At 37.2% G+C, this 72,089-nt stretch overlaps 1 protein-coding gene across 1 annotated transcript in view; it reads right to left on the bottom strand.

Moving 5' to 3' along the window:
• Positions 1–71,330: 71,330 nt before the first annotated feature.
• LOC116719318 (uncharacterized) overlaps positions 71,331–72,089 on the bottom strand; it is a 13,240-nt gene continuing 12,481 nt past the window's right edge. The window contains exon 9 of the mRNA XM_032561805.1: positions 71,331–72,089. This exon is cut by the window's right edge and continues 1,198 nt beyond it. The gene's annotated coding sequence lies outside the window, so the exon portion shown is untranslated.

Genomic DNA, 72,089 nt, shown 5'->3' with positions numbered 1-72,089 from the left:
GAAAGAGCTATAGCCTGGTAAATTAAAACTAGAGGCAGACTACAAGTCTAAAACAGAACGTAACATAAAAGACAAACAATGTCATTGGTCACAACTCTTATTCGTTGATTGACTCGGTTGAAATTGAACTGGAGAATTGAGCCAAAATGTGTAGAAAGGCAAAGGCCAGGCTAGTAATTTGTTGGACAATTTTCAAGGTAGGTTCTGTGATTTTTCGTTGAAAAACAACACTTGTAGTATAAAAAACTACATGGGTATTTGACAAAATATAGCTTAGAAAAACACATAACCATTTTTTCCTTTGAGAACTTACTGTGGTGGTATCTTGCACCTCTTGAATAAATATTAATTTTACAGATAACTCTACTTTTTGTGAATTTCTCTCATAAAAACTACACAAGGGATAAACTGACTTGTTCTTAGAATTTTTTTTTTTAATTGATCATTTTAATCTCTCTTTAAAGTGAAATTATCTTGAATATTTAGTCAAAGAACCAATGCTGGAGGTTGGAATTATAGTAAAGTAATGTAAATAAACAGCCTTTGTTAAAACCCCAAATAGATGATCAGGTCTTATCAGAACAATTCTTCTGAAACTTTGAGGGCTGTTTTCTCACTGATCATAGTGTATCTCCTCCCTTGCTTCCCCTTTAGATAATCAAAGAGAAAGACAGCTTTGTCAGCTAATGACAAATCACGGGAACAAGTACATGCTTCTGTCTTTCAATTTACTCAGAGATACCAATGCCAGTCTTGGTATCACTAACGGCAACACCAGCAGGCGTGACACTGCCAGTCACAGCCTGGAGAGCAGCATCTTCTGGCAACTCCTCACTCTCCACCCTTTGCTAAGCCACTGTGCACCCTTCTCCATAACGGCCAGAGGATACTCTTTCAATATCATAAAATCAATAAAATCCAACTGTTAACAATAAAAGAAAATACATAAAATTTAAATCAAGTCTGAGTCTAATGGTGCATCCTTCCAGCAATGGCAAAATGTGGCAACAGGGAGATTTAAAAATGGGTTTTATGACAAAGCTCAACAATGCAAGTTGGATGTTATTACCCAATGATATAAAATACCACAGAATCAAAAATGCACCTGATCAAACAGAGTTGTACAAAAATAACATGTTTTACTAACATTAGAGAGATAATCCTAAAAATAAAAATTACAAATAAAGAAAAAAGAGGAATAAAAACCCTACAGGTTTCAGGTTTACTTCTCAATTCTGGAAGATAAAGGTAGCGTAGCTTGGAACAGTTGTTCAGTTATTCCACAGAAAAAACACATGTAATAAGAAATAAATAAAAAAAGTAAGAGGTTAATAGTCAAACCAAAAGAGGAAAAAACATTAGTAAATTAGATAACAAAAAACAACAAATGAGTCAAATAGAAAAATTATTAGAAAACAGGCAATATCCAAAATTGTGGGATAAGCTGTGAAAACATAGCCATGCACTCTGTTACAATAGAGGCGGAGTAGATAAAATAAAAATTTTGATTTTCGTTATTTGTGAGTCATAATAATAAACAGTTTACAAAAAATAAACACTTGAAACCGTTCCACATCTGGGTATTAAATCTCTATAACGTGTTTCGCTTTTTACATGGAATTACTGAAAAAAAAAATCTGCTTTTTGACGTTCTTAACTTAATGAGAAGGACATGCAACAGCATATCCTGCTTAAACTTAGGTCAAAAGGTTAACCAAAAGAATAAAAATGAGATCATGTTATTAGTTTCAATATCCTGAACATATAGCATGGTATTATCACACACTGCAAAATAATTAATAGAAAACTCAAAAATAATTGCGTCAGAGATGGCATGAGTCTTTGGGAGCTGATCACATGCAAGAGCTTGAATTGTGATTACTGTAGAAAATAGATGGCTATTCATAGGTACAAGAAGAAAAGGAAAGCATAAGAGATTATTAGAAAGCAGAGACAAGAAGGAAGGAGGGAATGGAAACGAGAAAGGAGGTGGTGGGAGAGAGGATGGGATGAAAAAAAGGAAAAATGTTCCTGTCCCTTGGTTTGGGTTAGAAACACTTATAACTCAGGACCATAGATTATGACAGTCCAATCTTCTGGGCCGCTGCCTGAAAAATAACCACAAGCACCCAGCTGCCACACACACATAAAAACTCATGCAGACAGAGGGAGATGGGGATAAAGCGGGGTAGACAAATGAAGGGCCAGACGAGAGAGGAAAAAGTGGGAAGCAGTGGAATGAAAGAAGGACATAGATGCATGCAGAACAGGTTGAAGAAAAAGGAAAGCAAAACTGTAAGTGGGATGGATGAAAGCCTAAAGAGCAATGGAAGTGGGAATGCAATATAATCCGTTGTGCCACCAGAAGATGGAAAAATAATGAGAAAAGAACAGAAGAGGAAGACTTAGAAACAGACAAAAATCTAACCTGGATATTAAAGGGATAACGTTTTTGGTGCACAGAAGCATTATACAAAACATATGTGCCTCAAGCATGAGATAGAAGAATTATGAAATTTGAATTAATGCAATCACAGACTTTCTTTCTGGGATTACAAGTCTTTTCAACAAAGCAGACTGGAACATTAGGGCAACAAAACAGCCCAACAACCTCAGACCTGGAAGGATTGAAAGAATACAAAGCCAATTAATACATAATCGAGATAAAAAAGTTGACCTTTTTGAGGGTTTAAGTAAAACAAATGGACAAATGCATTTTAAATTGCTCATTAATATTTTTAAGGATGTATCCTTTTTGTCATAACTCAGTGAATAGCAAATATGTGTAAAACTGATCAACTTGCAGAAACCAGTGTCAGTGTAATGTCTTGTCACAACAATGTTAATGCTTATTAAAGTTAATAGGATGAAATTATAAGCATTTTATGTAGTTCTTACATTTACATTATTGGCGAAGAACAATCCTTTTAGAAAAGTACATTTTCACATCAAAAGTGTCTTGCAATTATAGTGAGAGATAATTACAGCTTGCGTTTGTTCAGTACTCATTTCCACAGTTAGGGGAAATACAAGTAAGGTTGCATCCAAAACTGTCACAGTATCAATAAGAAAAATATGGAGTTATCAAACATATTAAACACATTTTTTAAGGACTCTTTCTTTCTGAAAGAAATGGATGGTGTGGTCTTTCAACAGAATATAAAAAAAGACAATTTAAACTGTAATTGGCAACAAGTTCCAAGCTCCAAGGTTGCCCTTGGCAAAGCTCATTTACACTTTTGTTATAGCAACATTATTACAGAGAAGCACAAAGAGATTTGATATAGAGCGTGGTTATGCTGCCATCAACAGACATCATCAAGGATTTGCATTCTGAGTTTGACACATTCACCTTCAAATCTTTAACTTAATGTCTATTATTGTGGAAAATGTTAAAAGATTCTGGATTTCCAGAATAAACTAAATAGAATCAAGCCTTAATAAAATTTCTTAGTCAGTATTATCAGATAAATATTTTCACAATTGCTGTAGAGCATTTAGAGAAAGAGGTTGGCTAGTAAAAGTCCAGCAAGGTCATAGACCCATCATTTTTTAGAAACTCTCGGCCCACATGACAGGAGTTTATTTTGATTAAGTCTATAATCATAGAATGCTGTTCAGTCTTTACGAAAAATGATGTTTGATGGCCAGGTCATTTTATAAAATAGTGCTGAATTTTGAAAGTAAACTTGACCTTCAATTTTTACTACAGAAGAATATTAATGGATGAATGGGACATCCTGATGAGGTGATTGGAAAAGATAACAGCTGAACATGTATTTATGTTGCTATGCCAACACCCTTTCAACCGAGGAAGTCTTTCTGCTTTTTACTTTGTGGCTTTCTGGTTCAGACTGAATGGTGAGGCATTCAGGAAAATATGTGTCAATGATTTAAAAATCACACGTCCACTAAAATTTAGTGTTCGTCAAGAGCATGGCTCTATGTGGCTCCTAGCCACACAGAGAGGTTAAGCACTTCTGAATATCAAATTAATTGACAGAAACCCAGCTGTGTAAAATATAGACATATTTAATTTTTTTCCCAGCATGATTGCTGGCTTACTTGCTGTTGGACATCATGTATACAACTGCATTTGGATCTGTATGGTTGGATGAACCATGAAAACAAAGCCATATCATTAGTTTCCACAGAAATTGAGGAACTTTTTTTTTTTTACATATTTAGTCAAAAAATGTGGTCAATTTAGTGATCCAGTCATTTAGCTATATTTACTGACATTGATATATCTCTTGTCATCATTTCCATAAAGCAACATTAACATCCAGTTTGGCTCAGTCAGGTATAAATTAGATAAAGAATTAAATAGCTAAATATGAATTACATGAAACAATAAAGCATAAAAACAAAACAAGAATGTTTAAACTTTTGACAATTATTGCATGTGGTAGCCATAATTGCCTTGTCAACTACTCAGATTCTTCAATGTTAAAGCCAATAAATGTAAAACTTTTAACCCCATTGCAGCATTATAAATATCATCAAACTATTTGCTTGCAAAGTTGCAGTGAATTTTACAGAAATTAAGAGGAAGAGTGATGTATTGATTTTTTCTTCACCAAAGTCTAAGAAGAGGGGAATAGAGATTGGCAAGATAAAAAGCAGACAAGATCAGAAACATAATGAGGTGGAAAAAGACTAAAAAGTAGAACAGTAAAGGCTAATGATTATATCAAGGAGAATACAAACCTGAAGACATGACAGAGTGGAAGGAGATAAAAAGGTGGAAGCAACAGAACATAAGGTAGATGAAATTAAACCCTGTTCAGGTCTTTTGCCAAACAGAACATATGTCATAAAATTCAGAACTCAAATAGATCAAAACAGAACACCAGGCAACAGGTGGGTGACATAATGAGATGATTGAACTCAGATGAATTGCATTACAATTTAACAGTCCTGATAGGCTTCAATCAAATAAATAATTGGATCCATGATTCTACTTAAAAATGCAAAATATGTTAAAACTGAAGTCATTACCACAATGTCAGTGTGTGCAAATTGTCAGTGTCAGCTGAAGTACAACCCGTAGAAATGAGGCATGTTACCTCCTGTTGCCCATTTCTTATCATTTGCTAAATGTTTTACATTTTCTTGCAGTATACGATGCAAAATTATTATTTTTTTAAAAGTCACAGCTAAATGGAGCTCTTCCATGAAGTAAAAGTAAAAAAACATTTCATTTGTTTAGAAGTCAATCATAGAATCATATTCTTTTGAATTGCATTGACTTGTGTTGTAAATCAAAATTCATTAAGTTCAATTACTTTGAATCAACATTTGTAAAATAAGTGAACCCTATATGAGTGAATACCTATGCATTATTATACGGTATGCTCGTGTACCATGATGTGTGCAATATGCATCAGAGATTAAATATTCCTTTGACAAATTCCAATGACAGTTGTCCTATTTGACTTGAAAGAAGAAAACACTTATAATTATGCCACTTTGCATAAAAAGCTCTCATCTGGTGCTAAGATATTGTAACCATATGTAAAGCAGTTATTTTTATGACATCGGGTTTTATTTGCTCTCTTATTCCCAAAGCTTGCAAACCTTTGGAGCCTCATTCTGATTCACACACAAGATTACCAATTTCATCTCATCTGCTGCAGTAGCCCATAAACCAGGGGTCTCAAACTCCAGGCCTCGAGGGCCGCAGTCCTGCAGTTTTTAGATGTGCCACAGGTACAAAACACTGGAATGAAATGACTTAATCACCTCCTCCTTGTGTAGATCAGTTTTCCAGAGCCTTAATGACCTAATTATTCTGTTCAGGTGTGGTGCAGCAGAGGCACATCTAAAAGTTGCAGGACTGCGGCCCTCGAGGACTGGAGTTTGAGACCCCTGCCATAAACTATTGAATACGCTGACCAGTCTGCTCTCACTCCCTAGTCATGATGGTGTGCAGTGAAACAGACTGCATTTCTGGAGTAGACATAAAGATAACACATCACCTTGCTTGCATTCTGCAAATAGACATCACTTAGAAAAGGGATGGATGAACAGGTCAGATCAAAACATTTCAAGTTTCACCATCTTAATAGGCTTCAGAAGAACAAACATATTTTACTTTTTCAATTTATTGTATTAAAACAACCAAACCCTGATAAAAGGAAAAGAATCATTCCAATTCTTTGGAGTGACCAGATTTCTTTTTAATGAAAACTCGAAATTTTGCCACAAGTTTGTTGTGGTAAAATTTAACAGAAAGGTTTCAATAGAAGTCAGAAAGTCAAAATTCAGTATGGCTGCAGGGCACATAAAACTAAATGGTAGCACTCTTGAGAAGTGACATTTAATTAAACCATTCACAGTGTGATACAACCTGCTTTAGCAAACATGTTGCCACAGTAGCTGAAAGAATAAAATGCAGACAGATACATTTTTCTTAACCTGAGAGAGGTTAAGCACTTCTGAATATCAAACTAAGTGACAGAAACCCAGCTGTGTAAAATATAGACATATTTAAGTTTTTCCCAGCATGATTTTAAAAAGTATAATGTTTAAAATTGCTGGCTTACTTGCTGTTGGATATCACGTATACAAACTGCATTTGGATCTGTACGGTTGGATGAACCACTGCATGAAAACAAAGCCATATCATTAGTTTCCACAGAAGTTGAGGAACTATTTTTTTTTACATATTTAGTCAAAAAATGTGGTCAATTTAGTGATCCAGTCATTTAGCTATATTTATTGACATTGATATATCTCTTATCATCATTCACATAAAGCAACAATAACATCCAGTTTGGCTCAGTCATGTATAAATTAGATATAGAATTAAATAGCTAAATCTAAAATTACATAAAACGATAAAGCATAAAAACAAAACACAAGAATGTTTAAACATTCTGGTACCAAACTACAGACTTGGTTCCAGCTTCCAAATTTCACATGTTGATGTGCTTATGGGCAAGCCACTTAACCCTGAGTTGCCTACAGGTCTGTATATTGGTACACAAATGTGTGTGCAGAATGGGTGAATGCAGCTCTAGTGCAGCGTTTCTCAGTTCTGGTCCCAGACACACTTTTAATGTGTCTCTGTTCCAGAACACCTGATTCAAATGATTGCATGACCTCCTTTGCATATCATCAAGTGCTGCAGATGCCTGTTAATCACCTACTTATTCAAGTCAGGTGTGTGGCAGAAGGGAAACACCTAAAACATGCAGGTTGTGGGTCCCTGTGGACTGGAATTGAGAAACACCGCTCTAGTGTAAAATGCTTTGAGTGGTCAGCATGGATGGAAAGGCACTATACAAGTTTTGACCATTTGCTATTTTGGTCATCTTGAAACACTAATATCAGTTTGTTTGTTTTGTTTGTCTTTTAGCATATCAGTTAGAAAATCTGATTAGTTTTCAAAAAAGAACATTAGTTAGCTTAGGGTTACCTACTCTCACACATCTAGTGTGAGTCTTACAGGTTTCTTCACCCTCAGAATTTTGTTTTTTTTTTTTACCCCAAATAAGTAGGTACAGGAACACACCCAAAGCCTCATTCATCCGACTGTTTTCTTATACTTTCAGTGTCTTAGCTCGGCAACCTAGTATTAAGGTTCACTAAACTCCAACTTTAAGTTTGAGCATGCTCAAAACTTCAGTAGTGAGACTGTGTTGGTTCATAATGCTGTTGTTGTGAGGGGCAGCTTAGTTGCAACAGTTGTAGCATATTGATGATGTATAGCTGGGGCACATCTGCATGGCTTGGTAACCAAATAAATTCAAGAGGACTTGCCAAGTTGCCTCTGTGCCAATCTAACCATGACCACTTGTCTGATTGCGCTCTGAGTAATTTATTGTGATGCTTTTAAAACTGCAACTGCTATGGGCACGGTGTCCTGTCCTTTTATTGTTAATTGTAATAATCCACTTTCTCCATTCAAAAACAACATCAAGAAAACACACACACACTATGCTCAGGCAGTAGGCTGTGATAAGGCAAAAAGCATAGTCAGGGAAAGTATACACAATAAGCTCATGGCTAAAATTATTGAATAAAATGGCAAAGTCTTTGGAGTTCAGTGATCTGCACAGATAACTCATTCACTCGCAGTTTCCTAAGCTATTGAAAGGTTTATTTGTTCACATTAAAGCTGAGACTTATGGTGGAGGTGTAGAAAAGCTCACGGTACATGCATGTACATCAATTTAGTGGATTATGAAGAAATACTGTATGGTGCAAATGACAGCTTTGGGGACAACATCATGTTAGGATGGAGAGTGAAGCAGCAGGGAAAGCACTGTAGACTGAACCAACAGTATCAAAAATGACAAGTGGAGCTCTGTGTACATATGCAATAAAAATGTTTTAAAGAATTTGCAAATTCAATAGGCATACAGTTAGATGTGCATACAATGGAAAGGTTTGTGGAGTATTTGATGTGGATTTTAAAGGATTCACTTTTGCTGACGTCTGGAGCCCAGAAACTGTTCTCCGTCTTGTGGTTTTCAACTTCAGACTACTAAATCCCTACCTGAGGGCATGGAGTCAAAAAGCCCTGTGTGATCAAAGATGATGAGGGTGTCTCTACGGTGTATTCTCCATACATAAGACATCATGTGGTGATATCAGAGGTGCCTTGCAAACCTCTTTGGCTTTTAGTGGTGCTATATCTGGTCAAGAGGTTGTGGATGATGTGTCTTTTTAAGTTAATCAGAATCTTTTTTTATTTATATGAAGCACGCCAAATTCTAATTGATGTGCTTTTCTTCTCTTCATCGTCTTTTATGAAGTTCAGTTGCAACTAAGCTTTCTTGACCGATCAGGTAATGTTGTGTGACCAGGTGAGATTCTCATAAGAGCGGAATTCTCAGAGGTAAATAGAACATGACATAAGCTGCCAACAACACCTTTCCCTGGTTTACTGTTATCCAATATTGCACAGTTAATGTTTCTGGTCACCTTCCAAAGAAAATGAATACCAAAAATTCTTCCAAAATCCACAAAAGGCAGGCCAAGTATCACCAGGAGTACATGTAACACCGTTTGAGAACCATTAGAGATGATGGTGAAACATAATTCTCCATGCTTCTTTTCACAACATTTTCAACATCAAAACAGAATTTGAGAGTTTATTGAAGTTTACAACTTTCTAACTTTTAAAAGTCAAGTTCTTAAATGGTGTCATCATGGTGAAAGAGACTGAAGAAGGAACAATGCCCTCTTCATTTTTGATAAAAATTAATTAAAATGATGAATAGTACAGGTAGAAATATGGAGGAAAAATGTTTTAGAGGACTCAAACTGAGGGAAGGAGAAGTGAAAAGTTTGAAAGAAACTGAGTTAAAGTTGATAAGGAGGTGGAGGGAGTAAAGACGAAGGAAGAGAGCATCAAAAAAGATGAAGGGGGAGTAATAGTTAAGAGTAATGGAGGTGAGAGGCCAGAAGATAAAGAGAATGGACAGAATGTGGCAGTGGAGAGATATACTGCTGCAAGGCCTGTGAGAGGTGTGCAGATGAAGCCAGCGGAGCTCATTAATGCTTATCTTGGTACTGGGGGTAATATGTGTGAGCCAGTGTGTGTGTTAGTCACTCAAACACACACTTAATTTACATTTGAGCTCAACTCACACATGAATCCCAGCATTTGATGAAGTGGGAGTGGCGTCACCACTGCTCCAAAACTATTCAAATTTAATCCGTATCCCAGTGTGAATTTAGCGGCAGGTTATGAGCACACTGTAAAGACCGGGGTTCATCGTGAGATGGCTGGGAATCTGAATTCAAGTGCAATGCTTTTTCATAGCTCTTTACATCTCAGTGGTGTCTTTCTCTCACAGCTCCCTTTACCTATCTGTACTTTACCATCAATCTCTTATCCCTCACTTCATCTCCCCGCCCCTCTACCACAGCCCTCATTAATCTACACTCTCAATGTAGACCACACTCATGCCACTGAACTTCTCAACTCTTCCTCTCACCCCTAACTACCCCTCTTCTAGCTCCCTTTCAGCGTCCCCTGCCCTGAGCTGCTCCCTCCATCAATCATGCATCCAACTCACGCACTGCCAGTCTGGACCTCTTTCTCCCCTCCGCCCACCCACTTGAGACATTAATCTCTATCAGCTGTCTTCACTTGGTAAGCTAGACAAGAAGCAGGCTGTGCTCCATCTTTGTCCTCGTGTTTTCTGTCTTGGCTCTTCATTCTCACTGCATCTTTGGCGTGACCCTATAATTTTCTGCCTTCTACACCTACATAAACGTATTCATTCCGTGAAACCACCTACCCGCGATCTGATCTTTTACATGCTTTTTATTCTGCAGTTTCTTGTGCTGTTTTCCTCCTATCTTATACTCTACTTTCTCAAATACAGCAATTTTTTAGACATCACTCTATGCACCCTTCTAGAATCTTGTTTGCTCCTTTAGTCTGTATTTGTCACTGTCACTACACACTATCATTAGCTGTGTGAAAAGATATTTCCTAAAGAAACATGACAGTAATTTATAGAAACCTTATTTGTGGTACACACATTTTAGGATTTACTCCAGTGCTCATCTGAAAGATTGTACTAAGAAATGGCAAAAAAAAAAGGAAAACGGTGCAGTGGAAAAATCTTACAGGTTCCTTCTTCTTTTGTTTGTTTGTTCTTTTTTCTTTTCTCACACCTAATTGTTTCACATAATTAAGTTTTCAATTCATAAGATCAAATGAAGACAAATGGGGAAAATAGCAATTGTATTTTTCAAATGATGGTTTTATTATTTAGGGGTCAACATCTTTCCAAATCAAACTTATCCTAAGTTCAAAGGTATTTTACCCCTGAACCTAATCAGTGGATGAACCACCCTGGAGGGCAACAATCATAATCAAGTGTTTGCAGTAACTGGTAATAAGTCTTTTAAATTGCTGTGTCACTCTTCTTTGCAGAGTTGTCTTAATTGACAACAGGAAGGCCATGTTTAAGGTCACACTACAGCATCAGATCTGAGACCAGACTATGACTTAGCCACTCTAAAACCATCATTTTGGTTTCTTTGAGCCATTCGGTGGTAGGCTTGAGTTTTAGCTCATAAATTGAGTCTTTATCTGGATCTTAGAATAGAATGGAATAGAATAGAAAAATTATTTATTGTCAGTGGGGAAATGTAAAGTACACCAGCAGCAAAGTGACAGGCAAAATGGAAGCATGCAAATGAACACAAAGGAAAAACAGAATTATAGCCTGTAGACTAGGGACAAATACTGTGAATATATTCCATCCACCTATCTATCTCCTATTTTCTCTTTCTCAGTTGTTCTGCTCCCTTCTCTTACACACTCCTGTCATCCTTTACACTTTTATTCTTTTATGCCCCCACTCAGGTTTTTTCTCCCTAACCTTTAAGCCCATTTACCACTGTGCTTCCCATCAATCTTACCCTCATATTTCACTCAAAGCTTCCTCCCCATCTTCTATTTCTACTCAAAATTTCCTTCTACATGTTCACCTCCCTGGTTCACTGTCCTCCTCATTTATCTTTCTCTGCTTGTTTCTCATCCATTTCTGAAGTTCTCCCTCACTGAGCTCTCCATTTCCCTTGCATACTGCCTTGAATGCTATCATTTCTGCCTCACAAAGAATTTTTTTGGTATGCTTTTTTATCTTTTCTCTCAACTTTTAAAGCAATTTAACTATTTTAATCTATTTTTATAGGTTAAAAATAAGTTAACCTATAAAAATAACTTGTAGATCTCAAACTTGCCTCAGAATGTATTTCCAGTTCATTCCAACAGTACTCATACCTCTTCAACTTTTTTGCGTCCTGTCATGTGAAACCTAAAAACTTTAGTATGCTTTAGAATAATTTTTGTGATACCAACTCAGTGATGTATGCATGTATATTTTTTAATTTGAGGAACGTTACAAAAAAAATATGTCTTGCTAAGTCTTTGGGCACTACCCAAATAGAAAAAAAATGATAATTTCTACTAAGCTAAAGCAAAATTGATCTGACTGAACTTCAGACAGAGAGGAAAGATGTGATTGTGTTTTTATTCATCATATGTAAATATCTGATTTCATCTGTATCCTCAGTAAACACGATGCAAAAGATTGGTAGGTGCCAAAATGTGAAAATTTTCGTTCAATATATGCCAAGTGTATCAACTTTCACAAGCCAGTTGATAGGTTTATTTTGTCACAACCTGCAAAGAATCAGCCAGAGACAGAGATTAGGTTTCTTTTGATTTCTTTTCTGCAGAATAGGAGAATTGAGAACAGACGCGACGAATCGCTGTCAAACAATGTCTGGACTCAATTCTGCCAGTTCTTTCTTTGCATTTCTCTTTATTGTATAGAAAAAGGAGGTTGGGCTTCTCTTCACACAGTCACACAGAGAATTGACCAACCGTCTTTACATTCTGAAACCTCCTATGGACATGCCCTTATAAGGGCATGTGGCTGACCACAACTAATCAGTTACAGATGGAACTAATAACACATGAATGTTTAACGTTTTTAGCTTCCAAGCAAACATCCTAAACAAAGTTAATAACATACTACAAAAGAAAGAGAAGTTAAGTAAATATAAAAAGAAGAATAATATGAGAGTAATAATAAAAAAGAATAATATAAAAAGAATAATATGAAAACATAACTTGTAAAATAAACTCATGAGTAAATGAACAGGAGGATAATTTTCCTAACACCAGTATTCTGGTGCTGATTTCATTACAATTCCAGTAAAATATACATGTAAATGAAACCAAAACATTTTGAAGCAAATATAATGGGATTGTCTTTAACCTTCATAAAGAATGCACTTCTTATTGTTTATATTTACTTTAATTAAACTTACAATTTGAATTTGATGTGGATTTAATTGGGGAAATCAATACTAGATCTGAGCTTTCATCTGGATTCCTTTAGTCAATCAGTTTAATGGAGCAAGTATTAGGGAGCACAAGCTCTCCTGTACAAATCAGTATCTTTCATTTAGGAAGCCCACAATGAGTGAATACGCAATCTTCTGTCCTCGTCCCAAAACTTCCAGGACTCAGGCTGGTCTTATTGTGTCTCTCGGTGTGGGTGCCACGGGTCTGTTTGTGTGTTTGGCAAGTGCTTGAATGTCTTTTGGTGTGTTTGTATGACATTTAATACCATAGCTCTCTCTGGCAAGCTCTTCATTACACTGCACTCAGTCTAATTTCACCTGGGCCCACAGCCATTTGAAAACAGGCCAAATTCTCAATGAAAGATGAAAAGAGGAAGAGAAGGGAGGGGCAGAAAAGGGGAGAGTTGAAACTCAGAATGGGTTGTTGATATTGAACAGCAGCTGCTCCGACATGATGCAGCTATCCTTTGTCCACACATGCTCATAAGCACATCCATGTCTGCTGAATCCAACAGGCCATTAATCTATTTAATAAATGAAAGATGTGTTGGTTCTTTAACCTTGTAATTGTTCTTCCTTCTTTCCTGCCTCTTTTCTTTTGGCTTTCTATCATTAAGCAAGAAGGACACGCACTGAGATCAATTCCCTAGTTTCCTACAGACGCTATTTAAGAAATCACTTCAATCACAATCAAGCACTTACAGCTAACTTTATAACTGGTGAAAAGTCAACCTAAGTAAACTGACCAGCTAAAAAGGCTGTTTGTATGTTTATACATTCTCAAAGGTTTTTTTCAGACATTAATGTTTGTATGCTAGTATCCGTAGACATTCCACGTGTTTGTGTTTCAGCGAAGGTTTAATAAATGAATGATAGCTGTCAGCTGCCTATCTGCTCAAAGCCTTTTTTAACACAGTAATGAAATTTGACAGAATGGCTTCATAATCACTTTGAATCCCACCCCTAACTTTTACACGCAGCACTTAATGCTAAACTTCACCTGACTTTCTGTTTTAAAAAGTCTAAAAAATAAAAAAAAATAAATAAAAAAACGTGATATATTTTTGTCACAGAACAAACTGAGGATACGCGTTTGAAAACTCCCGCTGTGTTATTCTCATTGATAGATGCTGAGATCCTGCTGACTTTCATGGACTTTAAATGAGGCAAGAGCACGCTCGCAGACTCACCGCAAGTCAATATCTTGACTTTAAAACAACTGACAGGCTGTTTTTGTGAACAAATCCCTCAGTTTTGACGTTCAATCCTGTCTACATTGAGTTCTGTAACTCATCTAGTCATTTTATTGTCAAATAGGGCTAATTTTACTTTGCTGGCAAAAAAAAAGGCAAACAGAGAGAGCAGGAGGAGAACAGCGCACAGTTGTTTTTTCCTCATCTGTCTCATTTTCTTTCTTGTTGGTTGTTTGTGTAATGCTTTAAATTTTTTCCCTGTATCTTTGCCTAACCCTAGTTTCTTTTTGTGTGACTATTTCTCAATCTTTAAGAAAAAAAGGCTGGTTTTCATTACAAAATACTTTGCTGTTCCATTCCTTTGCTCTGACAGGCCTTTAATTTGCTTCTTGGACAGTCTTTCACCTTGATCGAGACACTAAATCCACCAATTAAATCACTCAAATTGGTACTGTGGGCACAGCCGGAGGATGGAATGGGGTGCGCAACAGCAAAGGTGATATATACTGTACCGCCATACACGATCTCTCTGTGTGTGTATGTGTGTGTTTTGACAGCTGGGATTGGCTATAGCTAGTGAGCTTAGTCCATCTGTCAGAAGGTCCCAAGCCCAAGGCTAAAGGTGCTATCTGTCATGCCAGGTGACACAGAGACTGTGACTCCATGACGATGAGGTGGGGTGGTGGTGTTTCATATCAGAGCAGTTCAGGAAGAAGCTGCAGTGGGATGAAAAGAGGATGGCTACCACATGGGAGAGGTAAGGTAAAAGAAGATAAAACACAAGAATGTGTAAGAAAAAGGTTTGGATCAAAACCAGAATTGAAATAAAGAACAAAAAAAATTTCTTAATCAAGCTGGGTTGAGAGATGCAGGAAGATGGCTGACTTAAGATGATGAGAAGCAGTAGTCTCTCCCTCGAATTAGTACTAGAAGACGGTAGGAGGCAAGATGAGAAATGAGTAACTGCACCTGAGCAATGACGAACAGAGGGATGAAAGACGAAAGGATAGCTTGGGAGGGTGGAGGGGGAAAACCGGAGGAATGGGGGAAAGTGGTGTTAAAATCAGAGAAGATTTGCTTGCCGGAGCTTTCACAAACTCACCACACACACACAAACACACACGCACGCCCGCACGGCTTCGCACGGGCACAAGGTGTAACTCTTTTTTCAATTACATGTGACAGCTGCTGTCCCCCTGATCCATGCAGCCAATGTGGCAATGGTGACAGGAATTATGGTGAAGCAGACAGGTGAGTCAGAAGGGAGTGTTGAGGAGAGAGTGGAGGGAGAAAAGTGTGGAAATGGACAGCAGGACAAGCTTAAGTAGGATGTGTATATGCTGAAGAGAGAGCACTGAAACAGCAGGAGAAATATTCAATTAAATTATGAATGATATTTAAACAGACGACTGAGTAATGAAGTGGAATAATTCATGTTTGACTTGGCTACCAAAGTGACAAGCAGACGATGGTGAAATCTTGAACATGGGTACAGATGAACAGCTGATACTTGAGGCCAGCGTTAAGACAAGCAGGTAGGCGAGACAAAAAAAAAATCACAAAGCTGCTTTCAGGAATATCTCTGGTGCTTGCCACTGAGGTTAATTTAAAGGGCATATGTAAATAAGTATTTTTTATTTGTTTCTTTTTTTATGTGTTCAGGCTAGCAGATCATCATAGTTACATTGATTTTCATATCCAAAAATAAGAACTACATAAAATGTGTAAGAGAAATAAAAAAGTAAAAGAAGTCAAAGAAAGAAATTGGTCAATTCTGCACTCGTCTTAGCAGATGGATCAGACAATGGTCTGATCCATCTGCTAATTTTAGAAGTTTCACAGACTGATCATGTATGAAGAAAGTTGCAAAAGAAAAGGAGTGGGGAGAGAACACACCCCTCTGGGGCGCTGTTGCTTATGGTTCTGCATGGGGTTCTTATATGGCAGCTGCCGGTCAGTCAGGAAATTGATGATCCACTGGCAGGTGAAGGCCTGCACTGTGAGTAGGGTGAGCTTCTGGTGGAGGATGTCTGAATTAATGGCTGGTCTCAAGTCCACAAACAAATACAGAAATGCTGACTTGGACCACACACTAAACTAGGGCTGAAACGATTCCTCTAGTGATTCGATTATTAAAATTCCTCAAGAAAAATGTATCTGCCTCAAAGCTTCGTTAAATTATATTTTATTATTTAGCGCACTGTGTTCCGGCCGGGTTATTACTTGCACTGTGCAGTGCTCTCACTTCCGCCTGAGTTGTTGACGAAAGCTAAGTGTTAGCAGCATAACGTCCAGTTTTCAAGTTCGGCCTGGGAGGATTTTATTGATTGATGATAATGTCTTGGTCTTTGTCGGGACCAATAAGCGTCCTTAAAATGACTGGCGCAATGCCTGGAGTACGGTAGTCTTTTCTCCTCCTGGAACTGCTGCCTGGTGGCGGTTCAGAGCAAACGGTGGGGAAGAGCGCTGCAGGTGTATTTATGCAGGGGAGCGGATAGACTGAACACTGCTCTCGGCTGCGCATTAGATTTTTAACGTAAGTGTAGCTTTATGGACGAACCGGAAAATTTATTTCATATCATTCTGGTCTCAACAAATGGGTGACGGAGTTCATCGTGGCGGCACGTAGCTGGTAGATGTGTTTCTGTGTGTGATGAACGAAGGTGTCAAATCCCATCGCTAACATAAACACAAAAGCTATAAATAAAGTGAGGGCAAAGTTCAGAAAGATGTGAGCAGATAAATGCATAAACGAAAAGCTGGAGTATAGACATTTTTTATAAGCGTATTTGTGACCGCACTCTTTATTATTGAATTGAATATAATTTCAGATTTTTGTACAACTTTTCTTCAGGTTAACTTGAAAAGTGAGCTATTATTGTTATGAATTAATTTTCTAAACTACAGAAAAGTAAATGTTAGGGAAGCTCAAATGTGAAAAATTGGACTGATGTTGATATGCGATAGTAATACTGCTGTTATGTTAGATTTACCAATGTTTTATTTTATCTTTTTTTTATCCGATTACTCGATTAATCATAAGGATAATCGATAGATTACTCGATTACTAAAATATTCATTTACAACAACCCTACACTAAAAACACTGTAAAAAGAAAGAAAAACTAACATTTCTGAAGGACACTTATTTGTCCAGGGGGAAAAAGAGCTGGTGCTTTAGCTCCACTATGCATCTACGTATCTATGCATGTCCCTATCGGAACATAATACAAATATCATTAGAAATAGAAGAGAACTGGGCGTGCCGTGGTGGAGTAGGGGTTAGTGCGACCCACATTTGGAGGCCTCAAGTCCTCGACACGGCTGTCGCGGGTTCGACTCCCGGACCCGGCGACGTTTGCCGCATGTCTTCCCCCCTCTCCTTCCCCCTTTCCTGTCAGCCTACTTCATGAAAAGGGACTCTAGAGCCCACAAAAGACCCCCTGGAGGGGTTAAAAAAAAAAAAGAAGAGAACTAAAAACATAATAAGTTCAATTAGATTAGTTAATTTAGATTAAATCCAGGACAGATACATTCCTTAAATGTATCTGTGTTGGGTTTTAAAATTTGTCCATGCAGATTTCTAACAACATCATCAGAAACAGTTGGAGTTTTTGGTCTTTGCCGCTGGTACGCAGAGAGAAACTTAGACACAGATGCTGTGTGTGCACATGAATATGAAGGGATTCAGGATCTGAAAAGAAAAAAAACTGTTTGCTTCTTTGCACTTACTCGTCAGTGTGTGTGTGTGTGTGTGTTTACCTGCTAGTGTGTTGCTCACTGTGGGTTTACACCTCTGTGTTTTAGAAAGGCTTGTGGGTGGTTTTGGAAAGGGATGACAAGATCAAAAATAGGTACATGTACCATAAAGAACCCAAGAAGACCTGCTCAACCAGAAAGAAATACGTTTATGAACACATACCAACACACATGCCCTGTGGTCCAACTGAATGCTTGAAGTCTCTCCTCAGGCTGCCTTCAGGCTAACCAACACACCCGTAACCATCATTAGCAGGGACTGTTTCCAGAGATAAAGGGTCTTAAAAGGTGCTTCCTTAAATCATATTGATAAATCTAAGCTCATATTGGAATTTATTACTGTGCAAAACACTAATGGCTAAATTAAAAGGAATTAATTACATTAAGTTATTAACTATAACATAATGCATTTAATTACATTAACATGCAAGTACTACATCACTTACTTTCAATACTAATTTTAATTCTGGGTTAAAAATCTTGTGAAGTTTTTAACTGGAGTTATACAAAAGTACTGGCAATATCTTGAAAAGGTTGACGAGCTAAAAGCAGATGTTTGGATGTAAAAAAATATATAAAAAATGAGAACATTTGTTGGATTACACATGGTAAATGAATACTTTAACTGACAAAGGACAAACTTGTTCTGGAAATGTCCCAATTCAATCCCAAACATTGGCTCACTGTAGTGTATGCTGCCCACTACACATTATGAACTACAATTGTATTCTGTCTCCTGTGGGCAAAACTCAGCTTAGGGTGCTACAAAAAAAATGAACATTTTTGCAATCCAATTACATATAACGCACTTCATTCCGATTCATTTTCTAAAAATGTGTTTTGTTGTAGGTGTCAAGAAATATATTTTATTTGCTTCTTTTTGAAGTCATAAAGGTGACAAACAAATAACCAGGTGAATATTAATTCATTAATTGTGCTCATCAGACAGAATTGGATAGTGCTGTCACTTTTAGGAAGCTTGAAACACACACAGACATCAAAACTGAAAGCTTGTTGCTGGAAACTCAGCAAGCAGGTAGCTACATGCCCACAGCTGTTTTGATAAACAAATGACTTAACTGAATTCTTGTTTCACATTACAATCACATAAACTCTTACCACACTTACACGCTGCTGAGTAGTCTTCATATTTCATAACTAAAATAATAGGCATTAAACACACAAGCGTCTGTGATTATGAGTAGATGTTGATATTTGTCAATTTACCAATTAGCTATAGCACACCTCAAGTGATTACTAAATGGACACAGACACACAAATAAACCAGGCGTGGAGCAGGTGGAACAGTTGCCACAGCATCTACAAAATTGGGCTAAATCGCCTCAGTGTTGGCATGGCGATAGCCTGCAAAAGAAAATGGCTACAGCTCCTCTCCAGCTGAGCTCCTCTGAGTCTGCCAGAGATGATTGATTCATATGAATAAATGAATATGATGAAAGAGCCAAAGAATAAATCAAAAAGAGGTAACAGCGTTTACTTAGAGCAGAAAAATGAATGAGATAAGAAAATAGCAATAGAAAAAAGTGGTTGAAATATCATCAGAAGCTATGAGATCTGGCTTTAAAACTGAACCTATTCCCTGTTTACAGTTTTACAGTGATCACAAAATACATATTTTGATTTTTGATATTTGATATTTAGATTTTTGATTTTTGAAAACATGCTGGGACACGTACTTGACCCTTGCATATTTCTTTTGTGTTTGCTTTTTTGTCACACATTTTTTTGAATTATATTTTATATTTTTTACATTAAACTCTGACTAAAGAAGAAAAACAAGTGCAATGACTTTTTTATTAAGGGAAAAAATGCTGTAATTGTACCCTGATTCTGAGATTTTTTAAACCATTTTGCTTATGATCATGATCATTTATTGCACTAACTCTCGAGCTGTAAATGTACTGGAAAATATATTTTGAGTCGTAAATAGGAACAGCACGCTTGAGCCTAAAATCTAAATGAAAAACAGAACAAAAAAAAATGTTTATAAATTACTTTGCCTTTCTTCTGTTGCTAAAATGAGACATGGAAAAAAAAGCTGCAATAGGCCACAGGGGGTAAAATGCTTCAGGTAGAAAATAGTGCAAATTGTTCCCAATTGACACTTCTCTATTCCACATCTTTTAGGGGATTTGAATCTCCATGGCTACAGGGGAGAGGAGAGAATCAGAGCTAATTCAGTCCACTTTCAGATCGCCTATCATGCTGGCACTTTTATAAACCAGCTAGTTCCATTTGAGCAATCAAACCTGGATGTGTGCCTTACCCTTGCTCACAGCAAGTCCAACTCAGTAAGGTATCTCATAGTACTCCTCAGCCCTGCTAAATAAATACACATGAGGATGCAGCGGTGAGAGGTGTAAGTGTGAGCAATCTGTGCGTAATCTTTCTCTTTGAAGTTTCTTGATTAGAAAGTGCTGCCTTTTAGATTACATTACCCCTCATCTGGCTATGTAGGGGCTTTCGTTGCGCTGGTTTTAGCTCTCAGTCTGACACAGTGGAGCACACTTAGGGAACAATTTAAAAGACCAAAAGACAAAGAAAGAAAAAGAAAACTGCTGTCTTTCTTCTGTGCTGAACTTTCCACATGGGACCCCAAATCTCTTTTTCCCTTTTTCTTCATTTCTATACCTATCAGCTCCCGCAATACACAACAAAAAGCAAACAGAGCGCACTTTAATGACATTGTACTACCTGGTTGCTGTGGAGATTCTCTGACCAATCAGCGTGTGTTGTTTGTTCTCTCAGCTCAAAAAGCAGACCACTGTGTTTCTGTTGTTTTTTTGTTTTGTTTTGTTTTTTTTGCCTCCTTTGGGGTCAACTCCAGTTTCCCCCACACATCTAATGTTCTTTTACACCATTCTGCACTTCTAATTGGACAACAAGCTCCAAGATCATTTGACAGTACTGTAACATTTTCATTTAATTGATTGAGGTGTAGGAGTCGCCTACACCTCTTAGGCATTAAGAAACTTTATTGTGTGTGACTATATTTGTTATATTTCTAAAATGAAATGGCTATTTCAATTATAATAATGTACAGAATAAAATCTGAAAACAAAGGTATAAAGGAGAAATTTTCACATATCTATGGGAATTTTAGTAATTCTAAAATACTTTAATCACAATTAAATGCTGTAATACCTATTAATGCAAGACTCTTTAAATTGGTGTATATATTGATGGCTGTGGACAGGAAGGATCTCTATAATAGCAAACTTGAAGAAGCTTCTAAATGAAGACACTGTTTTTCTCCGACAGTCTCGTGAATAGGATGGTCACTATACACTCATAGGGATTATATATGAATGTTAAAAATATTAAAGCTGTTTAAAGGTTTATCTTTATTCAAAGGTTTCCTTGACTTTGTTCTGTAGTTTAAAAAAAGGTCAGACACCTAATTTCGAACTCTAATATCTAACATTTAACTGAGGGCAAAAGTTAAGGAGAAGTAAAAAAGGACATCAGAGGAATTCCAAGATGGAGCAGCCTTTGGGTCTGTCAGGTTTTCACATTAGAACTGCTTTAATAAAGGAGCAGAAAGAAGAGAATCTACTCTGAAGGCTCTCGCACAGAAGCCAAGTTGGATTTCAGTCTGTGTGGTTCCAACAGTAATGCCATTCAGATCAGACGAATTTTAGCACAATAGCTGTTTCAGTTTGTTGCAGGTCTTTATGGTTCCTCACTTTGGATTGTGCCGAAATGGAATTTGGATAAAAAGATATGTAACATTTCAGAGAAAGTAAATTAGCTATGCTGACAGTCTGCAGGCCATTTCCCCATTTAACCAGTTCGTAGCCCTACTTCATACCTACATATTACCATTCCATTCCTTCCTACTACTATTTTGTATCTAAAATATAAATATACTACAGATTTGACAAGCTGATTTGGCTGGTTTTGAATTAAATTTAAATTAGTAAGCACAGGTTAAAACGCGACTTCCAAAAAACTAAATTCATTTCACCCACTTTCTTTGTTAGTATTCCTCAGTTTTAATCAGCATCCATAAAATAGAGGCAAGGATCAAACTTGCCTAGTATAATTAGACTGTTTCATGCACTTGAGCAATTACTAAAAGGAGTCATCAGAGTTACAGTTTTCAGGGTTTTTTTAGTGTGCTGGATAATTTTTGTTTTTGTACCCTGAAGATGAGTCGTCATGAGTCCTGTGCCTCATATTTTACCAAATATTCCTGTTTGATCTCATTTTTATGTTGCACCCCCTGTGCTCCTGGCTTACCCACCATATGCAAATGCAGATCTGTGGGGATAGTCTTCAAACAGAGTCTATCCTGTTTGTCCCTATATTACCTAATGTGACACATGAAAATGAACGCCTTTGTCTGCACTGGATGAAAGCAAAAAACCCAGGGTTGCATTTGGAGAAAGTTTCCTCGGTAATTGGTCTTCAGAGCAAAATTCTTCAGCTTTAGAGTTAAATGTCTCTAAACTCCTAAAACTAGTTGTTGTGAAACTAATTTTAAATGCATAATTTAACTGCAGTTTCCAAAAATTTTACTTTTAATTTTTTAAAAAGAGATGTAATAATACAAAATATCTTTGCATTTCAAGTGACACTCAAGTGGATGAAAATTTATGGCCATTATAGACATTATGATGCTTTTTGCTCTTGTGGAGTAATATGTTTAAAACAGATTTCAGATTTATTTATTTTTAATTATTTTTCCACTAAAAGTTAACAGCTACCGTATTTTGTAGGAGTTGAAACCAGCAGGAGTTAAAAATATTCAAAGCCTTCAACTTGATCTGTAGGTCTCTGCCCTGCAGCTTGCTTTAATTCAAGGTAAATGCTTATTTTTAAGAAAGAACCATGTCTTGTTTTCTTCAGATGTCAGGTTAAAAACTATCCATTGAAAGTACTTCAATTGCTATTACCATAAAGTCTGGGATTCACGCTGCATAATTCTGGGAATCTTGCATTGTTATTAAGAATACAAGTATGAACTGAAAGATATAGTCACATCAAAACTCTGGTATTCAGTTACATCCTAGACATAAAAACCACCACAAAACTGACAATTTAGGAGAGAACATTTAAGAAACTCACAGTGCCTCGTGAAAGTATTCCATACATCCCACCTTTCTACACAGGTGTCACATGCATCATAGGGACACAGAAACAACCAGGACAAACAACCATGAATACACACGGTCTCCTAAGGGGAAGAGAAACCATTTAACCAACCATGGATATTTTAGGACGGTGGAAAGCAGCTAAAGACAAACATATGCGTAGAGCGAGAACATGCAAATTTCATGCAGAAAGACCCCAGGCCAGGATTTAAACCAAGGACCTTTGGCTGCAAGAAAACAGAGGGAGCAACAGGCTTGCCTTGCATTTCACAAAAGTATTCCTGCCACTTAAAGTATTTTGTATGTTTTCTACGTCAGAACCCACTACTTCATGTTTTACTGGGATTTAACAGGATCTCCAGCTACCATCCATAACAGCTATTTTCACCTGTCCAACATGTCATTAGGTACTTCAGATAATGAGGCATTAATTTTTTTTACATATGCTGAAAGTCTTTCCAATCTGCGGAAGACAGAGGACTACAGCTTTTGCTAGTAATAGCACACTACTATTAACATACTGCATTTACCTATTGCCTAGCGAACTACCTAGAGCTAAGATTTGGAACATCTATTTTGAAAAGATGAAGTTCAAAAGAAATAAAGCACTTTGTGGTGAAAATGCGGCCAAATTTCAAGGAAGTTTGATGATTTAAATGAACAACCTCAAGACACACTAGATTATGCTGAAGATGTAAAATGTATGTAAAGGTAAGTTTCTTTAAACTCTTCTTTTGCATTTTTTTCTCATCCACTTCTAAGACAGCTCTTCTTCCCCTTCTCCACTCAGTCCGTCTAGCTCAAAACTCTTACTTGCTATCTTGCACCTCAAATGGTGCAAAGACAGACTCACAGTTCACTTCATCTACTCTGCTTCCCCACAGAGCAGACAGCTACTGTATGTGCCCTCACAACACGCAGTTACAGAAGCTCATTTATGTGTAACTTCAGCGCACACATGAGAACACACACGGAGCTTTCCATGGCTATGTGAAAAATATTTTACTGACAGAAAAAGCTTGAGCCCCACAAGAAGAAGTGCTGTTTTGGAGTTAGGCGTTAGGGTTAGGACTAAGGTGTGAATTGAGTTTAGGTTAGGCGTAGGGTTAGGCACGTACTTGCACTGGTTAGGTTCAGGCCAAGGGTCAAGGTTAAACTATAGAAATGAATGAAAAATGAATGGAAGTCAATGCAGTGTTCTTATGAAGATACTGTAGAAAGACATACTATCTATGATCTTACAAGGTGAGAAAAGAAACACACACACACATACCCGCCCACACCCACACACACGAGTCATTTATATGAGAAGCCAAATGGACTACAGAGTGCTGCTTCACCTCCCATAAAGCTGCCATAAACCCTCTCTGCCTCTGACAGCTGACTTATTGGTGTTATAACAAGGCAGGTTTGTGTGTGAATGTGGAAACTTATCTGCCTTTCTGTTCAGAAATGTTGAGAACAACAATGAACATGATTATAATCCCACATTAACAGGAATTGCCCTTCCATCAAAAATTCAGCTCTGATGAGACCATTCAGTCGTGTGAAAGAAATTAGAACACCTGATGTATTTCTCTAATAAAAAATCTTCACATATTAAGTCTAATTGAATTATTTTAGCTCTTGGGAAAAAGTGATTTAATTTCATTTAAAAGACAAAATTCACCGTAAAACATATCACCAAAATGTTAGGACACCACACCACCAATGAAAATGTCTAATAACCATCTACCGTCTTCTGAAATCAGCCCTATGAAAGTTTGCCCAATCTTTGCCCAAACTTTTAGCTGTCAGACTTAAATTTGTTTATTCATTTATTTTTTTTTTTTGGTTTAATGGTTGCATTCAAATTCTCTCTGACTTTTTCTTACCAGAAAAAGCATTTATTACATTTTAAAGAAAATTTTCAGACATTTTTTTCAGTTGTCACTTTTTAATTCAAATACAGTACTTAAATTTTTCGATATTGTTTAGAAAATACACATCCATCTGTCTAAATATGTCAGAAAAACATAAAGGAAATTTTTCGGGAGTCCAAGTTTTGTAATATGCCTGGATAATGACAGGTGAGGCATTTAGTCAATATCTGGAAAGCTGGTGGACATTTGCGCTTCTTATCTGCTAAATTTAAATTATTTAATATTATTCAGTTATATATTTTACAGACAAAAGCACTACATCTCTCAGCTGGTCTGGGCACGCTTCAAGATAACACTGGGATGACCACAGTGTGCAGAGGTGATGTTGCTCACAAAGTTCCAGGGCGTTTGTGTTAACCATGATTAACCATAAAGAGGAAGATTGACCATAAATATGTAAAGTCACAAGATAAACAGCTTTGTGATTATTTTATATGGTTGTCCTGTCCTGGGTTAAGTCATCCATTGTCTGTTTTTACTGTTGGCTTCTCTGTGTTTTTGTACTGGTTTGACTCACTCTTACTGTATGCCACATACTTTGGATATTTATCTGTGATAAGGTAAAAAAAACTTTCAGTTACAGGTAGACTAAATAGCATTCACCCTGCCTGATATTTGGTCCTCCATTTATTCTGAGATCTAGAAAGAACACTTCTCACTAAACTAAACATTTTAGAACATTTACTATCTACCAAGGCTTTCTTATTAAAAATAGGCTACACAACCACATGTTTGAACACACAGGTCCAAAGCCTTACACATAAAAAAATAATTTAGTACAACACAAGGCCCAATGATATAAAGGGTTTCCTTAGGAAGACTAGAAAGTAAGGTCATCTTATTGTGAAGTAGAAGGTCAAATAATACTACTATAAAATAATAAGACTACTTCCTTTTAAAAAAATAAAAGGATCATAAGTTCAAACTGCTGTAGAAATGTAAAGACAAAGATTGATATGAAACAGCCTTTGTTTGCAATTGCCTTCCAGCAGATATTTGTTTCAACTAAAAATTTTAAAAATGATCACCACACACATAAAAGCCCTACACTGAACAGTGTCACAGAAATTAGAGTTAAAAATATTATTAACTTGGGGTTTGTGACATCCACATTATCTTTACCCAGAAGGTAGATTTTGCAGCTTTCACTGACTTCTAATATTCTGATTAAAAGTCACCCAGAATCCCTAAAGACACCTGCGGTTTGTCCTTCTTCCACTTTTTATCAGAATAAAGACCCTCATTTATATGTACACAGGTGGTATTATTCAGTCAAGGTTGATGTGAGTGATTTGTGCTCTGTACTGGTTGGGGCAACAGAATCAAAGAAGCTAGAATATGTTGAACTAAAAAGATTAAATAGCTCTTCAAAATATAGTTCAGCTCAAAGTTTGGCTTTAAAAGCAAAGCTAGTCAAAGGGGATAAAAAGAAACCAGCAGTAAAGAGAATTGTCATGCATACACTGCACAGGTCTCTCTCTGTATAACCCTCATTTTGACATTTCAATATTATACGTGATATGCTCCAGTGTCGGGTCAGAACACTTACAATGTTCAAATGATAGTGGAATAAAAAGCAGGTGGAGTCCAAGAATAAAGTTTTGCTCTCTATATTGAAAGTTGAGAAATCTGCCTGAGTGCTATAGTGGTTTCTGTAGATAAAACATTATACAAACTAGAACCCAAATTACATCATTAGCATAAAGATGCAGTCGAGATGAATTTAAATACACTGTATAAGCTGGCATGTAACTTCAGACTGGTTACACAAACTTAAAGTCAGACATTGTGAATTAACACACAGCATATAGCTTTGCAACAAAAGCACATTAACACTCATCCACTTCACAGAACATGTAAACATCCAAACACTATAACAACAAACCTATCTGATGCATAACCACCTTTAATTAGAAGCATGAAAAACTGCTGGCAAGTCACTCATAGACTCGTGGATAAACAGAAACATAATTGAGTGTGTGATAACATAAAATCTACCGTTTTATGAAAGCACACATTGACAGTCAATCAGCTGCTCTTTCGCTATGAGCCGAGGCTGGCAATGGGAAATCCCATACACAGCCCTAAACTTCTGTATAGACTCCATTTGGAGGTTAAAATCTGACTGACAGGTTGCTTCTTGCCAGCATTTTTTGCTTTAAGTCCAAGATGATACCAAGGAAAAATACAAGATAAAGGCAGAAAATGCGAACCTGTGTCAGCTGCACAAATTATATGGTATTACGTTCTCTCGAGAAGACTGGGTTTATTAGATTTATATTAGTTTATCTGTATTAGAGCAAGCTTTGAAGAGATAATATATAATGTGCTCTTGAGCCATGTTTTCTCGTGACTCGTCTCGTCACCAGAAGAAATCAACTTTGTATGGGAATTTTTGGAAGATTTGTGCTTGTTTGAATTTTTCAAGTATTTCCCTTATATAGTAATAATTTTGATCTTTTTATTCACACTGGACTCAACACCTGCCACAGGTCTCAATAAATGGTGATATATACAGTCGTTGAGGGAAGCCTTTTTCATAGATACAGAAAACCTCCTTTTTGATCCATTGTCCTGTTTCTGGTCTTTCTAACACAAACCAATGTAAAAAATTAATAAGAGTCTTACTTTATTGTTAGTCCTCCCTTTATTTGGTTCTCCTTCCAACTTCAAATAACTTCTAACAGTGAAGTCTGTATTTGTTAAGCTTAAAGCTCTGCTGCTGCAGAATGAATGGGTGTGATACTGTGACTTAAAACTCAGGGTCGGTGTTCAGACTGTTAACTCTGTCTTTTTGCTTTTTACCGAATGACAGCTTTAATGAGCTCCAGTTTTCATGCTTTCTCTTTGGGACAACATGGGAACAGAGTTTGCACTGACATACAATAGCTCTGCAGATCTTTTTGCATTTTTACTAGCTATACATAACTTTTTGACTTGCATGTCTTTCTTCCAGGACACAAGAAACCTTTTTAAAAGTTTATTAGTATGTTTTAATTTTATACACTTTACATAAGTGTCTGACAATGGCTTTTCAGCACACAAAATCCCATTTTCCTTCCCATTAATGAGCCATTTTCATCCTTTTTAATATAACCAGAGATTTTAATAGTGTTGTCAACATAACTACTGTTTAATACTGATCCTTTACTAATGGCAGCATGAAAAAGTATCTGTGGCAAGTTTGGACTAGAATACTGCATTTAACTTGGACATCCTGGCAGTTATTTAACCCTTTTTTGAGCCGCAGAAAAAGCCTCACACACTTTTTCTATTCATTATCCAACCGCAAATGGAACAGCATTCCCTCTGGTTCATATTCTCCCTACTATGCTCACATTTTAAATTGGTACACTCAGTCTTACCACCTCCCACTCTCTCGCTTCCACACAAACGCAGAAACACTCACACAGGAACACAATTTCAACGGCCCACAGCAGTTGCAGCGCTCCCTCAGTGCGGACAGCTCCATCCATTGTGAGTGAATAATGTCCAAGGTCAGCGTGTACACGGAGGGTGATCATAAAAACCATACTGCCGCTAACCACAGGCGAATAGCCGAATTAGACAGATGCTGTTTGATATAGAGAGAAAGAGAGAGAGGGAAGACAACACTGGAAGAGTTGTAGGCCACAGGAGAAACGGAGTAGAAATGGAAACAGATGGAGAGGTTCGAGAAGGAATAAAAAGAGGATGGAGGAGGAAAGGAGAATTTTGGGATAGCTGAGGTGGAAGAGCCCCCACGCTGTTGAGTCTAGTTTTAGTTCTGCTGGTTAATTCCATATTGTGGGAGTTTATTTGGGTCATCAGCCAGATATGGGGAACAAATTTAGAGTTCAGATTAAAACTGTTGTCATGCCTGGGATATGGACTTTTCTTTTTCAATTCTGGTTTCAATGTTTTCCCACTTACCAAAAAATGTGACCACTTTTTGTCTTAATTGAGGTTACACAAAAGGTCAATCTAAGCCCTCTTGAGCAAAATTACAGCTTTTTGCTGAACAAACGCTTTCTCTCTCTCTCGGTCCCTCGCTCTCTCTCTGTCTCAGTTTCAGTACACAAACAGTTTCAGTGTTTAAATTAATGTCTCATACTACATAATGAAGGGTTCACCATTTTCAAATAAAAAATAACCAAAGTTATTTTACATAGTTCAAGCTTGTATTAATCCTTGCTTAGCCACCTCAGATCTGAAATACAGGCTCTTTCTGCACAGATGTATTAAACCTCCCATTTAAAGTCCCAACACAGAATGGGGTTGCAGGGTTAAAGTATACCCACCAATATTGTTTTAGGCAGAAATATCAAAACCACTATTAACTGTATGATGTAATATAGGATAGCGGAATGAGGATGCTGAGGATGACACAAAACATTCTCTGAATGTTTCTAGTCTCTGAATGTTTCTTGTAGGCATGAAAACATAGATGGCAACACAGAGCTCAACCTGAATTATGACCCAAGCCCCTTTGGTTCTGCAACTCAGCTCCACCAGACTAGCGCCAGCAGCAATTAGCAAACACCTGATGGAAATGTGGGTCTGCTGAGCTGCTCGTGTGAACTACTTCTCAATCCAATGTTCCTAAGAATACTGTAAATGGCACAATGGAGAAATGTTGTTGTGATGACAAGTGAAAGTAACAGTTACTTGATTGTGCTATCAAATGACACTATGTGACTGGAAAATATGCAATACTGTTCCTTTAAAAAAATAAAGAAGGGTTTTGAACCAGCTGCAGACAGGAGAACTGACTCATTCCAACATAGAGTCCAGCACTCTAAGCAGGACAAAATAAAAGTGTGGACCATGTTTTCAACAAGCTGGCTGGACATTAAAAAAATTCACATTTGCCAACTGCAAAGTCCAAGCAGGACTTTACAGCCGCTCCCAGGGGTCCCAAATTAACAGTGATTGGCTCACAAAGGTCAATTGATCCAAACACTATCACCTCTGTTTTCATTTAAATTGAAGATTTTTAGGGCCAGCCAAACTTCAATATCCTTCAAGCAGTGCTTCGATTAAAAGAAACCTTTCTTCTGATATAAGGGCAGATAGCCCTAGCAGTCACTGGCACAGTGTGATGCTTCTGTCAGTCTGCCCCTGGGCAGCTGTGGCTACACTATAGCTTATCACCATCACTGTGTGAATGTGTGTGTCAAAGACTGAATGTAATATGAAGCAGTTTGGGGTCCTCTAGACCTTTTTAAGTGCTATGTAATTAAAGGTTGTTTACCATTTAGAATGTATGTCTATACCTTATAAGTCTAAGTGTCTTGTGTTTCATACCATGACGAAATAAAAAAAATGGGAAAGACCAGTGGCCCTACAACTGAGCCTTGAGGTACTCCACATGACAGAGGAGCACAGGAGTCTAAAATATTTTACACAGAAATGCTTATCAGCTAGATAATATATGAACTAATTAAGTGCCATATTCTGAATGCTCACTAAATTATTTAAATGTCACAGTTAAATGTTATAATCTGCAGTCTCAATGGCAGCAATTAGGCCAAGCAGACCCAAAATGACAAAGTCATTAGAATCACATACCAAAAAACTATGAATGACTATTATTGCTGATGTTTTTTTCCTATTGCAGGTTTTAAAATTTGCCTGAAAGATTTCCAGAAAACTGGTTTCATCACGAATTACTGTAGTAGACGAAATACAGCATACAATACACCCCACAATTATTTGTTAAAGCTATTGAACCATGTATTAATTTCTTTCCCTTATATTTACAGTATGTACTATTTTATAATTGTCTATCACAACTAATCCCAGGAAGGTATATCAAGTTTGTGGTTGTAATATGACAAATTGTTTTGGAACTGCTGGTAATATCTATATAACCTAACAATAGTCAGCCAGATTTATCACATTTCCATTACATGTAGCTGAACAGGCCAACTTCAAAGAAACGCTTGCAGCAAGAGTCAGTTTTTTTATTTAACTGAAGCTATCAGTAATACATATTTAAATCCAATATATATTTGTGATACATAAATGCTTTTGACAAACATTGTTGCAAGGTACCAGGACATCTTGCAACAATGCTAGACTCCATCCTGTTGGACTCCATTGTCAGATAAAGTCTGACAACGTTACACTATCCATCCATTGACTACACCTGGTTAGTTGCCAGATGGCAAGGATAATTGGGTACACCCTGGACAGGTCGCCAGTCTGTCATAGAGCAACACATAGACACAGGACAAACAACCCAAACAATCACATACTCACACTGAAGCAAAATTTAGAGAGACCAATTAAACTAATAGTAATGTTTTTGGACTGTGGAAGGAAGTGGGGCAGAACCTATGCATGCACAGGGAAAACCTTCAAACTCCATGTAGACAAACTCCAGGTCGGGATTCGAACCCAGAACCTTCTTGCTGCAAGCCTGGCTGTATGAAGGATGAATGTCTATTTGGTGAGTAAACTCATTTCAATGTCCCTTCATTAATTCCCCTGAGGTGTCATTCTTGTCAGTAGTTAAACTGAATGGCTTTTTTTGGTTGTACTAGCACTTCAGAGGTTCTTCTAATCCTATGAGAGTCTCTGTATGTACAGTAGTTATTTCATTAAACATGCACATAATTCCAAATGTCATAGCTGAACTCTTTGCTCTGCACGTGTTTGCATTCATTTACAATAACAGCCTCTGTGATTCAAATAAGTGGTGCACATCATTAGTGGATGTCCAATTTTGTACACAAGTAACGCCTGACTCTGTGGTTTCACTCCTTTAGGAGTGTCTCACATTCAGTGACTTTACTCTTTTTCCTTGCATAAAGACCCAAGTTTTAACCATGCGCCAGGAGAACCATCCACGTAGGGCTTATTAACATCTATTTGCATACTGAAATGGGGGCATGTCAAGGGAGGAGTCAGGTATTACCTTATGTACACTCCATCTAGGATGTGCAAAGGAAATGTGCTTGGATTCTTGCATATGCAGTTTCATCCATATGAATTTCTTTGAAAATTTACAAATTTTTTATACAGGAAAGAATAGAATAGAATAGAATAGAATAGAATAGAATAGAATAGAATAGAATAGAAATACCCTTTGTCATTTCCCCCACAACGGGGAAATTAATGTAGAACAGCAGCAAAGTGACAGGCTATGGAGGAATGTAGATTCACACAAAGATGAATGTATTAAAATGTATAAAAAATACAATTAAAAATAATATGGAGGTGATTCAGATTAAGCAGCTATAAAAAAGAGATGACTTTTAGTTAGGGATAAGTTAAAAGAAAGCTTAGTAAACTTTATATAAAGATTGGGTAAGAATAACAACATCCCACCAACCATCACTTATTCAGTAATGTGCAGTCACAGGAGGCAGTGCTTCACCTGTCATCACGACAAGTAGTAGAGAAAATCAAATTGCCTACTTGACTGTTCTATAAATTTGTCTTCTACATGATTTCAACATTTTAAATGTTAAAATCACTGAATTTTTGCATTGCTTGTTCAAATACATGGAAGAAGAGTAAGACGAGGCAGTTATGAGCTGTGCGTCATCTCTGTTGGCTCTGTCGCACACACTGAATGAATCAGGCAGGTGGTATGCCCATTGCTGTCTCACTTTGTCACCAATACACGTTTGATCACACATGTATGGCACATGCTGGTGTTCCACAGCATGTCTAATGTATATAGTGAATGTATGTGGCATATCTATCTATGTGATTGAGCGTAAACGTGCAAAGAAAACGAAAGTACCATGCTGCACTGATAGGGGGCAGTGGTGAACCTCAGATTCTCAAAGGCCAACATGTTGCTGTGTAGTTTTCTACACACTGAAAAGACTGTCGAAAAATCAGTCAGAATAGATCTCACCCAGGAAAAGTCTCATTTCTGGCAATCGCCACTAAATAGTCAGACAAAAAAGGAAATTAAGCCAAGTAAGACAATTTTTCAAATAAAATGACAGAGATATTTCCAAAGGATAGGCACATTTGCTGTGTATACAAATAGAGGTAAAAGCATGAACGATTTTCAACTTTAATAACAAAGAAAGATCAGTCAAAGAAAAACAATAAAATCTTAAGTCAAATTTGGACTTATATAAACATATTACTATTCTTCTTGCAATTAGGTTTAACAGTATGAAATTGATTAAAGCATAATTAAAAGCTTTTTTAAAAAAGCCAAACACTTCAATTTAAGTCAAAATTGAAATTTTAATTTTTCATTATATTTGAATATCCAGTAACATTGGGCTTAACATTGGGATCACCAGTTATGCAGTGATCCCCATCCTCACCACACCTCATCATGTTGCACTTTTGTTTATTATGTTACCCGTGTTGAATTTCAGGTTGAAATGGACATGCATTTAAAAAATGTTACAGCTGAACATCACTCTGCCCGCCAGTATTAACCTAACAAAAATGCAGATAGAAGAATAAATATTTGACATAAATAATATGAAATGTTCCATTGCAACATGAAAATGTCAGTCCCTTTAATCTGTCCACTTCAGTAAAGCAAACCTCTATAAAGATTCATATTTGGAGACTTATTTTATTGCAAACACTGTTTCACCAGCACTATGATTTGTTTATGGTTTACAGTTTTTTGTATTTCTACAGATCCAAACAGAGAACAGGGACAACATAGCAGACTCATGATTTACTGCGAAAACCTGTTTAAAACATCAAATGTCTGTGAAAAACCAAAAACAGAACTTAAAGTAGACAGCAAAACAAAATATAAGAGAATAATTTTCATACTGAAATTTCTGAGTTAAAGCACAGTTGGATTTCAGTACAGGGAAGTCGTTGTCAGGGTTACCCTTAAGTGCATACATTACATGCTGATATGAATGTCAATACTCCCCTGCAGCATTAATTTGTTTGTATTCAATCTGAGGAAAGAAGCGTTGAAAGGTGTCTAATGAACATCATGGTGAGACACCCGTCTTATTGAGAGGGACGGTGAAGTGTAAATTTAGAGTTACTATAACGCAAGATTAGTTATGTTCCCCTCATGTATCATATCATTTTTAACAAAGGCTCAGCTGCCTGACGAGAGAAATATAAATAATGCATAATGTAGAAGATCTCACAAGTGTGCAGTAGAAAAAGTCTCCAGCTGCTATGGTCACAGCTGAAGAAAAAGAAAGAGGTACCAAAAGGTTCAAGAGTCAGTGGGTGAGATGCGAATCAAAAAGTTTATCCGGAACCTGAAAAACTTGACTGTTCAAAGGTATTATGTTCTGTCAACTTTCTTTTGTTAATACCAGAACAATGAAAAATGAGCAGATTATCTTTGCAAACAATCACACATCATGCATTGGCCAGGTTGTTAATGTTATTCACTTATGTAAAAGTAATAAGTTCCAATTAAATATTTTATAATTAAAACAGATAGAGCACCGATTTTTTAAAATAACTAACTGAGTGACAGGTAAAAAAGAAAAAAAAAGGACATATATACATCTAAAAATCATTAATATCAAGCAAGAGTACTTTAATGAAAAGTGCCCTTATGTAATAATGATGAGGTATCCAGACGGCGAATGTCAACAGGCCACCCAGGACAGCATCAACATATTAGTTTGTGAGAGGATCTATAAATATTAAAAGTGACCTTGCCAATAAACAACATATGAAAAAGAATGCAAGAGGCAATGAAGAAAACTTTTGGACTTATTTCAAAATGGGTTTTCTCCTTATATATGTGCATCTCTTTTGCATGTTATTGGTGCACAGTGAGCTGTTTCACTGAATTTTAAAACTGGAATGTTGGTTTTTGATGTTGGGAGTTCTTTTGTTGTTGCTGTTGTTTTAATTATATATTTATTTGTTTACGTATTTATGTTGTTAGTAAGTCATTAAAAAAGAGTTTTCAGTTTTTATTTGTGTGCAGTGCCATCATTGGGTTGTCCTTCATATTTTACCACAGAAGTGTGTGTGTGTGTGTGTGTGTAGGGGGGGGGTGCAGTTCTCGTCTTCTAAGGTCCATTTTCCTAACAAATACTACATTGCGAGGACCCATTGCTCTTCACGGGACCCAAAGAGGGTTAGGATCATGGTGTGAATTAAGTTTAGGTTAGGCTTAGGATAAGTGTCCAAATTAAGAAGTGGAGATGACTGAACAATGAATGGAAGTCAATGCAACATCCTTGTGCAGATAGAAATGCATACTGTGTGTGCATGTGTGTGTAGCCTGCATTCCCTTTACTCCCCGTGCACCTACGTAATTGGTGCATCTTGGTAATGCAGTCTAATGGGTTCACAGGAACACTCTGAAATGCTGATGAACATCTGTTTGGCAGAAAACTCAGCAGCCACACACACAGACACACCCAAACAGGCACACACATACACTTTTCTTTTCTTCCACAACAAAAATGCTCACTTTCTGAAGTCTACTGCCCCTTTTACAATAAAACCTGTGAGAAAAATGTGAACATCACGCACCTGGAAGAATTAAGCCTGTTTACACATATACTACTGCAATTGCAGTTATGAGTCTGAGAAAAATGATGTAGATGCAAGTAATTCACATATTAAACCATACTAAAACATAACCAAACACAAATATTTTCTTTTAACTTTTTAAAAGAAAACAACACTTAAAAGTATCTAAGTCTTATTGCCAGCGTTCAGTGCCTTGTAAATGTATTGATACTCCTTTAATCTTTTCATATGCTCTCTCATAACAACCACCAATGGATTTTAATATGATTTTATATGATATATCAACACAAAGTGGTGCATAATTCTGCAGTGCAAAAAAATTATACACAGTTTTTAGTTGAACTAACTTACTGTTTCATACACCTGAATTTCTGGAAGAAATTAGTCCCTATAGTAGGCCAACCTCTACTCTGATGATCAATCATTAAGTCGTGTTGTGTACTGTAAGCAGATTGCTTATACCTCAGGATGCCTTTCTGCATTCTGATAGTGCAGATATTTATTGATGTAATGACCCAATCTGTCAGATTCCCTTTCAAAGAAGATTAAATGCCAAAGTAATGCACTTTCTGCATGTGCATGACAATCCACATATTTGCTTGCACACATTTTTAGGCATTGCTGTGTGTTCAAGCTCATGTAAATGTAAACTAGTAACCTTCCTGTCACAGTTTTTTTCTGTAAAAGCACCAGGGTGCTCAGTCAGCCCTAAAGCCAACACAGTCAGCTACCGTAAGATAAATGGCTCTAACACGCCAAATTCACAACAGGTCAGTGGGAACATGGACTACCATTTACATGACAATAGGTGGCATTGAATGTTGGTGTCCCTGTGAGGCTAAACTATTTGCTTGTACCTTCAAGGTCATGGAAGACCATAGAGAGCTGCTGGGGAGGGAGCAGGACTCTGTGTTAAAGTGTGAGTGCCTCCCTATGTGTGCCAGCTGGCAGGGTCCCAACCTGCTATCAGTGTCGCCCCTCCTCCCCCCTCCTGGAGACAGATCCACTGCCTCGTTAAGATGGTACACACAGAATCTGACTGCTCTCTTGCTCTCTACCTCCTCAACCTCCTCCTGTCTATCTTGTCTGCATCACTCACAGCCCCTGCTCCTCTGTCAACTTCTCAAATGTTATGGCAAAAAAGTAAATAAAAAAAAATAAAAATGTGTGCGAATAGTGTGCACGCAACAACTCTAAAGTCTTACGTTTGCCCGATCTGATGATATCCCATCTAAAACCCGACAGTCTGAACTCCAGAACCCCAAGGCGCATCCTCAGACGATCCAAAAAAACCTACATTTATTGTGACACCCCACAACTGACATTCATTTATTTTCCGTTCTAACTGTCACACCGCGGGGTGGACAGATAAAGGGACGGTGGGGGGGCAGTGATGAAGGAGAAGAGCGATGACAAGATGGGGGGAACCATGTGAAGACGGCAGCTTAAACAAGCTTCCTAATTGGGCACGAGAGGCCTCACAAGTTTGGCGGCGGAACACTTCAGAACTCCTTTTTTTAATAACAACGCGTCGCTGCGGATAATTACACATGATTGGAAAAAGCGCACCCCCACACACACACGCCCGCACATGCCGATGAGTGAATGCAATGACAAATTAGTAAGAAGACAATGTTGTGAACTTGGATGTAACAAAATCTGTTTTGAAAACAGAGCACACACACACACACATAAAAAAAATTTGCAAGATAAATCTAGAGCTAGGAGATGGAGGCTCTGCGTACTCCAATGACACATGTATGTGTGTAAACTTTCTAGTACACACAGGCACACACGCAAGCTTAATATAATAGGATACCCTCAGATCTCAAAGCAGCTGCATTATTTAACAGCAGGACTAGGATAGCCTGCAGTGTGTGTGAGTGTGTGTGTATGTCAGAGACTCTCTTCTTCCACCTCTAAATATACCTGCATCTGAGAATCCCCCTGTTCTCTTTCTGTTTTCCAATGTCTCTCCTTTCGTCCCTCTGTCACTTCTTATCTACACTTGAGTTCCAGTACACCACAGCAATTTAGCAGCATTTGAAATCTCTTCCAATTTAAATGTTGTCTGACAAGATCGACAGACTTCAGCATAGGTCTTGGATCAAGGCTGCAGTTTCAATTCAAGGCCTGGAATCAAGAGAAATGTAGAGATTTCTCCCCACGGGCTGCGATTTTATCTCGGTTTCTCAAGAAATCGATTGTCTACATTTTGCAGACAATTGAGCTGCTTTGAGAATCCATGAATTTCTTTGACAGATTTGTACTTTGAACTGCCAAAAGAACTTTCACTCCTGTGCTCTGGTTCAGACTCTGTGATCTAAAGCAGCGTCAACATAAATGATCAAATGCTTCTTGTAAGCATGCCTTTCATTTAATCGCTTCACCACTTTGTGTCTTTGAAGTTGTGGTTATTTGGTAAGAGATTTAACTTGACGTGTGAAGTGGTGCCTTCTGCTGTGGGACATTTCATCAATTCACAACCACCGGACGGACATTTGGTACCAGTTTTCTGAGGACATGATTCAAAATACATCTTTGTTTAACACTCATAGCCCACGATAGAAAAGAAAAGATTATATGACTCTTAGAAAAAAAGGAGTGGAGCTGTACATTATATCAGAATAGATATGCACTGTGACAATATCATAACTGGCTTACAGTTATGTAACGTCTCTAAAGTTACCCTTTGCTTCAGGGCTTCCCATCACCGCCAAGTTAAAATGCTGTTTCACCAATTATTGAGTCTGGACTGAGCTGGATCATCTCCAGTTCAAAACTCTAAAATACTAAAACTGACTAAATGTGAGCAAGACAATTGTACAAGCAATAGAAATCCTTTAAGACATTTGAGATATAGCAAACATTTATTTTACTAGTGAAAAATATGTCTTCTCTAATCTACCTTAAAATTAAGCAAGCATACAAGACACAACATACAGGTGAATCCAAATTTATGTGTACTGCTGTTAAATTTAGTTTTAGTTATTCATTTTTTAAAATTTTACCAACATATTGCTTCTGACATAAAGTAATACTAACATCGGCGTGAGCCAGATTAGTGATGGGAAGGTGCCTTCCAACCTGATTGGATCTCATCCTTAAAAGATAAATCATCAAAATACCAGTGGAAACGTGCAAAAAAGCTGCTCAGCAGTAACATCAAGGGTTTGATTGCTGTAATGTGTATAAAGATTTTTCCACTGATTATTCAGAAGGTTAGACAGTATTTCACATGAAATTTTTGTTTTAATTTTACATTGTTTTATTAATTTTTACAAAGACACCTTTCTCAGTAATCTTCTAGAAACAAACCTCTTGAATAAATGATGTGATGGAAAAAATATATTTTAATCTGCAAGGAATAATAATTTTGGGCTTAACAATATGGATTCTTGTCTCATGAGCTCGATATAATATTGCACCCCTTCTCAGTGGGGTTTTATATTCCCTCACTTAATTAAGTGCATAACTTACACACAGTGCTCATCTCAGACTGGACAGGTATTTTTTATTTTTTTCCACCGCAGCTGCTGTGTTAGTTTGGAACAAAGCAGGCAGGGGCATTCCCTTAACGGCTCCTCGTTCTCATGTCCTGGGAGCTTGTTAAATTCATACCATACTGACTACAGAAGCCATTTGCCAAGACAATCAGCTTTTCTCATGTTAGGAATTGACAAGGAGCCAAGCGCTCATCTCCAGACAGGTCTGTCCCCACAGGGAATCAAGAAGTGCCGTTGGCTTGCTTCTCATTGGTCCCACGCGTCTCAAAAAAAGTTTAGCATTTGTAAAACATCTGCACCAAAATATCACGGCAATCCATCTAAAAGTTGTCACAGCAAAAACGAGCAGACAAATCAAAACAAACCTCTTGGTGGTGCCAGAAGAAAAGTCATGGGATCACAAATGTCAGAAGACATCATCATCTGTGGTTCATTAATGTCTCCAAAAAATTTTTATGGGAATCCACTTGACAGCTGCTGAGATATGGCCCAGAATAGTATACGATTTACAAACCTCACCTCTGAAAACAATTTTTTTTTTTTTTTTTTTTGCAGGCTCTTCAAGTAAATCTGCACTTTTGACCTCCTTCCATTCTTACACATTCCTTATAAGTTTAAAAAATGAACATGAATAATTATACATTTGCGTTTGGTTATTATTTTATTTGTTTTTTTGGTTTTTTTGCTATTTGATTTAATTAACTCAGTACATTTATTTTAAATTAGTATAATTTTTTAGATTAATCTGAGAGTGCAAAAGAAGCCTGGTGAGCCAACATTTTAGACTACTTATAATTTGCGAGTCAACCAGCAACATCAAGGGCTGCGTTGCAGTTTTTTGACACTGGCAAGCACACTAGTAACTTTTAATCACTGCATATACTGTACTTCTCTATGAAACTGCGATGGAGGAGCATACAATTATTTAAAACTCTTGCTGATTTTGTGAGATGAAAATAAACTGTCTCTAATTTTACATGGCAGATTAATTTTAATGTGCAGGGTCAAAATATCAACCAAAAGTCCATAAAAATCATCCACAAATTACATAAAATTCATCAATGAATTGGAAGGTTGCTAAGTGAAATAAGTGTTTGATTACCTTCAATTAAGCCAGAATTCTGGCTTTCAGCGGTTATGTGCTCATGTTTGATTGATTAACAGTCAGTTAATCAATCAAAATCAATCAGCCAGCCACAACATATATTCTGCTTTTAAAGCACACCTGTCCATTGAATCAGTGAGTCTTTCCAAAGAACATCAGATAGATGACAGTAGATCTCTACAAAGTTGTAATGGGCTAATAAATTATCAGTAAGTAGCGTGGTGAGAACAAGTTGGAGCAATAGTTTAGATATATAAAGAAAACTAGTATCAATTAGTCTCATTCTGCAGCTGCATGCGCAACTATGCATTATTGGGTATGGTGGTAAATAAGGTGAGGAGAAGCTTATTCATGGTCCAAAAGACAGATCCGACTACAGCTTATTGGATGTATAATATTATTGGAAAATCCACTTTTTTCTGTCCCCTAAATATTATACTCTAACTTAAGGGTTGTGCATAGTCAAGCTGGACTTCTAAAATCAGTACTCATTAACGTTATTCGTGTGAGATTAGTTTTACCTAGACACCACATGCTATTTGTAGTCATCGTGCAGATTGTATTGTTAATCCTATGCAAATCTGCCATGTCAGTAAAATTTAAAGTAAAAATTCCCCTGGAAATAACCTACTATATTTTGCTGAACTGTGATAATACTAATCCAATGCAAATAGGCATCTCTGTTATTTGGACAGAAATAGGCAGGATCTGAAATATAACTAAGAGGTATTTGTCTTCCTGGTGCATTTTTATGTGCTTTTGGCTAAGAATGGAGGCTGCACTGGAGGCTGCATGGAGAGAATGGAGGCTCTCCATGTAATTATCACCTTAATTGCATGGAGAGTGTATTAAGAACCTGTTAGGTCCCAGACCAGTAAAACACTATCAACCTGTCACATATGGCATCAAAAGAAAAAAAAAAAGGCTGAAGAGAAGGAGTAAAGTGCAGTGCAGTGTATGCACTGCACTTTGCGATAAGAATCATGTTCTTCTGTTTGCGATCTTCTGTTATACACCTGGCTAGCTCTGGCAGTAACACAGCACCGAGCTGTGTTACTGCCAGGGCCGCTCAGTAGTTAGTAGTTTTAAGGTCAATACACGTCATTCCTCGAGTTGATGTGAGACAGCACGTTAACATTATATCCGGGAGATGTTCATAAATTTCAGCAAAATCTCAAGCTTCTTTTATCTTGGGCGAATGCACCACATAAAAGCAGACATTGGAGAGTAATTTATTTAGTATTGTGAGATCCCTAAATAATGCTTATTCTATGCAAATAGGCCTATTGTCACAGTTATATGACAAAAATTTTGTCATTTTTTTTCTTAGCCTCACGTTGTAAGAACCTGGCAGTGCAAGGGCAGGAAAAGTCCATTGGCAATATGGGTAAGAGATTTTGTGCTTGTCAGAAAAAAACAACTATTTAAAAAAAAAAACTGATTTTATGTCTGATAAAATGTTGCACTTCCCACAACATTTTCTCATTTTCTCATAAATGCACTGAAGTGCATTCATGAGCTCACCCCTCAGTGCACAAAGAAAAAATTCGGCAGATTATATGAGAAAGTTAAATAAGAACTTCATAGCAAATTTCCAGGACTTTAACATTTCTATTTAGGTTCTGCAGTTTGTGGCCCAATTTCTATTCTCATCACAATGTTTGGATCTACTTATACAGTACATGTAAATCAAGCTTTTCTCATGTGAATGCCATTGAAACAAGGGGCTGTACCTCCATGGCCAATGAGAAGTTGGACGAGTGCCTTAGTATAGATCTCATTACTTATGAGCCTAATTATACAGAAATATGCAGATGAAGGCAGTGTGATTTTTCTCACGTACAAGAAAGTCAAAAATATGACATGTGCTGTTAAAAGTCTCATAGCAAAAAAGTGATGCTATTTTCGTATAATTCTTAGGCAGCCTTTTGCTGAAACTTAAAATATGTTGTTACTATGGATAAAGCTCTATTAGAGATTTGCTTTTTTTGCTGCTTTCATAAGTTTATAGATTGCTCTTAAATGGAAGGAACACAGTTACGCTACTTTCACATTCAATTTTTGCATTAGGATACATGGCCTTGAGTTAACTTCTTCATGAATGTTACCTAAAGTTGATGTCATGTCAGTGCCACCTTAAGGTCTGTACATTGTTAGTTCTATTTTTGATGAGACCAAAATTGAGTTCTTTGATAATAACTCAATTAACCTTGTTTGGAGGAAGAGAAACGAGCGGAACACAATCCACACACTCAAACACAGAGGTGAAAGCATTATGCTTTGGTGCCATTTTTTTAAATGATGGCATTCGGTGATATTAAGGCTTGACGGAGCCAGTAGTGTCAGATAGTGTAATATGTCCGATGACAACTTTCCTGACTGTCGTCTAAAGTTAGAGGTAGGTCTTCCAGCATCTCAATGACCCAAAGCATATTGATAAGACAACAACAGAGTGGACATAGAAGTATTACCTTAATTACACGGAGAGCCCTACCTGATCTTTAGAGGTCATTCCAAGAGAAATCCTTTGTTGAGAGCTGATGTTTAGGTTGCTAATCTGCAGTCAGGAAAGGTTGGGGATGTAGAGTTACAGGAAATAGAAGAGGGCTAGAAATTCCTTCTAAGACATGGGCAAATCAGATAAGACTTACAATAAACCTCTTACCACTGTGATTTTCACCAAACAATTTTTCACCATGTTCTAAGTCATATTTATTTGGATAGTAAATAGTCTTTTCACTCCATTTGCAACTTGCAAATCAACTTTTAACTAATCTTTGATTTTCAGGATTTTTGGCTGATTATGTGCCTCTTTACATGACACTGAATATGAAACTGAAAGTTGGCCATTTGTGTGATCTAGACTGAATTTCATGGGTATATTTATTTATGCAAAAAACAGTGAGTCACTGTTCTAACTGTGCAAAGCAGGATGGATCGTTGGTAGCACTGATAGTCAGAAAACCCTTTTTTCAGTCAGAGAGCAGATTTTGAGGAACAATTGTTAGAGACCATGAGGAAGTACATAATGAAATATTAAACTCCCACTGCTCAATTCTGGTTCAATGTAGCGGCAGAATGTCTCACTGTCGCCTTCCATTCTTTTTTTATTTATTTTTTTCAGTAACTTGAAAAAAATAAGATTTTTCCAGCCTGTCAATTATTACTTCCTCTAAACTCGTGGACTCATAGCAGTCGTTCCTCTGTGCAGCATAGTATAAACAGACCGCTGATTTTACTATGCTATTGTAAATCACACATGGCAAAACACCATGTTGTTTGCTGCACTGGGCCTGGGCTCATAGTGTTTTGTTTTTTTTGTGACAGAAAGATTAATGATCAGAGCTGACTTATCTTATTGCAGAATCACAGACTACAGGGTTTCTCAAAAGGCAACTGAGAGCATCAAACTCTTGTGGAAAGTCTTGCAAGAGCAAAAGTTTAAAGCAGGGATGCCCAGGAAAGTTCAGTCCTACAGAGCTACTATTCAACAACTTTTAGATGCATCCCTTTTTCAACGCACCTGACTCAAATGAAAGAGTTGTTATCTGATCTCTTCAGTGATGAATGTCTGGATGTTGGAGAGGGAATTCAGGTTTGTTGGAGAGGGGATGTGTCCCAAAGTTGCAGGATAGTGGCTCTCGAAGAATGTACTTGGGCATTCCTGGTGTAAAGGAACAAACATACCAATATGCGGGAGTAACAGTAGATGTACTCTGACTTTGAAGAGGTTATTTTTGTGCCACTGCCCTATAAAATAAAAGAGATGAATTTATTATAATAAATATACTGTATTAAAGGATAAGTATGATTTGGATAGTATTGAGTGTATCCTTTGTTAAGCTCATAGTGAGAATTAGGACATTTATTTCAGATAGTGATCCATCATGAATAATCTTATTTTTTTCAATAAAGCCTGTTAATATTGACTTATTTCTAGTATTCCATATCTTAGTATGTGTTGTTTTTCATTTTTGTGTGTGTTTTCAACCTTCACACTATTGTAAATAATTACTTAATAGATTGCATTTTATCCAATGCATTTATGTACATAATGTTATAGCACAAAAAAGTTTCAAAGAATTCATCTTGCAGCTATCTCAGCTTCTCTTTTGTTAGTGGTTGTCAGGGACGTGCATTTGCAACTGGTGTGGGTACCAGTTCACACTACACTACACACTACGGTGTCTAGATGTATCCCTGTTTATACTTTTATTTGTCTTAGATTTTTCTTCTCCTTTTAAAACATTTCAGCCTCACATTTTAGCTGGTAAATTATTGACTGATTTGGATTGGTTTTAGTTGTCTTATTGCCCAGCATATTCAGGTAAATGTTTCTGTGTCCTATGAAGTGTTTTCCTCCACCGGTACTCCTCAAAGCTGTGTTCTCTCTACCTTACTGTATCCCGATCACCAGCGATTGTAGAAGTCAGTGCACAGGCTGACACAGACTGACAGATTTTAAAGTTTGCAGATGACACATTTATTGTCAGCTTGTTACAGGGAAAGGGTGACTCACCTGGTCAGACAGTGGAGGATTTTATTATGTGGTGTGGCAATTCATACTTAAAATTGAATGTCACCATAGGCGAAGATATGTGCATAGATTTTAGAAAGAAGTCTAGTAAGGGGACTTACTAGACTGAACACACTAACTAAGTGGAGTGTGTTCAGTCTTATAAGTAGGTGTTGGCATTGACTAGAAGCAGACATTCATTAAACATTCTGATACTAATGAAAAAAGCTAATGAGAGATTGTACTTCCTCTACAAATTAAGTAAGTTTAACTGTAAACAGCTGATAATCATTTTCTATGGCTCTCTGTTAGAATTTGTCCTCATATTTGCTTTTATTCCTTCGTTCAGCAACCTGTCATTAGGATACAAAAACAGAAAGAAACAAATTGTGGTTGGCAAAAATTATTGGTGTTAAATTATCTGATTTACCAGACACACTTTTCAAGAGTCACACAAAAGGCATAAAGTGTTTTCTGCTTTCCTAATTACCCACTTCATGGTGAATTTGAGCTCTGTAAAGAGATTCAGGCTGCCTAAATCAAAAAGCAACACATGGAAAAACTCCTTTAATCATTTTTTTTTCTAAGGCCATTATTCAGATAAATTTTCAATTTAAATGACTGATTATTTGTCATTTAGTCTGATAATTTTACATTGACAACTGTGCTGATTTTTTACAGACTGTTTAGTTTGTCAATGTTGTAATCTGAATGTCTCTGTTTGTGTTCTTTATGAGGTTTTTCTTGTATAATTTTTCCACCATAATGCAATGAAAATCTTCCTATGGGGACAATAAGATAAGATAAGCTTTATTGTCCCCTAAGGGAAATTTGTTGCAGGTGTGGTACATTGACTGCAAGACATACATGCACATTACAAAAACACATGAAACGTCACAGTGCAGACAAATTTCAACTAAATGAGACACCTGTACTAAAACGTGGCACTCATAATGAGGGGCAATCAAATTGTACCAAGGAGTAAAATTAATAAGAACTTTTGCACGTGTTAGCACAACAGAACTTCAGTGATGTTGTGATATAAAATAAGCCATTAACCAATAAAACTTAGACAAATAGAGCAAATAAATAAATAAGATATATAGAAAAAATAAGAAGGCTAAACCTTACCGTCATGCCACCCCCACCCCAATTCACCAGAGAGTGTCAAGATTTACTAAAAAGAGAATTGAAAGTTGGGAGAAAACATTATTTGAAACAGCTGCTTTTGCAACAAATAGCTGTGTAATGTTTTCGACAAATCAGTACCTGAAACGGGTCCTGTAAGATCTTTGTTGCCTGTTTGATTACAGTACCTTCATAGACAGCTTCCAAGGGCAGAGGCTGAAAATCTGACCCAATTATTTTCATTGAAGTTTTCACTATATTAGCGAGTGTAGATTTACACTGCACAGTAAGCAAGCCAAACCAAGCACCCAAGCCATATCTAATTATAGTTCCAAGAACAGCATTATACAAGGTCTGCATGATCTTAGATTGAACCCCAAATAGCCTAAGTCTGCATAAAAAAATGCAGTCTTTGCGCTAGTTTGGAGCACAGATAATCAACATGATCACTCAAGCACAAAATCTTGCACATTTCTTATAATATCAAGGTATTTAAAGGTATTCATCTGTTCCATATTACATTGTTTTTGTCAACAATCACATAATCATGTACACTCAATCCCTTAGGATAAAAGATAATTTATTGAATTTTACTGGAATTTGGTATGAGATGGCTATTATCACACCAGGTTTTAATGTTGCAATCTCCCTGTGATACACAGAAAGGCAGTCCTCAGTGTAAAAATAAATAATAGTGTCATCTGAAGATGTGATGACATAGTTATTGGGTTTTTACTCTGTACATTCATTAATATACAGAGTAAAAAGTGGAGGAGAGCCGACTCAGCCTTGAGGTATACCTGTGCTACAGTATGTTACTTCAGACAAGGAATTATGTCCTCTCATCTTTTGTGACCTATTTGTTAAAAAAGAAAAAAAAAACATTTAATAGTAAGAGCATCAACACCCAAATTAAACAGTTTTTGACAAGCAGGTGAGGTTGAACTGTTTGAAAAGCTGATCTAAAATCTGCTATATAAGCCATGCATAAGTTGTGGAGTTCTCTAAGTTCATGTTTATGAAGTGGGTTACACTGATATCAGCATCCTCTGTGCTTCGGCCATGCCTGAAGGCAAACTGTAAAGGGTCAAGAAGGTGTGTTATGTTTGCCTAAAGTCTATTAACAAGAATTTTTTCAAAACATATGAGAACCGAGTTTATGGTCACTGATCTGAAGTCTTTGTTAAGCAAAGGACAAGACATTTTGGGAGCAGGAATAATAATATATTTCTTTCCAAAGAGTGGGCACAGTATTACTGTAGTAGGATTCTGATGGATAGGATACTAGGAAGACAATAGACTTATAAAGTCATGCTGACGCTGAAACTGATACCTGAAAAAAATTCAAACATGTTTGTTCAACTGCGACTGAGGTCGGGTGGGATCAGTTCCCCTCATACACTTGCAGCCTCTAGTCTTCATCCCATTTCCCTGTAACAGATTTTTGTGACAACTCTCCCTGTCAAGAGACCACAATTAGTGAAAACTGATGTAGACGTTCCCCTTCTGGGAACTGGGTGAAATATCAGACAAAAGATTATTCAGTGTGGCCACAGCTTTAGAGACGCCAGGTCCTGTAATATACATTGAACTCTGACTTAATTTAAAAGCGAACAATGCACAACTCTATTAATAATGTCCACGTCAGATGTGCTGTGCCACATTATAGCTTAAACTAATTCACATCTGCAGTTCCTCTTACCACTGCTATCTAATTCATCCAGGTGCTGCTCATATGTTGCAGCCTTGCCCCGTTATTAACTACGGTATTGGTGAGCAGATGCTCCATCTGCACCAATGTAGATACATTCACCCCAGCAGGCAAAATGGTTGAAGTGGTCCAACCTTTTTTTCTTTCTTTCTTTTTTGATAAATCTGCTAGTAATAATAGGAATACAGAAAACTCATTCATGCACACACCAAATAGTAATGACAAAAACAATCACACAAGTCGTGCCATCCTAGGAAGACCATCCTACAATCCCACCTTCACACTTATCCAAGAACAACTGAATTCATAAAGGCACACATAGGCCATTAGGGCACAAATGCATTAGGGCATAGATGTAAGGCACTTGCTGATATTGATTTTTGTTTACTAGTAGAAAATAGAACATCTCCCCAGTGTAGATGCATAGACAAACCATCATGCCTACTTTTATTGAACAGTATCCAAAAGAAACATACACACACACACGCAAACACTAGAACTAAGGACGTCTTGCTCTTACCGGAGATGAAGAATTCAAAGGTCCAGGGATCAATCTTGTAACAAGCAGAATACAAAAGCAAGTGGGGGGAAGGGAAAATAGAGGAAAAGGTTAGATCGAGGAGCACAAAGGCACTTAAGCTGTACAATCATTCTGTCCATCGTTGATGATTAAGAGGAGAGGACAGTGAATGGAGCTAGTTCTGTGTTATTTTCTGCCAAAGTGAAAAGAGAGCAGCACCAAACAGGAGTAGAGAGGAAACTAGTCCAAACATAAATCTACTTATTTATTTTTTGTGCCTGCCACTAACTTGCCAAACAAAGATTCTTGTCAAAACAATGAGATTAAGCTTTTTTTGCCTGATGTGGGCAGTTGAATCACGTTTTGAGCTCAGCTGTGAAAATAAGTGGGCCCAGGGAAAGTCAGAGCAAACTGTCTGTATTAGGTGATGGACAAAAACAGTTTGTGCTTTTCAGCTTGTTGATTGTCTTATGTTGACTATTTTTGATCAACTCAAAGAGCAGATGACTGGCAGGTGGTTGAAGTTTCTGAATATCTATAGTAATGTTTATTTATCCATATCACCCCAGTTTATTGTTGTTGTTCTCTTCAGGCTACTTAAGATATATTTTTTTTCCTTCTTTAATTTCTTTCACTGCTATTGTGATGTGGGCAGGCAGCTAAATGTAAAGTAAATGCCTGCTACTTTTACATTTTTGTTTATTTACAGCAGACAGCATTTAAAGTAGCTGCCTGATACTAAATAAAAACGGTCTATCTGATTTTATTTTTTTATTTTTTTTCCACTTCCAGTTTTGACACATAGGTATCTTTGATGCTAGCGATTTGTGTTATAATGCCTACATTAAAAAAAAACCTCTTTCTTCTCAAATATTTTTGCATAAAAGAAAAAGACATATGATGAAACAACAACATAATACTCCAATTTTTTGGAGTATTGGTATTTAGTATTTAAATGAGCATGCTCATTTAAGAGCAGAGCATGCTTTTAAATTGTGCTCTGTTAAAATGTTCGAATGACCACTATAATTTACGTTAAAATGTATGTAAAAGTACTGCTCTTTAAATTGTTAATGGACAGAAAATGGATATAAGTGATATTAGTCTTGTTGCACAAATTGCGATATTTGGATGCAGCTAAATAAATTGTATATCCTATCTAAGCAATTTTGTCTTTAATTTCTCATAACCTGACAATCTGTGCTTGTGCTTGCAGAAAAAGACAGCTTTGTCTTTGAATGCAAACTCAAGCAACAATTACTTTTTGGAACTGCTCCAACAACTAACTCAATATTCATTTGCTGTTTCTTTGTTGTGTCCAGTACAAAAATGTCTCTCCCTCATCAATCAGATTCTCACTGTGCTTTTTTTTCTCCCCTATTATAAACAAGTTTTCGCATATTTCATTTGTTACTGATTTGCCAGTTTTTAGTGAATAAGTATGAATGTGAAAAGAAAGCAATGTGCCCAAAAGGAAACTTTCAAAGCATGCAAATCTGTCAAAAATATCCTGAGAAATGAATGAATTAAATACTTTTATTTTTGTTTCTTTGCTTGTTTGGTGTTGGCACGCATATTTGTATGCGAGACAGTTTTACATATGATGCAGAGCATGCATGTGAGCAGCGTTACCGTGGCTGAGAGGGCAAGATTGGTATTGGTGAAACAAGGATGCTCTTAAAATATGGGGCGGTAAGTAAATGATGTTGGGAACCACTGGTATAGGACACTACCAAAAAGTGTAGCCACACTGATACCATTTCGAATGTTCTGGTAGAAAAGAGTTACGGGAGCAGGAAAGTTTATCTGGCATTTCTTTCAAAGAAATTCGGCAGACTAAAATATCTAATGGGCACTTGGATGAAAACGAGTCCCACTTTTATCTTTGCTTGTGTGCGTGCCACCTCTGGCATATAAGCAGCAGGTACCACATGACTGTATATCATCTGGGTATCGCATGTACTGTACCCCACAGAGAGCTTGTATTTTCGCAGTGAAGTTGGTTTGTTAGCGGACCCCCTTTTGTGTTCGGGTCACTGTGTTCCATTACTGCGCAGTATGCATGAAGCCAAAACAAACATAACACTGACAGACTACCCAAACAGTGGCTTGGCACTCTGCTGCCATTTAAGGCGCAGTATGGGGTCCAGACTGTGTGTTTCAGAGTGTGCAAGTATAGGATAATCAAGGGGTTGCAGGATAATTTTTCCAATAACTGGATGAACCTTTCCAAATGTGACTGCATTGGTGTGTATTACAGCTGAGAGAGATTTCCTTTCTGAGAAAGATGTTTGTAAATATTATTTGTCATGCCAGGCATGCATTTCTGTGCATATTTGTGTGTGCTAGTTAAAAAATGACCTTTTCAAGTGATTCAATGTCCTCCTCTCTTCTACTACATCAGACTCAGTCAGGCTGCTTCATTCTGTCCTCATAACACCCTTGTCTTGCACTGATAATTATCTGCAAGACTGCACTTTGCTCTCCTCATATTTGAATGGGAATGACAAAGAGCACATTTGTAAAACAGCCCCGAAACTTTGTTAGAAAGCAAATTATGGGGGAAAGAGAACAAGTGGAAGGGGTGGGAAGCTTCAGGGGAGGGGGCAGGTGGTGTAGGCGAAGACGAAAGGAGAAATGATGAGTGTAGAGAGATGGGCAGAATTGAATCTTTTAATCTCCCAAAGTGGGAAGAAAGCGACCAGAGGCATTTGTGATTGGATTTCTTTTAGGTCCACAAATAGGTCAATATAACTACCATTGCTCATTAGCCAAGAGGGGGTAGAGTAAGGGAAAAGTTTTGTGTCGATATTGTCGGCATCATTCAGTTGCCCTTTCTTCAGTAACAGAGGAGGGGAAAATAGATGGTGCAGAGAGAGTGGTTTTGGATGTGTGTCTACGAGACTTTGGTTGTCTGAACAGAGTAATACAGGCAATATAATAAAGCACTGCAGTGCACACAAACACCTCAGATTTGACCTTTAATCTACAACAACTGCTTCCCTTTCTGGACTTTAGATCTAAACAAAATAAGCTTCTCTTCCATACACCTGGGATCCCAATGTCTACAAAGTACGTGAAGTGTAAGATGTAATATCAGCTGATATACAGTTTTGCCTCTGTGTCAGTCTAAGTCCTTCTTTAAAAAAATTGTCAACAATTTTTTTAAATTAGAAATTCAGAAACGTGAAATAATCTGAATGAGAGTCTCTTAATCAATGAAGCGATTCAATTTTTCAAAAAAAATGGAATGCTGTCAGTCATACTCAGTTGCTCATAATGAGCTCATATTGCTCATGCTCAGCTTCTCAATGTGCTAAAGGCACTTCTCCCCTTCCTGCAATAAATCTTTAAACATATCTTTGTGGCGTGGTCCTTGCTAGTGAAAACAACCATAATATACATGGTTGTATTATGAAACCATATATTTCAGTTTCATATTATGGTTTCAGACAATGGCTTGACAGAAACTACTCTGTCAAGCCATTGTCTGAAAATGAGAAAACAATGATCATATGTCTGAACTGAACTTGGAATAGTAGTCCTATGTGAAGTACAGTAAGACAAAGGTGCTCAAGTCCAATCCTCTAGGGCTACCATCCTGCAACCTTTAGAGGAACCTCTGCTCCAACACAGCTAAATCAATTAGCCGTTCAGGTCTGCAGAGGCCTGGTAACGAACCATTCATTTGACTCAGATATGTCAAAAAAAGGGAAGAATCTAAACGTTGCAGGATGGTAGCTCTCAAGGGCTGGACTTGGGCACCCTTGCTGTAAGATGTGCTGTGATCAACAGCAATCCTAGTTTGACCAGTCTATTTAATGCACTTTCCACACTTAATCTAAAGTGGTCAAAATGCTTATGCCACCCTTGACAAGATATCACTTTGAGCTGTGAGCTTTACAGGTAATTTAAAAACCACTGACTGCTAAATCCAGACAAAAAGTTTTTTAAAAATGTTTAGAGCGGAAGAAGACTGTATAATTTTTCAAAGACTTGTTAAAACTATTTTGCTCAGACCAAAAAAGAAGGTAAAGCAGCAACACATGCACACAGTCAATCTTTTTACTGTTTATCTGCGCGCTCATGTGCATGTAATGCAAAAAGGGGCTGATGCTGATGAAGCAGTGGCAGCCTTTGGGCTGAGACAGATGATGGATGGAAGGAGGTAGATGACTGTGTTGGGTGGCTGCTCGCTCCTTTTCGGTTTCCCCTCTCAGCCATTCTCATACAACATTCCTCTCTTTGTCTTTTTTCCTATTACTTTTTCTTACTCTCTCCATTCTGCTTTTACACCCACCCGAGTCTCCCTCACTTTCTCACAAGATGAGTGATGGAGGGATGATCTCCTTCTGTCCTGCTGCTAAGGGTGTCAACATCTCCTACACCCCCTGCTCTTTGGCCTTGTACATTTTACAATTACTGTTGGACAGAGATGGCTGGAGGAGGACAAGACAAGGAAAACAAGCAGGCATCCAGTTAGATGGACAAAAAGGTAAAAATATATGATGCATTGTGGTGGGACAGACTAAGAATGAAGGAGAGGAAAATACTACATAACTCAAGGATTCCACAAGACAATTAAATCTAGTGCTGAAATTAAGTGTGTGTTTTTGTTAAAAAGAAAAAAAAAAAAAAAGAAGGACAGCTTTCATTATGAGCATTAACCCAATCCCGGCCACACGGAACACTTCATGTCAAACCACAGCAACACTGCGGTCAGAAAGTAACAACCAATTACACTGAATGAGATGGTTATTAGGATTTGCAAAGAGTGATTAAATGTTAATGATATAATGAATAATGAGCTTCCACTCTGTCTCATTAACAAATAGTTAATACCCATATAGAGAGGGCCACTATCAGCTGAAACGTGGAGGACAGAAAGGAGGGAGATTTGAAAAAAAATAAATCTCTCATTTAAAAAAAATGGAAGAAACAGTCACATGGGGTGTAATGCTACTTAATTGTGATTTTAAGATTAGTTCACAAGATGGACATTTTAATCCAAAGTAAAACAGACTTGCCTCTGCACTTCTTAACACTTTGCATGGAGCCTCAAAGCAGACTGTAGATCTCTGCCGCTGTTCGCAGAGCGCAAAACCTCTCCCATTTCCTCAAAAATGTCCAGAAATCGGAGACAGCACTGATAACAAAAGCAGTCTTCTCAAAAACAGGATTTTAATAAAGGGTTAGATCCTGTTTCTTACAAGCATGTACTTTTTTTCTTTGTGAATAACCTATTTATTTAATTTTTTTTTATTTCTTTTTTTTTCTCCATTTAGCAGCCCAGAGGACGTAGTTCATCTGGTGTAACAAGAGCGCCCCCATGAGTCAGGAAGCCATACCTACTGGCTGTCCAGAGGGATGAGCATCACTTCAGGGACCAGGCTGCAGCACGCCGGAGTAGATTAAGGAGGGAAATTATTTATAAATTCCCCCTCAATTATTTATCGAGCAATTCCTCCCAGTGTTTACTCAGGGGTTATTAAATATTATGCTTCAAAAGCTGCTCAAAAGACAGAATTGTCAGAGGACATGCTGGGATACTTTTAATTCCTGCACTCACAGAACTCGCAGCTCCTAGAACCAGCATTAAACAAGCAATTAAAGAAGAGGAGGATAAATCAAACTTCCCACCATTTCACTTAAATATCGGCACATCTCTTTCTATCCTCTTCTTTCATTGCTCTTTAGGAAGAAAAACTTACAGCCTCAAGCTTAACATTAAGAAGGAATGTGTGTGTGCGTGTACTTTGAAACTTGTGTATGTGTGAGTAAAGGGGAGGTAATGGAATAACTGCACCCTGGATAATCCGATATTTCTCTCCTTCTCCATCTCGGGCCACGTCTTCCTCTCCAACACACAAGCTCAGTGCACAGAGTGACAAACCTCCGTCTGTTGGCTCAGAGACCGCCAATAGTTTATCCATATAGTGGCAGCCAGCTTAGCCAGAAAGAGGAAATGTAACCTTGAGCCTTTTCTCCCCCTTTTTTGGCTTAGAGCACAAACTAACCTGACAGTCAGTGAATATTAATCTGCTGAAGCACGATCAAGATAAAGGATACATTGTTTAAAAATGTTGCTACAAAGACAATACTGAAAAGTGTGACATGCTTTTGTATTCAGAATCAATACTCTTTAAAACCTTCTTTGGCTGTTCTTTTAGGTGACACTACTTGAAGTACATTTATATACAGTTACATTTTCTTTCATATTTTTGCTGTGTCCCTTATATGGCTGTCTTCTTTCCACTCAATTTTTGAGCCTCAACAAACTAACCTGACAGCGAATGAATATTACACTGCTGAAGCAAGCTCAATTATCCTGGCAGGCGGTGATAACTCATATGGAAATACAAACACAGGGGGGGGGGGAAAATCCCCACAAAAAAGGCTACAGTTTCATCCTATGGAGATATTCATGTCAGACATTTCTTCAGCCTTTCTCCCAACTTGTTGCCCTTTGTCAGGATTCTCTCCATCTGTTCTGCTCCCCCCTGTGAGAAAAGAAGAAGAGAGCGGCGCGTGTCTTTGTGTGTGTTCGTTTGATCTGGTTCAAAGAGAGTAAAAGGGGGTAGAAACACAAACCATGGCTATCACCCCTTGCCAGTCTCTTCCACACTCACAGTCTGTCTCCTTTGCTCTGTTCTGCCATGGAGAGCTTGTGTCTGACAGTGTGTGCAACAGGGACAACAATTCACCAAGCAGAAAAAGACCAATAAGCTTGTCAAGAGAAAATAAGAGAAGACATCAAGACAAGAGTGAGGCAGAATATGCCATTTGCAGCACAGATGAAGAAATGTTCATAGGATGGCACATATGCATACATGTGCACAGCTTCTTACCACATGATGGGTAAGGCAGGTGGTCTTACATGCTTCCATGGAGCAACACTGACCCCTACAGCCAGAACCTCTTGCATCAGATGCAACGTGATGCTCCAAATCAGAGTTTCATACTTCGCCCCAGAACATCATGAGTCACATACTCAGAAGAGGGATTTAAAGAACAAAGTGATGCTAGAAATAACAAAGTAATGAAGTGTAACAACCAGGTTGGCCTTTGAAAAATAGGTGTAATGTCCAGAAATCAGTCATTTGAGGGAGATTTTGAAGAGCTTTCAATTTTCTGTAAGAACAAAGCACATTAGCAACACTCGCATATGCATCAAAATGATTTGCCTGCAACAATTAGGCCAGGTTAAAATTAAAAGCTCTGAAGGCGAAGCGCTCTGAGGGGAGGGGTTAAAGTCGACATTCATCATGTTTGACTTCAGAGGTATAAACTTTTAATCACCTCAATCTCAGCTTTCTTCAAAAGTAATGATTGTTCTGGAGTATGAGCCAATATTTCTCTCACGCTGCTTTCAAGAAGTACTGACGACATTTTCAAATGGTAGTTTGGGGATCCAGCAGCAATCTCTCGGCTGATTGAACCACTATTGTCAGTCTGCTTTTGATTTGTGGTTGGCAAGTGAACACAAGTTTCAAATCTGACAGGAAGACGGGTTTGCTAAAATACCAATAAAACCGATGTGTGAACAGATCCAGCTTTACATGAAATCCCTGTTTTATCAATAAATATTCTTCAATTTACGGTACATCTTGATTCCACTAATGCTGATTTTATATTCTACTGAAGGAAAGTTTTATGAGTAACTGAAAGCATAAGTAAAATTATTATTATTTGCTCAAATTAAAGAAGAGAGAGTTTGTTCAGCTTCTTTCAGTGGGTCACACAGGTTATCTTCTTAGGCTGCACAAAACTCCAAGCATGAGTTAAAATATGAATTAAAAATAACAGAGTTGTTGCCGTTTGTTGCATTGGATGTGCCAAGCAGATTGTAATATAATAATTTCTTAAGGTGGGTGACTTGGATATATTAATAATTTATTTTCTCTTCTTCCCATGATGAGTTTACTGAAGGAAATTCCTGATGTAAATTACAATGCAAATTGAGTTTGTTCAAAAAGGCTGTTTGTATCTGAAAAATGCATGAGGAAACAAAAAAGAAAAAAGAAAATAAAAATGAAGGACTAATTTCTTTCAACCCCCTGCTTCCCCTCAATGCCATCCCACACACCACACAATATATTCACAAGTAACAAGCTCAATGATAAATATATTGTTTAGCAAAACAGAAGCAATATTGCTATAGAATAACACTGCTAACAGCATAAAGGGGAAGCTGTGCACATGTATGCATATGTGCCATCCTATGAACATTTCTTCATCTGTGCTGCAAATGGCATATTCTGCCTCACTCTTGTCTTGATGTCTTCTCTTCTTTTCTCTTGACAAGCTTATTGGTCTTTTTCTGCTTGGTGAAATGGTATTGTAACAATAACTTAAGACACAAAACACAGTTTCTATAAAACACTTGTTTCAGGAGTTGAGGATGATAAAATGGGGTTGACTGAGAGGTGAAGGAAGAGGAAGAGATTATTTTTTTGGAAGGAGAAAAACCTTCCATTACGACTTCATCCATTTTGCACAAGACTCATCATTCAACACAATGGAGCCAATTCTCACAGCATTGGTACCCTTCACATCACAGCCTTACAAGTTCTGACAGCATTTCTGCCACATCTCTAGCCTTACAATTTAGAAAAAAATTGAACTATAGACACTTGAATCCACCTGTGCTTCAAAATGTTTGAAAAAGTTCCTTAACTTTATTTTCATTATTTCGGAACTCTGAGTGAAACAAAGGCTTTGTTCAGATTTTCTCTTTTCTCTACATAGCATAGACCTATTTGATGGCTCAGGAAGGTGACGACTGAACCTCCACCATCACCGGGTTTGTTGTTAACAATGTGGCTTTCACAGGTAAAGCAGAGAAAACAAGGCAGAAGACATAGCCGACATGCAGCAGCAACACTTGCATTGCATTGACAAATCCAGGGCAAATCTGTCAGGAACAATAGCACATTTTTGAGATATAATGAATTGTAGGATGTGCAGTTGTCCTGTATATTCACCTGTTAAGAAAAAGTTATGTTTCAGACATTCCAACACCATTTGGGTTTGGGAAAAGTCTGCTATTCAGATTTCAGATTCTGTAAATTTGTATTTAAATTCATATTTAAAGGTTCCACTGTGTCTGTGTTACTTCTTTTAAGTGCTTGTGACTTTTTCACACCATCGCATGTACAGAGTCTTTGTTCTGTGACATATCTCAAAACTATCGTCAATGGATAATGTGGAAGGCACATCCAGAGTCATGATCGTGTGAAGTTTAATAAAGCAAAACCAAAAGACTAGCAAAAAGCAACAGAGCAGAAACAAGCAAAAAAACAAATCTCAGGTGGAGCAGGAACAGAAGAAGTGACGACGCAATAATGGAAAAAAAAAAAGCCAGAGAAGAAGGATGGCACAACATGTAAATGAGAAAATTTAGAATAAACTATTTACAAAAATGTAATGTTTTTGGTCTGTGGAAAGAAGCCGAACTATTAGCCGAGTAAGCATCCACAAACCCATGCCGAAAACCCCTAGCTCAGGATTCAAATCCACAAACTTTTCACTGGTAACTACATTACCAACTTTTCTATCATTCAGCCAGTGAGAATACTCTGCATAAATAAAAGATTAAATAACAGAACACGACAAAACACCAAAGCAACCTGGAATGTGAAACATAAGCATTTTTATAATGGCAAATAACACAAGACAACATAAAACTAAGCACTGAAGTGACTCACTTCTCTTAATATCCTTTAAACATGCAGTAGAGATTTCTGAGGAAATCGTGGACTTGGATTGAACACTTGAGCAAGCACACCTCAAAGATCTATGCCTCTTACTCTGCTGCACTACAGTCCTCCATCCACAGCTCCTCCCCCACACAGATGCTCTCTAAGAAACCTCTGAGTACTTCACACAACTTCTAAAAGTAGTGTGAAGAGGTTGTTTTCATTTTAGTAAGTAATACCCATCATAATAAACCTGTTGCCACGATTCATAGGCACAAATGACAAACATTGATGAAACAGCACTGTTTTAAATATGTTTGAAAGGAGTTTTCTATGGCTCCAGTCAACCCACACTGTTGAAGTTATCTTCCTGTCAATTTGGGACAAATATTACATCACAGAAACGTAACTATGTAAATAATGACACACGACTGCCAATTTAATCTTTATTATATGGGGACACAGAAAGGGAATAGACTGCGTAATAAAACTGCTGCACTGACTGAAGACAGTGGCAAAGAGTATTTTCAGTGTGGGTGGGCATTTGCCTACAGCTAAACAAGGAGAACTGACAAGTCAAAATGTGACTGTTAAATGTCGTGCGTCGTCTGCAACCAGTAGATGTTATTTCTGCCATCGCAACAATGCCTTGCCTGGCTGTGGGTGAAGGAACATGTGGAGGGGTGATGAGAGAGGAGGCGGGAGGTCGAGATGGGAAAATGAGGACAGTGGGAGGACTTCACTAATCACATGCTGGGAGAAAAAGATAGCCATAACCAGTGGGCAAGTTGTTTATTTTTTTATTGCCAGCAGGGGATTACTTTGACCTTGACTTTTTCCCAAAGTAAAAATTTCTCTTTCGGGTTTATGGCCTAGATAACTAGTTTAAAGCCTGTACAAGTCTGCATAATTCATCCAAATGCGTTTCTAATTCTGCTCATTTTACAATAAAGTAGAATATGGCTTTGGTCTAAGTCGCTAAGTCACTATAACTATTGCATGAGCAAGACGACAGATCCACATTTCACTCATTGTGTCTGTTTTCAAAAAATAATATAAAAATATAAAACATGCACAATCTGATGAACAAAAGTCAAAATGAAATTGTATTTCGCTGGAACACGTATCATTATGAGGGTATGAACAGATGCATTTTAGGCAGAGTTTTGATAAAAACTGACAATCCCTGTTTGGACATGATGTGTTTGAGAAGCAACACAAGAAAAATGATGCAGCTCTACAAAACAATAAACAATCAATGCTCATATATCCAGGGAATGATCTGTGAAATTGCAGAATCATTTTTTTGTCAGATGCCTAAAATGTGCAAATACAGTGTCCATGGCAACATGAAAGAATACACATGGGCTAAATAAAATAATGGCTAAAAAAGCAGACACAAACTGAACAGAAATCAAAAATATATATATTTTTAGTGAGGTGACAGTTACTATTATATGTAGGATACAATGTCATCCACACGGATAAAATATATATGCAAGCCTTAGCTCTGTATGGAAACCATAAGAAACTAAGTTTTTAACATTCTCTTACAACAAAATAACAGCCCTGCTCTATCACTATTAGTAGCAGCAGCAGGGGCAACAGTCCTCTACAGCAATATTCCACCCCATCAGGGCAAGCGCAGGCTAGCTTTGCAAGGTGCCTATCTGAGGATGATGATGTAGTATGATGTGATTCCATATTAGATTCTTGATGATTATATTTTGTTATTCGGCTTAGTACTCTAAGCTGTGTTAAGATGTTTTAAAATCTTGTTCTACGTGCCCCTTTTTAAATTTGAGCACCCGCCTCTCTAAGGTCTCTGCATGGACTTGGTTTTCACACAAACAGTTTTGAAGAGAGCTAAGCAGTCTGTACTTCCTGCAGCAACTAAAGAACCACAATCCTCCACAGGAGCCACTAGTCATCTTCTAAATGACTGTGCTCAGCCACAAAACAAGACAGATCAAGTTGCAATGAACAATCGCGTCTACAGGGAGGATCATAAGCGAGGACCTTCCCTCCATCCAGGACTTGTACAGGTCTAGTCAGAAAAATCTAACATATCTGCAGACCTTACACATCCTGGACTCAAACTATTTAGACTTTCACCTTCAGGTTGGCATGACGAAGAGGCTTTTTTTTTTTTTATTGCAAAAAACCAGCCAACACAGAGACCTTAACTTCTCCCATTGTGATGAACACAAAAACACTTTACAGCCTGAGTAGTCAGTTAAATTGATGATATACAGAATTATTGTTTCTTTATCTTTTCTTTCATTTTCCCTCCAAAGTGTATAGATTTACCTAATATTTGTACACTGTGAGTGTGTGAAACTAAGTCAAGGTCCTTCCTTTTGCACACAATCTTGGCCAATAAATCTGATTCTGTTTTTAAGTGTGATGCTATCTGATAAAAACAACAAGCCATTATAACTTAAAGCTTGCCTGTGGTGACTCAGGTGTGTGCTTGTGTGTTTTTCTTCTTTTTGGGATGATTCACAGACAAAACACGACCCTCTCCACTATTTTATTTGTACTGCTGGCAAATGTGTCAAACCGAGCCCATTCAACCTCCTTCACACCCACTCTACCTCCGAGTACACCCTCCACCTCATCTCTAACGCCCAGCCCACACAATCTCATTCCATACGGATTCTTGCTGCCAGGCGAGATAATGTGACCGCTTTTGTTTTCACCTTTTCAGTACCTGTGAGTGATGTCCCATGAATGCAGTAATGGATACTTTGGCAGGTGTTTATATGCTTCTATATAAGTGTGAACAGGTTTTCTGAACACATTTTTGTGAAGAGAAAAAGAAGCACCAATCACTTTCCAGCTTCTCTATACCCTTAAACACAGAGAGAGATAGAAATGAAAAGTCAATCCAAGCAAAATGTAATATGCAATTAAATAATCTTTTTCTTTAAATGATTTAAATCAGCTGACATTGCTTACTAAATTAGTAAGTAAATTTGAATATGTGTAAATAGTCATATTGATTGAATATATTTCTGAACAAAAATTGGATCTATTTGGCCTGTAACATGTCTTGAGATGACATTTACTTTTAATTTATTATATAAACTGAATTAAACATAGTAGAAGGGGTAATAAAATATACAATAGCTTTCATAGTCACTGCTACATGCCATGTCAAAATTTTGGTTGCTGTAACCACTCAAAACAAATTTGTCAGGTCTAATGCAGTCTTTTATCAATATGTACACACCCATTCAAAAAATATATATTTCTAAAACGTGTATTTATTTCAGTAACTCAATTCCAGTCCATCTCATAAAGGCTTAAAAAAACACAAAGATGTTTTGAAGTGGCCAAATTAAATCCGGATTAAAATTCAATTGAGATGCTAACCATGACTAATAGGTAATTTATGCTTGAATAACTCTCTAATATGGTATGATTAAAGCAACCATTTAAAGACCAAGGAGCCAGAATTCCTCCAAAGTTATGTTAAAGACTTGCCAATTATTATAAATGACTGGAAGCAGTTTTTGGGTGATACAACCAGTTGGTAGGCTGAGGGGGCAATTTGTTTTTATCGAGAGAGCCAGATTGATTAATAAATTGAATCATCATTGCCCAGTTGGTTATTAAAATTTGTTTGATTTTAGTTTAACTGTGAAAAGGTGAAAATAGAGATCTTTGAGGTTGAAATACTTTCTCCAAGGCCTCTATTATAGTACCAGTTGGTCCTGTATGCTGCAGACACTGACAGTGAAGGTCTGTAGAACATGTTAGGCTTTTTGCCTAAAACTCTAGTTGCAATTCATTAAAACCTGTTTCAATATTTCAGTTTTTCACTGCTTGTACGCAGAAGGAACCTCTGTTCTGAATGGGTTTATGAAATCTCTTAAGACTAATATCACAGTCAGATAAATGTGTAGCTCGCTTTTGTGTTAATAATGGCCCAAGACTTGCTGTACTTGTAAATAAAGTTCCAGAATTACCTCCCTGTACAATTACTACTTTTCAATTTAGACTAAATTTATTTTTAAATTCTACTAAAGCTGATATGTGATATGTATGCAAAAGATGTCCCACTGTAACTGCATTTAGAAAGCTGGTACACAAATGTAATAGCAATGACCCAGTAATGTTACTGATACAACACTATGCAAACACTTTGTCTGCACTGATGAAAATGTTATCACTGGATACTGACACTGAAATTGATGATTAGCCTTACTTTTTAGACCCTTTGAGGGCACATTTAGTCACATAAGCCTTAAAAATAAAAATGGAAAACATGAGAGAGTGACGTCATAGCAAAAGTAATTTATCCTGTCCTGGTGCAGCAGTTGTGTGGAATTTCTGTGGGTGTATGAACAAACTAGCTCTAGTGTTTAAATAAGAAAAGCATTAGCTGAATCAACATGTTTCTTTCTTTCTCTATAGTTTATGAGACTGCTAATGTACCATATTCAAGGGACAAAAGAGACCGGAATATTAGTCAGACAAAAACTCCCTCTGCTCTTGTATTCATCTTAATGAGCATGTTACGAAGGATCTCGTTAATGAGAAGATCTGTCTCAGCTGTCGGTACAGAACTGGTTAGAAGTTTGCATATCTTTATAATTGGCCATGAATCTCTGACTCCTTTTGGGATTTTAATAATGCATTTAAGCTATTTTTTGGAGTGGAATTTTAATAAAAGGACTTGGATGCACAAAGTTGTTTTTCGTGTGAATATTTTTTCTAGCCCATATATATATTTATGTACATTAGACAGACTGACAGATAGATAGACAAATAGATTGACAGACAGAGAAAATGTTTGCTGTATCATCATTTTACTCTGAAAGAGGGAAAGAAACAAAACGATTCCACTGAATTCTGTATGTATACTTTGGCAAAACAGAAAACAAAAATTATCACAAATGAAAATGCATTTCATTTGTTTTCCATTTATAAGCTCAAACAGTTCTTTTCAGAAATTCTAAAATAATCTGCAATAAGTGGATACACACACAGCAAGACGACTTTTATGACTGCAGAAGCTTCTACCAACTTCAAGGACAAACATGTACCTAACTGTGAGACTGGCACAGGAACAAGGCCTTCAAAGATATTTTTAAATTTCACACATAGTGATGAAAGACAGTGACAGTGTGAGCCCCAATGACATGCATGACTCTCCCCCTTTGTAACAGAAAAAAAATTTAAAAACCAATTTCATAAGCAATTAACGCCCAGTGCCAGGCTTTTTACAATAGGTATAGAAAAGGGCTTACTTGTAACCACATACAGCTCTGAAAAGGTGTTTTATCAAAACAAAAGAAGTTCTTAATTCTTCAAGCTACTAAAAGGTTTAAACAATTTTCATCAAATTGAAGGAGAAAAAAGTTCTGTGCATGACATTAAGTAGATTATGAGGATGGGCATGATAAAACTATCTACAAAATTAACTTCATGACTTCTTTTTAACTAAAGAACCAAAAGACTCCGGGACTTTATAAAACTGAGCTGGTGATTCTAATAGAAAGAAGTTTTTTTCGTACATGGAATTATAAATGGCATGATCGTGTTAATCCTCATCTACTGTAATGTTTTAGTTTTTAGCTAAATAAACGACTCAAAAGCAAATACCTCAGAAACATTTTGCTCAAGTGTTAGAAGTTAGAAACTTAGTTAACACCAACTTTCTATTCAGAAATCGGGCAGGAGAGACATTGGTTTTGGTAATTGTGTTAAAAGTAATTGGAAAATATTACAATAATTATAAAAAACATATTGTAATTGTGTCTGGTACAGCTATTAGACAGTTATAGTTGCAACAGGACTGACAACTGCTGCAAATTGAAATTTAAATGGATGTCCAATTTGATTACATTATCTTGAAGAACAGATGAATGTCCCTTCATCAAACAACAATTACTATTCATTATAGATGGCATTGGAGGAAAAGTCTCCAAAGTCAACAGCATTACTCAGCTATGCAGCTAAAATTTCTGCACAAATGTTTTGCTCTATACATTCTTGCTTAATCCTTGCAGTGTCATGGAGCGTTTAGATATTGGTGGACTTAATGGACTTTCGGTGATAGGTGAGTGGCAGGATGCTCTTGACAAGTATAAACTCCTTATTTAAAAAATGTTAAAACTAACCAATTAGACAGCTATCTAATTGGTTATTTAACATACTAACATACGGCTTATTTAACTTTATCTAAACAACACGAATGACCACAAGGAGTAATCATTTACCTTGCTTTAATCACAACTAAAGCAACCAAGCTAATTTATACAAGCCATTTATTCCTTTTAATTAGAAGTTCAGCTCTAATGAGTCATGAATATCTCTATTATAAATTTCTTAGAACCAACCAAAAACTAATCATCAGGTCCTTCAGTGTCAATCAACAATTAATAATTTGTTGGTTTTTACCCGTTTGTTCCTTTCTGGCTCCTGAAAAGGCAAAATTATGGTGCATGTTTTTTTTATTATTTTAAATTTGTCTTATTGGATGTACCAATATAATAGGCATCAATACTATAAAGTGGGGGGGGGGGGGAAACAATTAAAATAAAATATTTTTTTTGGTCTATGGTTACACATCTCATTTCATTAGGTATAAAAAGTAGGTTTTTCTCTGTCCCTCTCTTCCACAAGATTCAAGATTTTTGGCATTGCATATATTATGTGGTACCTTCCCTTTACTATAATTGTTTTAATTTATTGATATACTACTGTTTTTCCCACTGTGGTTTTTACATGGTTAAATAGTCAACATTTTATTAAGGTTTATAGTTGTAATTTTTCCTATTGTTTAACAACTGCTCCCTGTTGTAAATAATGACAAAAAGGGTAATAAAAGCCAAAACAAAAGACAGATTTTCAAGTTGTAAATAGAAGCATTTTAAGGCATTTCATAATTTTCCTTTACTGCTATTCTGGTTTGCAGCTTGCATTAATTATGTTTATTTCCTGCAGACCACAAGTAAGAAAAAGTGTGAAGAAAAAAAATTGCACAAGGGAGGCAAGAACACAGCCAGATAATTGTGAAATAGCAATAGCGTGAAGCATGGAATGCAAAAACATTGAACACGAATGTATTCCATAACACAATACACACTAACATGAAAGTACTGATATCAAACTTTCCACCTCAAGTGTGCCTTCTCAAGGGACTATTTTATACTGCAATTTCAGAGATATGAAGGTCAGAAAATATGCTGTCTAAGAGCAGGAGCTCAGAGCTCCAACAGGCCAACATCCTAACCATTCAGTAGTGCTCTGTGTCAAAACATTTCTGCCTGTAATTTGGAAGAGTGACAAAGGTCCCTTTTGACAAAAAAAATAATTAAAATTTTGATTTTCAAATTCCTGCACCATTCACACAGACAGCATAGTTTTTGCTCCAATTCTAGCCAGTTTTTACTCAGATGTGCACAGGTGTTCACAAGTGAACCCATTTCTCTAAACAACATCAAAATACAAGATATGCAGGAGTAGTGTGTGACAGCAGAAGTAAATAGAAGTAGCTGTCAAAATGTTATTTCAGAGAGATCACCTCTCACATCACTCAAACTCTGAAATAATTAGCCTTTACTGCTGCTTATCATCATGGGTAAACCTGCAGAAGATAAATTTGAAGACAGCATTTATTGATTTAATTTGTTAATGCAATATGTTAACCGTTGCCCTGCAAGGATATAGATGATTGATGGGGTGAATCCATCTAGGATGTTAACCCCAGCAGAAGTTACATGTCCCATATGTTACGTGATATGGGACACGTAAAATGTAAAAACTGTCATAAAAATACACATCTTCTAATCTGAGATAGTTTTTGCTCACAGTGGGCTCAATAGACTGAATGCTAACTGCTTTGTTTAAGTTACATGTTCTTACCATGGCATGTGCTTGCCATAATTACCTCAATTTTATAATATCACAATCACACCACTGTTCTGTATCCAACGGTCCTTGTGGGTTGTAAAGTATACACTACAAATACACTACTGTATACACATACTGTTGTATGTTTCTCACAATTAAAATTTTTGATTTTATGAACTATAGCTTCCCATTACCAATATTAGCACTTTTCTTTTGGTAATTCACACCTGATGGGATGCCATGTGTCAATGTTAGCAGCAGGAATTGTAGAAAAATATTTTTAACTTCTCTCTTCCCAGGTAATGCAAACTCTGCAAAATCTGAATTTTATTTTGGTTGGTGTGACAGAGAAGACTGCATGATAATGACAATGATAACTGTACTTAGAGGAGCAGATTTATCTTTCTGGTAGTGGGTGGTCACGGTGCTTGCATGACTTGTTGATATTTTGAGGTGCACACATTATATCAACGTGCACGCACACAGACTAGAGGAGTTAATGTCAATGTAACCTAATGCAAACAACTCAAATGAAGACAAAGGAAAAACAAAATCCACAATACAACATCACTGCGTAGATTGAATAGTATACCATAACCGTATGGATCTACAAGTGTGACTGAAACTGTCCAATGTGCTGAATGTCAGTATCAGTGAACATTAACATAGCCCACCAACTCATCAGCAAAGCTATTTCATTACTTAATCTTAACCTGATATTAAAGAGCACCACTGCAATGGCTTTTAATGAGGCAAGGTTTAATCAAAAGTTTTACTAACAAACAGCAGGAAAGAATCATAACTATCAAAAATATAGCAAAACGGCTAGAATAAAAGCTAATTGTGGACCGAATACAAATTCAAAACATTCAGATACATCCTTTAAAACAATATCATAGTTGGCGTCATCATAATAAATATTGAATTGTTTGCCACTCACCATTCTTGTTAATTCTTGATGAGGAGTGTGTTGCCTCTGGTAGCCTTCCAATTTTTTCCAAGTTTCTATTCCTTGGCAATGTTTTGTGACTGTTCAGTATTACAACGTGGTTCAGTCTTGCTTGACACATTGTGGACTGCAGGTACGTTTTCAGGAGCCAAAGGCCAGAAAATGACCTCTCTGAAATGCACGATGTAGCAGGGACAGTCAGGGCAAGTTTCACTGGTTTTGTGACCTCAGGCAACAGTGTTCTCAAATATCCTCCCTCATCCCCTTTGAGAAAGTTCACAAAATCCTAAAAAGTAACCAAGCAATCTCCTTGTTGTTTTGCTGTTTCCATACACACGTCACAATGCAGTGTTTCATGAGTGCAACATGAGCATGTAAATTAAGTAACTGGGTCAGGAAAGATGGACTGAGGACAGAATAGTCAACAAAGCAGTTCGTGCATCTGACATCTGCTTATGGCACTTCATATTGATGCAGCAACATTTACACTCTCAGTAGTAGCATTGATGCTAACTGCAGCTGCATGAAGATATTACTTTTCATGAATTTGAACTCTCTTCAGTGCTTTGGCCCAGCTGGTAAAACCATCCCGTACAAAAGCTCTCCATGACTCTTGGTCATGTGCTGAAGATAGTTGTTTTTGGCCGTAGTGCAGATCTCACATAATACCTTGTTTATTCCCGGCGTTGTAGTCTATACATTGGTACTTCCCTTTCCAGCTAGCTTGAAAAGTCCGCCCTTTTTTATGCCTCACATCTGTACTGTTACTTTCCGCAGTCGCTGATCAGGTAGAATTCTTCTTGCTCCTTTTTTTATCACAAATTTGACAATTTTGTTTATTTGTATATTTTGCTTGTTTGTTCGTTTAAATAAACCACTATGCTAATCTTTCAGCAAGTTGCTGTCCAGTATTTGTAACGGCTTATCTGACGTCACAACGTAATGCGTTGCTAGAGCAGGTCAGTAGCCAATCAATGACAAGTGTCGGCTGCATGGTAGAGGTGGGTGCTAATAACCTGAAGCACCCACGGAATCGGAGGCCATGATTGTAATCTGTTTTCAGAACTGCTTGGTTAGTTTTAATGCTGTTCAGTTAGATGTCTACTTATAAATCTTCAGACAGCAATGTAAGCTGGTGTGAGATGTATGTACGCACCAGTAGTTTATAGACTGGAACAATTTCACACAAGTCTATAGTGCTATTTGAAACACCTTAAATTGGTATTTATATACTCGGTTCACTGTGCTCATTTAGCTGTGAGCAGACAGGAAAGAAGTCGTGCTGTTGCACAGCAAACATTCTTTCTCTGCACTGCTGATTCAGCTTAAGTAGCTATTTCTCAATTCTTTACAGATAACTTCTCTTGTTATTGAGTTCCAACTTGAAAAGGGGAAGATAACATCCAGAACAGAAGCCCAGCTTTAATTCATTCTGCCCGCCCTCCCCCTTCAAACACGCCCACGCACTGAAAGAGTTTAGCCTCCGCTAGCTTTTTCCACATCTTGAAAACAAGATTAAAATGTTATCGTTTGTACCACCTGCACAGAGCTGCTCCGACTCCCGCCACAGATAAACCATCAGGCTTAATCCTGAGCTCGAGCAACACACACTAGATCAGGCACAAAGATTGGCTAAAACAGCACCAAGAGATGCTTGTTACCACAATTTTTTTTTTTTTCCTTTGCTGGGTTGTTTTTCTTTTTTCTTTTAATAGAGGCTCTGTATGAAGTTATACAAGGAGATAAGCGATCATCTGAAAAGCTCCATTAAGCATTGTTGGGTGAAAGAAGCGGAAAGGGTGACATCTAGTGTCCAAAAAAATATCGTGCAGTACAGCTGTCGTCTTTTTTAAAACATCTCACATTTGTGAATTCAACAAGTATATTTTTGTTTCTTTTTTGTCGCAGAAAGCTGAAATTTTAACAGCTTTAAGGGTATGTAGCCTTTTGGGTGCCACTGCATAAGTTTCCCTTCTTGAACTGATTAATGCAATAAACTAACTTTTGAATACTAGTCTAATTAATTGAAATGCACCTGCAAACCTGACCTCAAAACATCTTTAGCATAGATACAACAGTGTGCCAAGCTCAGAAGTTCAAATCTCTCTAATACTTTTTGACTAACATGGCAAGCAGACTGCTCCTTGCAAGTCAGCTGTCAAATTGATAAGAAATATCAACGTTAATATTGCGAGACCTGGTGCCAGGAACTCTTGTTACACACATAATTGTACATATAACACATACACACACACACATATCTTTCATGTAAATTAGTTAAGAAACAATTGTTCTATGTTTATAATTTAATAAGATAAGAATAAAAATATTAAAAGTATTACAATGTGAGACAATATATATATATATCAGAAGACATTTTTACATCATATAACAATGCTGGAATTTTAATTTAGGATTAAAACAAAGTTTTGAGCTAATACAATTATCAGTCAGTAGCGATCATTCGGAATAACTTGTGTAAGAAACTGTGCTCTAGCTCATGAGTGCTGTGGTCATTAATAATATAGGAAACAATATTAAATAAGAGATGTTTTTAGGCCAACTCATTTTTCCTGACAGCAAAAAATTAAATTGGAATCCTTTCTTTTTTCACTTTAATAAAGTGAAGAAACTGCCCCTTAGCAGTATGTTGAAATGCATCTGCTTTTCCTTTCTAGTCACACTTTATTGTTTGAAATTAAACAAATTTAATACCAGACAACTATAACCAGAGAAAACACAAAAAGCAGTTTTCAAATTATGCTTTTATGCATAAAAGAACAAAGTAAAAGGTTGTGTCATTGGGCGTGTATGCTGCAGTATTTCAACCACATTTAGGTCTGAACTTTGACCTAAAGTTCCTGACAGCAAAGTTCAGACATTGGGGTGGTGACTATACCACCCCAAAACCTTCATGATGCTATTTTGAGCCTTAGAATTTGAACATATTAGCACACCTTGGATTATTGTCCTGCTGAACAAATGCACTTGAGCTGAAGGTCATAAACTGATGGCTGGACATTTTCTAATGGATGTAAAAGGACACACAGAACATTTACAGAATCTTATTCCAAAATTCAAAGTGATGTCAGCAACAGTTTTGGGCTTGAAACTCTTCCATGGATGATTCTGCTGCCCAGCTTCCCTTTGGAAGCTGGGCAGCACAGAATTCCCTTTGTGTATGATGTTGAATGGTGCAACATCATACAACCCCTGGCAAAAAGTATGGACTCACCAGTCTTGGATGAGCACTCATTCAGACATTTCATGCTGTAAAACAAACTCAGATCAAAAACATGATACAATATTAAGGTCGTTCCAAAGTGCAACTTGTTGGCCTTCAGGAACACTCAAAGAAATGAAGAGAAAACATTGTGGAAGTCAGTGAATGATACTTTAATTGACCAAGCACAGGGAAATAAATATGGAATCACTCAATTCTGAGGAAAAAAGTGTGGAATCATGAAAAACGCATAAACAAAAGACCATTCAAAATACATCACTAGTATTTAGTTGCACCACCTTTGGCTTTTATAACAGCTTTCAGTCTGTGAGGCATGGACTTGATGAGTGACAAACAGTATTCTGCATCAATTTGGTGCCAACTCTCTTTGATAGCAGTTGCCAGATCAGCTTTGCTGGTTGGACCCTTCTTGTGGACCATTCTTTTCAATCTCCACCACAGGTTTTCAATTGGGTTGAGATCTGGACTATTTGCAGGCCATGACATCGACTGAATGTGTCTTTCTTCAAGGAATGCCTTCACTGTTTTTGCCCGATGGCACGATGCATTGTCATCTTGGAAAATTATGTCATCATCACCAAACATCTGTTCAATTGAAGGGATGAGAAAACTGTCCAAAATGTCAATGTAAACTTGTGCATTGATAGAAGAATTAACCACAGTCATCTCCCCAGTGCCTTTGCCTGACATGCAGCCCCATATCATCAAGGACTGTGGAAATTTGGTTGTTTTCTTCAGGCAGGCCTCTTCATAAATCTCACTGGAACGGCACCAAACACAAGTTCCAGCATCATCACCTTGTCCAATGCAGATTCTTGACTCATCACTGAAGACAACTTTCATCCAGTCATCCACAGTCCATGATTGCCTCTCCTTAGCCCATTGGAGTCTCGTTCTTTTATGTTTAGGTGTCAATGCTGGTTTTCGTTTAGCTTTCCTGTATTGAAATCCCATCTCCTTTAGGCGATTTCTTACGGTTCGGTCACATACATTGACTCCAACTTCCTCCCATTTATGCTTCATCTGTTTAGTTGTACTTTTTCGGTTTTCAAGACAAATGGCCTTAAGTTGTTTGTCTTGACGCTTTGATGTCTTTCTTGGTCTACCAGTACGCTTGGCTTTAACAACCATTCCATGCTGTTTGTATTTGGTCCATATCTTGGATACAGCTGACTGTGAACAGCCCACATCTTTAGCAACCATGCGTGAAGGGTTACCTTCCTCAAGAAGTTTCACAATCCTCTCTTTTGTTTCAAGGGACATTTCTCTTGTTGGAGCCATGGTTCTCACCACTCCACTTCGTCCAGCAGCCCTCCAAGGTGTCATGACTGCAGGTGTTTTGAACTGCACACTAACGGGCACATCTAATCTGGGGCAGGTGTCCATTTAGGGAAAGGAAATAGACTGGGTGTGTCCTTTTTTTTCTACCTCCAATTTGAGTGATTCCACACTTTTTTCCTCAGAATTGAGTGATTCCATATTTATTTCCCTGTGCTTGGTCAATTAAAGTATCATTCACTGACTTCCACAATGTTTTCTCTTCATTTCTTTGAGTGTTCCTGAAGGCCAACAAGTTGCACTTTGGAACGACCTTAATATTGTATCATGTTTTTGATCTGAGTTTGTTTTACAGCATGAAATGTCTGAATGAGTGCTCATCCAAGACTGGTGATTCCATACTTTTTGCCAGGGGTTGTACACAAGGTATGATTTTGCCTTGCCTTTTTAGTTTTTAATCATGAACACTGATCTTCACTGAAGTAAGGCTGGCAGTGCTTTTAGATGTTGCTCTGGGGTCCTTTGTATTCTATTGGTAGACCGACTATATCTGGGAAAGTTCACTACTATTCCACATTTTCTCGCTTTGTGTGGATCAAGACTGAATTTTGTTTCACTGGACTCCCAAAACTCTAGAAATGACTTGGTAACCCTTTCCAGGCTGTTGAGTACCATTTCTCATCTGCCAAGTTTGTTTAGACAAAATGTGTTGCTTTTTGAAATCCAAGAAATGATTTCATGTTATCAGACAAGTTTTATTTAATTGATTATCTTGATTGTTGATGTCTATCACTCATCAAAAATATAGGTAATTCCTCAGTTGGGACTGAGGAATTAGGACTAAGTTGGGACTATTAAATCAAATCAACCCAGGATAAGGTTGCTTTCTATTGGTTTTAGTCTGATATTAAAGTTGATTTGAAACATGAAACTGCTGCTTCATAGCAAAAATCTTTAAGGGGGCAAACACTTTTTCATGGCACTGTACCTTTATAAAAAACTTTCAGTCCACATAAGAAATAACTCTAAACATTTAACTTCTGGTATGACTATTAGCTGGTTCATCTAACAATATGAAACACACACCACACACAGTGTTTGTCATCCTACAGTGAGCCCAGCACACCTGTAGAGGTTAACAGGTGAGCTTCATAGGAATGCACAGAACTAACCAAATCTAGAGATGTAGTCTCATGATGCAGCCCACCAACTGTGCTGCACTGCAACATGAGCCCTGACCGTCTTAAGCTAAAACACAAACACTCATGAATTTTCTTTTTCCTTCAGAT

This window comes from Xiphophorus hellerii, chromosome 5 (genome assembly GCF_003331165.1).
Source record: "Xiphophorus hellerii strain 12219 chromosome 5, Xiphophorus_hellerii-4.1, whole genome shotgun sequence".
NCBI lineage: Eukaryota > Metazoa > Chordata > Actinopteri > Cyprinodontiformes > Poeciliidae > Xiphophorus > Xiphophorus hellerii.
The sequence above is the reverse complement of the archived record's forward strand: the minus strand, read 5'-3'. Positions and strand labels throughout refer to the sequence as shown.